This window comes from Triticum urartu, chromosome 5A (assembly GCF_056163025.1).
Source record: "Triticum urartu cultivar PI428250 chromosome 5A, HENAU_Tu73, whole genome shotgun sequence".
Lineage (NCBI taxonomy): Eukaryota > Viridiplantae > Streptophyta > Magnoliopsida > Poales > Poaceae > Triticum > Triticum urartu.
The window spans coordinates 455,334,522-455,406,610 of record NC_141877.1 but is presented as its reverse complement, the minus strand read 5'-3'; positions in this window follow the sequence as shown (position 1 = coordinate 455,406,610).

Sequence of the window (72,089 nt, the reverse complement as noted above, 5' to 3'; positions counted from 1 at the left end):
TCTACACTTAAAATGCATCTATATACATCCGCATGTGGTTCATGGTGAAATCTCTACAAAGACTTATATTTAGGAACGGAGGAAGTATTAGTATAGTACGTACTGTAATTTATCAGCGAGATAAATCTATACCTACTATTAAAGGGAATACGTATTCTTGGTTTGGTTCGGTCCTTTTCGTTGATTTCGTTTTGTTTGAGCACATGCTAATCACAAGCTAAGCCATCTGGGCCAGGTACTTGTATGTTGATGGGCCTTCTATGGGCTTCCATAGAGACCGCGAAAAATATCTGGGCCAGGTACTTGTACATTGATGGGTCTTCTATGGGCTTTCATAGAGACCGCGAAAAATTATTGTGTCAAAATAAATCAACATTGTGGGAATTAAACAGAAGACCTCCTATCTGGATCTATGTTGTAAGAACCAACGACCTATGCATCTTTCATGTTTTCTAATCCCACTTCGCTCTTTTACAATAATTCTCACCGGTAAATATATGAGCGGCCCCGGGAATCAAACGACAGACAGTTAAAACAAAGGAGAGCGGTCCTCATGTTTACGGTGAGCTAATTAAGCAAATGAGCTAATTAAAGGAAGGATTGTGGGCTTAAATAGAATATTTAAACGAATGTGGCTAATTAAAGAAAGAATTATGGGTAAAACCCGTGGAATAATTAAAATAAAGATTATGAGCTTAATAAATAGAATATTCAAATAGATGGGGCTAATTAAATGAAGGATTTGAGGTAAAAAGGTAGAATAATTAAAAGGAAGGATCTGTAGGTTTCAATGTGATGGGGCTACTAAATTAGAAAAGGAAGGATTTTATTCCCGACTAAAACGGATGAGCACGTCATGGTAATTAATGGAAGGATTATATTTAAATGGAATTAGTGGGAGATTATGCCTGGCAAAGAAAATATGGACGTGGCTAAATTGCATCCTATTTTTTATGTTCATTTTGTTGAAGAATGTTAAGTTGCAACATGTTCTTCATAGCGATTCCGGTGTTGTGGGACATTATGCTTGCACAAAACATCAAAATTTTCCGTTGGAACGCACGGGCATATGTGCTAGTTTGTACAATGCTATGAAGCTTCCAGCTTCTGTTACATGTATCTTGCGTCCAAGGTTGCCCGTTGCAACATTTCATCAAATACAAAGGAGACTAACATGCATGCTATTGCATCTCAATGAATGACAGATCATAGCAAATATGTACTCCCTCCGTTCCAAAATAAGTTTCTCAACTTTGTGCAAACTTTAGTACAAAGTTGTACTACTACTAAAGTTGACACTTATTTTGGAACAGAGGCAGCTAAAGAAAAAAATGATCCATGCAGTCCCTAGCCCATGAACCGTGAACCCTGACCGGGCTTCAATTTGCTGGCAATGTTTGAGCTTCCTAATAAATGAAGTTTGCAACCTTTTGACCATCGGATCATTTTGTGCAGTTTCACCAAAATCGAGATGAGCATCCCTGTGGCAAAGAAATTGAACAAGCGTGATTAGAATAAGATTACTGGGACTAGTTGATGAGACATAAACTCATCACAAATACAGTATGTAGAAGCCAGTAGAGGTATGTGCGGGGCAAAGAAGTAGACAAATATCCACAGGGAGTGATGTGGGCAGCTGGAGCAGTGGTGCAAGCCAGCTGTAAAGGGAGTTGTACCTGAGGGACGTAGCTCAACCTTGAGGAGGGTGGCGGGAGGCGGCAACTGCCCACGTCGCGGCAGTGAGCAAGGGACGAAGGCAACCTCACCGGCTTTGTGAGAGAGAACGGCGGGGACCCCTGATCGGGACGTGCCGATAGTGTGTTTTCGCCGCCGACGATGGCCACCGCATCTACACTAAGCATCCACCCCTTCCCCAAGCGGACGTGATCCGCCGAGATGTTAGAGATGTGGCCACAGTCGTTTTTTGCGAGAGAGTGTGAAGAGAGCAACCCCAGCAAGCAACCGTGTAGGCTGGCCCGTCCTGACTATGTATATAGTGGAGCGATTTCCTTTTCTCTCCATATGAACCTATCATATTGCGTATGTTCCACTGAAGAAAAAAACTTTATTTATAAATGACGCGGCACCTACTACTCGTTCTCCTATAACCTTGCCCTTGGCATCTCCAAAATATTAACCTTGCGATTGGCTCTTCGCCTCTTCGGGAAGTCGAGCAATAATGGTAGTGCATTATATATCGTTCTGGCTATATGAGACCGAATGAATTGCTGCACGTCCACCACGTGGGAGAGGGTCGAGGGGCGAGGGAGAGTGCTACATACGGAGCAAAATGAGTGAATCTACACTCTAAAATACGTCTATATACATCAGTGTTTGGAGTATGTACTAGTAGTTCATATTGAAATCTACTAAAGGACACATATATTCCAAACAATATGATATAATCTCTATAACCAAGGTGGTAGGGACGAGGAGTAAATGGAGGGAGTAGTAAATTTTTCTCCTCGTCCTACGAGCCACCGCGCGCATGGGCGAGGGAGCGGGCGTAAGGCGTAGTAAGCAAGCTTCACCTCATCCTGCGAGCCACCGTGCCCGTGGGCGGGGAAGACGGCATACTAAGCAAGCTTCTCCTCGTTCTGTGAGTTGACGGGACACATCAAAAGTACTCCAGTGTATAGAGCATTGCCTCTAAGGTAGGCCCCACATGATTTGCCTCTTTTTTTAACATAACACGTCAAGTCGCAATTTGTTTGTTCACCCGTGGTAGAAGATCCTCCCTCCACCAAGTGGACAATCAGTACACGTGCCAAATTACCACGTGGGCTGCCTTTTTCATACAGAAATGAGCTCCACCGTGTACCCGTGCGGGTGTGGTTGGGAAAGAGACGGGAGTACGTGCGCCGTGCATGCACCTCTTCTCTTCGTACACGTCCCCCACCTACGTGGGTGTGTGTGAGAGATACAAACCGTGTTTGTGAGTGTTTTTTGTTTTGGGGTGGGGGTGGGGTGGGGGGTTGATTTCGTGAATTATTTGTGGGAATATGTGTCGATGACATCTCAAACAAAATTTTGCATGCAATGTGTGTGAAATGGAGGCCTATCCATATCATACATAGAGGGTCGGGCAATCCACGAGAAGAGAGGGAGGGGTCATAGCTATCGATAGAGTCGAAGAGAGGATCAAGTGGTTGGGTGCAAGATCGATGAAGAGAGCCATCAAAATTGTGTGTGTGTACAAGTCAAAGATATAGGGCGACTGGCCTACCGGAACGTTAGAGGGCACACGTCAAGTTTGTGTGTGGCAGGGAGACATGACTAGAGCACTTGATGTATCGGTGTGTGTGGGGGGGAGGGGGTGGTGGGAGGGGTAGGCAGAGGCCTAACTATAGAGGTAGAACAACTCGTATATGTGTTGAGAAGGAGAGACCCAACTATGACTTGAGGGAGATCGGTCGACATCCATACATAACTGAATGACGGGAAATATGATGGGAGAGAGAGAGAGAGGAGAGAGAGAGAGAGAGAGCGGGAGGGAGGGAGAGGGGTAGAGTGCTGGATGGGTGATGGAGTTGCTTCTCGAAGATGGTGGGAGAGGCCTACTAGACAAACTGAGGGTGGAACTGCAATGTTATCAATAAGAGTGGGGATGTGTTTCTGTGTGTGCCTATGCGTGATAGATCTGTCGGGACGCATCCATGGATGATGAAGGGGAACCATGTGTTTGGTAAGAAAACCTAACTAGATCGGTAGATCAATTGTTGTTTGTCGGAGGAAGGGAGAGACACAACTAATGAGGTAGATCGATTGACGTGTGGGTAAAAACGAGTTATAAGGACCTAGCTAGCTATATGTATAGCGAGAGATCGGTCGGTGTACGTCCATTTGTTAGAGGCAAATAAGGCCCAGCGAGATGGGTAGACAGAGAGAATGGAGCTAGGAGGTGGTGCGAGAGGCCCAACTACTAGCTAGATAGGGGGAGGAGTGTGCGGTTGTGAGAGCGATGAAAAGAGGGGCGAGAGTTTACACTTGTGCCTGATGATGGGGAACGTTGCAGAAAACAAAAATTTTCCTACTCGTTTCACCAAGATGATCTAGGAGTTCAACTAGCAACGAGCTATCGGATGCATCTACAAACCTTTGTAGATCGCGCACGAAAGCGTTCAAAAGAACGGTGATGATGTAGTCGTACTCGACGTGATCCAAATCACCGATGACCAGCGCCGAACAGACGGCACCTCCGCGTTCAACACACGTACGGGACGGGAGACGTCTCCTCCTTCTTGATCCAGCAAGGGAGAAGGAGAGGTTGATGAAGATCCAGCAGCACGACGGCGTGGTGGTGGATGCAGGGCGTCACGGTAGCAGGGCTTCGCCTATACTACGAAAAGGAGACGTAACGGGGAGAGAGGGAGGCGCCAGGGGCTGGTGTGTCAAGTCCCTCCTCTCCCCCACTATATATAGGAGGGCCAAGGGGGGGTGGTGCGCAGCCTAGGAGATCCAATCTCCTAGGTGCGGCGGCCAAGGGGAGGATTCCCTTCCCCCCAAGGCACCTCGGGGTGCCTTCCACTAGTGGGACTCCTCCCCCATGGAAACCCTAGGCGCATGGGCCTAGTGGGGCTGGTGCCCTTGGCCCATGTAGGCCAGGGCGCACCCCCTACAGCCCATGTGGCCCCCCGGGACAGGTGGCCCCACCCGGTGGGCCCCCGGGACCCCTCCGGTGGTCCCGGTACAATACCGATAACCCCGAAACTTGTCCCGATGGCCGAAACAGCATTTCCTATATATAATTCTTTACCTCCGGACCATTCCGGAACTCCTCGTGACGTCCGGGATCTCATCCGGGACCCCGAACAATATTCGGGTTACTGCATATACATATCTTCACAACCCTAGCGTCACCGAACCTTAAGTGTGTAGACCCTACGGGTTCGGGAGACAAGCAGACATGACCGAGACGACTCTCCGGTCAATAACCAACAGCGGGATCTGGATACCCATGTTGGCTCCCACATGCTCCACGATGATTTCATCGGATGAACCACGATGTCGAGGATTCAATCAACCCCGTATGCAATTCCCTTTGTCAATCGATATGTTACTTGCCCGAGATTCGATCGTCGGTATCCCAATACCTCGTTCAATCTCGTTACCGGCAAGTCACTTTACTCGTACCGTAATGCATGATCCCGTGACCAGACACTTGGTCACTTTGAGCTCATTATGATGATGCATTACCGAGTGGGCCCAGTGATACCTCTCCGTCATACGGAGTGACAAATCCCAGTCTTGATCCATGTCACCCAACAGACACTTTCGGAGATACCCGTAGTCTACCTTTATAGTCACCCAGTTACGTTGTGACGTTTGGCATACCCAAAGCACTCCTACGGTATCCGGGAGTTACATGATCTCATGGTCTAAGGAAAAGATACTTGACATTGGAAAACTCTAGCAAATGAACTATACGATCTTGTGCTATGTTTAGGATTGGGTCTTGTCCATCACATCATTCTCCTAATGATGTGATCTCGTTATCAATGACATCCAATGTCCATAGTCAGGAAACCATGACTATCTGTTGATCAACGAGCTAGTCAACTATAGGCTCACTAGGGACATGTTGGTGTCTGTTATTCACACATGTATTACGATTTCCGGATAACACAATTATAGCATGAATAAAGACAATTATCATGAACAAGGAAATATAATAATAATGCTTTTATTATTGCCTCTAGGGCATATTTCCAACAGTCTCCCACTTGCACTAGAGTCAATAATCTAGTTACATTGTGATGAATCGAACACCCATGGAATTCTGGTGTTGATCATGTTTTGCTCTAGGGAGAGGTTTAGTCAACGGATCTGCTATATTCAGGTCCGTATGTACTTTACAAATCTCTATGTCTCCATCTTGAACATTTTCACGAATGGAGTTGAAACGACGCTTGATGTGCCTTGTCTTCTTGTGAAACCTGGGCTCCTTGGCAAGAGCAATAGCTCCAGTGTTGTCACAGAAGAGCTTGATCGGCCCCGATGCATTGGGTATGACTCCTAGGTCGGTGATGAACTCCTTCACCCATATTGCTTCATGTGCTGCCTCCGAGGCTGCCGTGTACTCTGCTTCACATGTAGATCCCGCCACGACGCTTTGCTTGCAACTGCACCAGCTTACTGCCCCACCATTCAAAATATACACGTATCCGGTTTGTGACTTAGAGTCATCCAGATCTATGTCGAAGCTAGCGTCGACGTAACCCTTTACGACGAGCTCTTCGTCACCTCCATAAACGAGAAACATTTCCTTAGTCCTTTTCAGGTACTTCAGGATATTCTTGACCGTTGTCCAGTGTTCCTTGCCGGGATTACTTTGGTACCTTCCTACCAAACTTACAGCAAGGTTTACATCAGGTCTGGTACACAGCATGGCATACATAATAGAACCTATGGCTGAGGCATAGGGGATGACACTCATCTCTTCTATATCTTCTGCCGTGGTCGGACATTGAGCTGAGCTCAATTTCACACCTTGTAACACAGGTAAGAACCCCTTCTTAGAATGATCCATATTGAACTTCTTCAATATCTTATCAAGGTATGTGCTTTGTGAAAGACCTATGAGGCGTCTCGATCTATCTCTATAGATCTTGATGCCTAATATATAAGCAGCTTCTCCAAGGTCCTTCATTGAAAAACTCTTATTCAAGTAGGCCTTGATGCTGTCCAAGAGTTCTATATCATTTCCCATCAAAATTATGTCATCTACATATAATATGAGAAATGCTACAGAGCTCCCACTCACTTTCTTGTAAACGCAGGCTTCTCCATAAGTCTGCGTAAACCCAAATGCTTTGATCATCTCATCAAAGCGAATGTTCCAACTCCGAGATGCTTGCACCAGCCCATAAATCGAGCGTTGGAGCTTGCACACCTTGTCAGCATTCCTAGGATCGACAAAACCTTCCGGCTGCATCATATACAATTCTTCCTTAAGGAAACCATTAAGGAATGCCGTTTTGACGTCCATTTGCCATATCTCATAATCGTAGAATGCGGCAATTGCTAACATGATTCGGACGGACTTCAGCTTCGCTACTAGTGAGAAAGTCTCATCGTAGTCAACCCCTTGAACTTGTCGATAACCCTTAGCGACAAGCCGAGCTTTATAGATGGTCACATTACCATCCGCGTCTGTCTTCTTCTTAAAGATCCATTTATTTTCTATGGCTCGCCGTTCAACGGGCAAGTCAGTCAAAGTCCATACTTCGTTTTCATACATGGATCCTATCTCGGATTTCATGGCTTCCAGCCATTTTTCGGAATCCGGGCCCGCCATTGCTTCTTCATAGTTCGAAGGTTCACCATTGTCTAACGACATGATTTCCAAGACAGGGTTGCCGTACCACTCTGGTGTGGAACGTGTCCTTGTGGACCTTCGAATTTCAGTAGGAGCTTGATCAGAAGTATCTTGATCATTATCATTAACTTCCTCTCTAGTCGGTGCTGGTACCTCAGGAACATTTTCTTGAGTTGCGCCATTTTCCGGTTCAAGAGGTAATACTTCATCAAGCTCTACTTTCCTCCCACTTACTTCTTTCGAGAGAAACTCTTTGTCTAGAAAGGACCCATTCTTGGCAACAAAGATCTTGCCTTCGGATCTGAGGTAGAAGGTGTACCCAATAGTTTCTTTTGGGTATCCTATGAAGACGCATTTTTCCGACTTGGGTTCGAGCTTTTCAGGTTGAAGTTTCTTGACATAAGCATCGCATCCCCAAACTTTTAGAAACGACAGCTTAGGTTTCTTCCCAAACCATAATTCATATGGTGTCGTCTCAACGGATTTTGACGGAGCCCTATTTAAAGTGAATGCGGCAGTATCTAAAGCATAGCCCCAAAAGGATAGCGGTAAATCAGTAAGAGACATCATAGACCGCACCATATCCAATAGAGTGCGATTACGACGTTCGGACACACCGTTACGCTGAGGTGTTCCAGGCGGCGTGAGTTGTGAAACTATTCCACATTTTCTTAAGTGTGTGCCAAATTCATGACTCAAGTATTCTCCTCCACGATCTGATCGTAGAAACTTGATTTTCCTGTCACGTTGATTCTCAACCTCACTCTGAAATTCCTTGAACTTTTCAAAGGTTTCAGACTTGTGTTTCATTAAGTAGATATACCCATATCTACTCAAGTCATCAGTGAGGGTGAGAACATAACGATAGCCACCGCGAGCCTCAACACTCATTGGACCGCATACATCAGTATGTATGATTTCCAATAAGTTGGTTGCTCGCTCCATTGTTCCTGAGAATGGAGTCTTGGTCATTTTACCCATGAGGCATGGTTCGCACGTGTCAAATGATTCATAATCAAGAGACTCTAAAAGTCCATTTGCATGGAGCTTCTTCATGCGTTTGACACCTATGTGACCAAGGCGGCAGTGCCACAAGTATGTGGGACTATCATTATCAACCTTACATCTTTTGGTACTCACATTATGAACATGTGTAGCATTACGTTCGAGATTCATAAAGAATAAACCATTCACCATCGGAGCATGACCATAAAACATATCTCTCATATAAATAGAACAACCATTATTCTCTGATTTAAATGAGTAGCCATCTCGAATTAAACGAGATCCTGATACAATGTTCATGCTCAAACTTGGAACTAAATAACAATTATTGAGGTTTAAAACTAATCCCGTAGGTAAATGTAGAGGCAGCATGCCGACGGCGATCACATCGACCTTGGAACCATTCCCGACGCGCATCGTCACATCGTCCTTCGCCAGTCTCCGTTTATTCCGCAGCTCCTGATGTGAGTTACAAATATGAGCAACGGCACCGGTATCAAATACCCAGGAGTCACTACGAGTACTGGTTAGGTACACATCAATTACATGTATATCACATATACCTTTTGTTTTGCCGGCCTTCTTGTCTGCTAAGTATTTAGGGCAGTTCCGCTTCCAGTGACTGCTTCCCTTGCAATAAAAGCACTCAGTCTCGGGCTTGGGTCCATTCTTTGGCTTCTTCCCGGCAGCTTGCTTGCCGGGCGCGGCAACCTCCTTGCCGTCCTTCTTGAAGTTCTTTTTACCCTTGCCTTTCTTGAACTTAGTGGTTTTATTGACCATCAACACTTGATGTTCCTTCTTGACTTCTACCTCCGCTGATTTCAGCATTGAGAACAACTCAGGAATGGTCTTTTGCATCCCCTGCATGTTGAAGTTCATCACAAAGCTCTTGTAGCTTGGTGGAAGCGACTGGAGGATTCTGTCAATGACCGCATCATCCGGGAGATTAACTCCTAGCTGAGACAAGCGGTTATGCAACCCAGACATAGTGAGTATGTGCTCACTGACAGAACTATTTTCCTCCATCTTACAGCTGAAGAACTTATCGGAGACTTCATATCTCTCGATCTGGGCATGAGCTTGGAAAACCATTTTCAGCTCTTCGAACATCTCATATGCTCCGTGTCTCTCAAAACGCTTTTGGAGCCCCGGCTCTAAGCTGTAAAGCATGCCGCACTGAACGAGGGAGTAGTCGTCAACACGTGTCTGCCAAGCGTTCATAATGTCTTGGTTCTGTGGGACGGGAGCTTCACCTAGCGGTTCTTGTAGGACATAATCTTTCTTGGCAGCTATGAGGATGATCCTCAGGTTCCGGACCCAGTCCGTATAGTTGCTGCCATCGTCTTTCAGCTTGGTTTTCTCTAGGAACGCGTTGAAGTTGAGGACTACGTTGGCCATTTGATCTACAAGACATATTGCAAAGTTTTTAGACTAAGTTCATGATAATTAAGTTCATCTAATCAAATTATTAATGAACTCCCACTTAGATTAGACATCCCTCTAGTCATCTAAGTATTACATGATCCGAGTTAACTAGGCCGTGTCCGATCATCACGTGAGACGGACTAGCCAACGTCGGTGAACATCTTCATGTTGATCGTATCTTCTATACGACTCATGCTCGACCTTTCGGTCTTCTGTGTTCCGAAGCCATGTTTGTACATGCTAGGCTCGTCAAGTTAACCCTAAGTGTTTTGCATGTGTTCCGAGGCCATGTCTGTACATGCTAGGCTCGTCAACACCCGTTGTATGTGAACGTAAGGATCCATCACACCCGATCATCACGGCGTGCTTAGAAACGACGAACTGTAGCAACGGTGCACAGTTAAGGGAGAACACTTCTTGAAATTGTACGAGGGATCATCTTATTTACTAGCGTCGTTCTAAGTAAACAAGATGCAAAACATGATAAACATCACATGCAATCAAATAATAAACGTGACATGATATGGCCAATATCACATAGCTCCTTTGATCTCCATCTTGGGGCTCCATGATCATCTTGTCACCGGCTTGACACCATGATCTCCATCATCATGATCTCCATCATCATGTCTCCATGAAGTTGCTCGCCAACTATTACTTCTACTACTATGGCTAACGCGTTTAGCAATAAAGTAAAGTAATTTACATGGCGTTTCTCAATGACACGCAGGTCATATAAAAGAATAAGGACAACTCCTATGGCTCCTGCCGGTTGTCATACTCATCGACATGCAAGTCGTGATTCCTATTACAATAGCATGAACATCTCATACATCACATATAGATCATTCATCATTCATCACAACTTTGGCCATATCATATCACAAACCACTTGCTGCAAAAACAAGTTAGACGTCCTCTAATTGTTGTTGCAAGTTTTTACGTGGCTGAATTAGGGTTCTAGCAAGAACGTCTTCTTACCTACGTTGAAGCCACAACGTGATTTGTCAACTTCTATTTACCCTTCATAAGGACCCTGTTCATCGAATCCGCTCCAACTAAAGTGGGAGAGACAGACACCCGCCAGCCACCTTATGCAACTAGTGCATGTTAGTCGGTGGAACCGGTCTCACGTAAGCGTACGTGTAAGGTTGGTCCGGGCCGCTTCATCCCACAATACCGCTGAAGCAAGAAAAGACTAGTAACAGCAAGAAAGTTGACAAATCCACGCCCACAACTAATTGTGTTCTACTCGCGCAAGAAGAACTACGCATAGACCAAGCTCATGATGCCACTGATGGGGAACGTTGCAGAAAACAAAAATTTTCCTACTCGTTTCACCAAGATCATCTAGGAGTTCAACTAGCAACGAGCTATCGGATGCATCTACATACCTTTGTAGATCGTGCACGGAAGCGTTCAAAAGAACGGTGATGATGTAGTCATACTCGACGTGATCCAAATCACCGATGACCAGCGCCGAACGGACGGTACCTCCGCGTTCAACACACGTACGGGACGGGAGACGTCTCCTCCTTCTTGATCCAGCAAGGGAGAAGGAGAGGTTGATGAAGATCCAGCAGCACGACGGCGTGGTGGTGGATGCAGGGCGTCACGGTAGCAGGGCTTCGCCTATACTACGAAAAGGAGACGTAACGGGGAGAGAGGGAGGCGCCAGGGGCTGGTGTGTCAAGTCCCTCCTCTCCCCCACTATATATAGGAGGGCCAAGGGGGGTGGTGCGCAGCCTAGGAGATCCAATCTCCTAGGTGCGGCGGCCAAGGGGAGGATTCCCTTCCCCCCAAGGCACCTCGGGGTGCCTTCCACTAGTGGGACTCCTCCCACATGGAAACCCTAGGCGCATGGGCCTAGTGGGGCTGGTGCCCTTGGCCCATGTAGGCCAAGGCGCACCCCCTACAGCCCATGTGGCCCCCCGGGACAGGTGGCCCCACCCGGTGGGCCCCCGGGACCCCTCCGGTGGTCCCGGTACAATACCGATAACCCCGAAACTTGTCCCGATGGCCGAAACAGCATTTCCTATATATAATTCTTTACCTCCGGACCATTCCGGAACTCCTCGTGACGTCCGGGATCTCATCCGGGACCCCGAACAATATTCGGGTCACTGCATATACATATCTTCACAACCCTAGCGTCACCGAACCTTAAGTGTGTAGACCCTACGGGTTCGGGAGACAAGCAGACATGACCGAGACGACTCTCCGGTCAATAACCAACAGCGGGATCTGGATACCCATGTTGGCCCCCACATGCTCCACGATGATTTCATCGGATGAACCACGATGTCGAGGATTCAATCAACCCCGTATGCAATTCCCTTTGTCAATCGATATGTTACTTGCCCAAGATTCGATCGTCGGTATCCCAATACCTCGTTCAATCTCGTTACCGGCAAGTCACTTTACTCGTACCATAATGCATGATCCCGTGACCAGACACTTGGTCACTTTGAGCTCATTATGATGATGCATTACCGAGTGGGCCCAGTGATACCTCTCCGTCATACGGAGTGACAAATCCCAGTCTGGATCCATGTCACCCAACAGACACTTTCGGAGATACCCGTAGTCTACCTTTATAGTCACCCAGTTACGTTGTGACGTTTGGCATACCCAAAGCACTCCTACGGTATCCGGGAGTTACATGATCTCATGGTCTAAGGAAAAGATACTTGACATTGGAAAACTCTAGCAAACGAACTATACGATCTTGTGCTATGTTTAGGATTGGGTCTTGTCCATCACATCATTCTCCTAATGATGTGATCTCGTTATCAATGACATCCAATGTCCATAGTCAGGAAACCATGACTATCTGTTGATCAACGAGCTAGTCAACTAGAGGCTCACTAGGGACATGTTGGTGTCTGTTATTCACACATGTATTACGATTTCCGGATAACACAATTATAGCATGAATAAAGACAATTATCATGAACAAGGAAATATAATAATAATGATTTTATTATTGCCTCTAGGGCATATTTCCAACACCTGACTGTATGAGAGACATGAGGCAAGGACACATAAAGGAGGAGATTGAAGGTGTGTCTGTATGTTGTAGGCAGGCATCGCTGGAGAGGTTTATCGATCGGTGTGTGTCATAAAGGAGTTGTGGAGACTCTGGAAGAATGACCTAAAGAAAAAAAAATGAATGTGCCCAGTGGATAGAATACCGAGGGAGGGGAGGGCGAGGAGGGCGTGTGCATGCACAAGAGAAAGTTAGTGGTAGCTACAAAGGTTAGAGGATTGTGTGGGTGTAAGATACTAACAAAGATCATAATTTGATATGAAAGCAGATTCATATATTTGAATAGGAGATCATAGTGTTTTAAACATTGCATGCATGAATATAGCGGTGATACACGTGCTGTGCACATGTTATACCATAATGTGATAATGCATGGCATTTGCAACTCACAGCTAAATGCCGAACAATCTAAACCATACTATACATCAAACAATCTCACATTTTATTTGAATTTGTGATAATGTGTGGCGTTTGCAGCTTACAACTAAATATCGAACAATCTAAACAATACTATATATCGAACATTGTCACATTTTATTTGAATTTGTGGTAATGTGTGGTGTTTGCAACTCACATCTAAATACTTGTAGGTGTAGGGGCGGGGCACCATACATAATGTGATAAACACATTATACATATGAGACATGGTTTAGATTATGAAGATCTAGCTAGAGCTAGAAATGTAATGTGATTTGAAATCAAAATAAAGTGGATTCAAAAAATCTAGTTCGAGTTCATATAGTACACATAGTTCATATGTAACTTGAGACTAATCATGTGGTGTGTTGTGAAGATAATACACAAACGATGGTTTAACTTGACAATAATGAGGATTGTAGATCTTATTAAAATTGAGAAATGAATTCAAATGCTTTGACTTCACAACAATCATTACTGTAGATCTTATTCAAATAGAGAAACGAATTCAAATTTAGTTCATATTGAAGCGGTAGTATATACATTTGGAATGCACTGAAACATTCATTTGAGTAGTAGGTTGCATGCATTATACATGTAGCGAAATATTTTAATTGAACATAACATGAATTCCAAGTTTTGAATGACATTTGTAGGGCGCATTGATTTGGTACAGTACACGTTAGGCTTGTCCGGAAATTTCAACCCGCGCCTTGTTAGCCCGAAATATTTAAGATATATATTTGTCTCGTTGTGCTCCGACAACTCGCTCCATCTCAACCCGCGCCTTGCTATTCTGAAATTACAACGCGCGCGAAAACTCCCACCTCCTGTGAAATCCCGACACGCGAAATGCCCATGGTACCCCTGAACCAAAAGAACCGCCTCAAATCGGTGGCGGTACTTTCGTAACTTACCCCACATTTCGGACAAGCGCATCTCTAAGCCATGGTTCCCCACTGCCATCCCATCCGCCCACCCATTTGTACCACGAAAACCCGTGACGAAACCCCACACCCTGCTCCGTCCGCCACCCAGCTGGAGCCTCTTCCCCGACGACGTCGTCCACAGCAACACCTCGGCGTCCCTCATCCACCATACCGGATGAGGATCCGTCGTCGATCTCATCGTACCACCGGTTCAGCCACCCCGTCCTCCACCTCCAAGGAGCTGCCCCGATGTTCCCCTCGTCTTTCACGCCACCTCCATTCCCACACCGCCGTCTTCACCGGCACACCGGAAGAGCATCATCATCACTGTTTCCTCAGATGAAGCTGCGGCCTAATCAGCGCCACCAAAGAGGTTGTACACTAATCGCCGCATTTTCTTCTTGATTCGATCTCACGGTGCTGCCGGTGCTCGGTCCTGAGCCGACACGGCTCGGCTCCATCCACGGCGGCGTCGCTGACCACTTCCTCCACGGCATCGCTCCCTCGGCGGCGACGTCCACATCAGTAGGACCTGCTGCTGCTTTAGCTCTCGCTCACGCTGCTGCTCTGCTCTTGCTCTCGGTCCCCTGCCTGGTCTGCTCTTGCTATTGCTCTTGCTCGCGTTGCTGCTCTCGCTCTTGCTCTTGCTTGCGATGCTGCTCTGATTTAGCTACACTTCACTCCGATGCCGCCGGGGTGAAGGAATAACCAGCCACAGCGGGGAGGGGGGCTCGCCGGAGAGGTACCCCACTATCTATCTTAGGGTTCAGGATGGGGGCGGTGGTCGCCGGTGGTGGCGGGGCGTTCGCAGGGCGGTTGCGTGGGGATCGCTGGAGAAAAAGCTCGGCACGAGGGGGCCTAGAGGGATGGCCGGGGCGGTGGCGGACCGGCGGTGGGGAGTGTTTTCGGGGCAGGCGGGGCGGCGCACCGCCGGCCGCGGGTGGCGGGGGGCTGTTGTTTGGCTGCTCAGGGGGGTGGAGGTTGAAGATGAACCGCAGGCCCTTGATTTCGTATCCAACGGCTGCAAAATCGACTGACCAGAGATGAAAAAGTCAGTCGACCAACGTGTAGCCTCACCTTGCTAGTGCGTTTAGTTTCGACAGCAAAATTCAGTTTCGACAGCAAAATTCAGTTTCGATAGTTAAGTTCAGTTTCGACAGTTAAATTTAGTTTCGACAGTTAAGTTCAGAGATGAGCTACTGATGTATTTTACATCTAGCACTTTGTGTTTATGTATTTTACGTCATGTATTGGAGATGCTATTAGAATTCCACTCAGGTTAACATTGTTCGTTGTCTCTCTTGTCCTGCTTCAGCCTCGGCGTCGTACAACTCACCGGAGCTGCTCCAACGACGAAACCCTCCATCACAGCGGAGCAGTACCTCGGGCTCCATCTCCAGACGCCTAAGATCTTCTTCCCCTCCTCCGACAGCCAAGTCAGCCGGAGCATCCTCACCGGCCAACCCAATCATGCTGAGATCGACATGGCTTTGCCAAAGAGGTTGTACACTTGTTGCATCTCTTTTTTACTCTACATGTTATATATATTGTCCACTGAGCACACGGATTTGTTCCTTTAGTGTCTCCTTGAAAGAAAAAACATAGGAATTTTAATTTTCACTTGTCCTCCTTTTCAAATTCCTATTCATGAAGCACAAGACTAAGAGATAGTAGCATAATAGCATTATAACCGTACATTTTCTTGTTGTTTGACTTAATCTCACCATGCTTCTTTGCATCATGTGATCTTCCAATTGTTCTGAATCAAACACCCAGATTGGCAGAAATCTTGTGTTTTTAAATTCTCTGTTTTGCACATGCATTCCTATCCTATTCCTGTCTATTTCCAATCCCTGCATTGTTGGAATCCTCCAATTCAAACGAGCCCTTACAGAATTACTTCTCTTACAGATAGTTGTCAAAGAAAACTTTGCGCGGTTTGTCCCACTCCTGCTGCACTGTCGTCCACCCCAGCTCAGCTGCTCCAACAACAGAAGGGTCCAGCACAGCAAGGATCAGGCCTCCAGACTGTCTTTCGCCGCCTCAGATCTTCTTCCCCGCCGCTGGCAGCCATGAAAACTGCACTACCATCATCAACTGAGCAGATGACCTCGAGGACTACATGGGTCCGCAAGAGAGGTCGCACTCTTTCGTGTCTGCTTACGTTATGCATCGCTTAATATTACATGCTACTTTATCATCCTGTTCACCGATTAGACTCTGAGTCAGCTCCAAACTAATGGTCAAACTTGAGTTTTTAAATGGTTGTGGGGTACATATCGGGGCCGCTATCAATAGTATCTATCTACTATCTGGTTAATCTCCGGTGTCTACTATGAGTTTCATGTTGGGTGGGAAACAAACAGTAAAGAAGCCATTATCTGTATTTTTTAACTGAAGCCATTATCTGCCTGCTATTATTGGTTTTGGGTCTATCCACAGGTTGCTACCATCACTCTGGATTTCTGCATGCACTCCTTACATAATCTCACTATGTTTTATTCCTATGCATGACAGTTATTGTAAACAATGGAACTGAACATGTAGAGCAAAAGAGACGAGCCTTGCGTGGCAATAAAATTTCATGCAGATGTCGCTCCATGGTAGGCGCAAAGGTAGCCCCCCCTCCACGCATTTCGGATTGTAATCGAGAGGAAGATATCTGTTCTGAGGTGGATTTAGAAGGAGAAGACAACTCCTATTTACCCCGGAGGTCTTCGCTCTAACTTGGCATGCTGATGTTGGTTATATCATGCATATGGTGTCTTGCATTGCTTACTTTATATATCAAATATGTCATCTACTTAGTTTAGACATCCTTTGTGCGAATGCCATCTATTTAGTTTATTCATCATTTATGTGAATTATGCAACACCATCTTGTTTAGCCAGGCATCATATATGTGAATTTTGCAATGCCATCCTTCTTAGCCAGTCATCTTATATGTAAATTATATCAGGCCATCCTTTTTTTCGTTACATATTACATTTGTCAACAATGTTATTACATTCAACTGCTCTTCGTGTGCATCAGCCATTTGACACGGTGATGGCAAATTCTGGAGTGAAAACAAGGTCTTCAGAGCAGACTATGCTATCTGACGAAGCGCATATCTCGTTGGTTACGGATAGCTCCTCAGAGGAGGATTCAGAGACAGATGACCAGTCCTATCCCCCCCCCCGAGGTGTATGCTCTAACTTGGCAGGGTTATGTTGCTCATATCGTGCATATGGTGTCTCGCATTGCTATGTCATTTGATTAGTTTAGACATGCTTTGTGTGAATGCCACCTGTTCAGTGTCTAATTACCATATATGTGAATTATGCATTGCCATCTTGTTGCAAGACATTATATATGTGAATTATACAATGATATCTTGTTGCAAAGGCATTATATATGTGAATTATGCAATGCCATGTTGTTTAGCCAATCATCATGTATGTGAATTATATCATGCTATCATTTTTTGTATTACGTGTTCCATTTGTCGACAACGTTTGTATATTCAACTACTCTTCCTGTGCATCGGCCATTTGAAGCGGTGATGGAAGTATCTGGTGTGAAAACAAGGTATTCAGAGCAGACAATGCTACTTGCTGAAGTAGACATCTTGCTGGTTATAGAGAGCTCCTCAGAGGAGGATTCAGAGACTGATGACCAGTCCTATTTTCCCCTTGAGGTCTATGCTCAAACTTGGCAGGGTTATATTACCCATGTCATGCATGTTGTCTTGCATTGCTTAGTTTTTACATCATATATGGATTGCCATCTGCTTACTTGCTTACTATATAAATCATATATTTGAATTATATCATGCCATCATGTTTACATATTACATACACATCATCTATCTGAATTATGGCATGGCAACCCATTTAATAAAGACATCATATAGTTATATCATCTCATCCTGTTTAGTGTTTATAGTCATCATATTTCGAATTATGGCATTCTATCCGTGAAAGTATGTGAATTATGGCATGCCAACCTATTTAATAAACACATTATATAGTTATATCATGTCATCCTGTTTACATAGTCTCATATTTTGAACTATGTCTTTCCATCTTTTTTAGTTAGCCATCATAATGTGAAATTGTGTCATGCTATCCTGTTTAGTTAGCCATCATATATGTGAAATTGTGTCATGCTATCCTGTTTGGTTAGACAACATAAATATGAATTATTTCATGCCCTCTTTTATTCCCCACTATCCATTGCACCTGTCCATCATACAATGTCTATACTTTCAATTACTTTTCTTGTTTATCAGCCATTTGAATTGGAGAGCGTGATGGTAGTATCTAAGGGAGTAACAACACGGTCTTTAGAAAAGATAGTGCTACCAGTTGATGCAAATAGAACCACAATTGTACTTGCCCAAGGACCAGATCCACCACACATAACCCAGACTCTCGCAGATTGTACCTGAGGGAGTCCTGGATTAGGGGGTGTCCAGATGGCCGGACTATACCTTCAGCCGGACACCTGGACTATGAAGATACAAGATTGAAGACTTCATCCCATGTCCGGAAGGGACTTTCCTTAGCGTGGAAGGCAAGCTTGGCGATACGGATATATAGATCTCCTACCATTGTAACCGACTTTGTGTAACCCTAACCCTCTCCGGTGCCTATATAAACCGGATGGTTTTAGTCCGTAGGACAACATACAGAACAACAATCATACCATAGGCTAGCTTCTAGGGTTTAGCCTCTCCGATCTCGTGGTAGATCTACTCTTGTACTACCCATATCATCAATATTAATCAAGCAGGACGTAGGGTTTTACCTCCATCAAGAGGGCCCGAACCTGGGCAAAACTTCGTGTCCCTTGCCTCCTGTTACCATCCGGCCTAGACGCACAGTTCGAGACCCCCTACCCAAGATCCGCCGGTTTTGACACCGAGATTGGTGCTTTCATTGAGAGTTCCTCTGTGTCATCGCCGTCAGGCTTGATGGCTCCTACGATCATCAATAGCGATGCAGTCCAGGGTGAGACCTTCCTCCCTGGACAGATCTTCGTCTTTGGTGGCTTCGCACTGCGGGCCAATTCACTTGGCCATCTGGACCAGATCGAAAGCAATGCCCCTGGCCGTTAGGTCAGATTTGGAAGTTTAAACTACACGGCTGACATCCGCGGGGACTTGATCTTCGACGGATTCGAGCCACTGCCGAGCACGCCGCACTGTCATGACGAGCATGATCTAGCTCTGCCGCCAAACAGTGCCCTGGAGGCCGCACCCGCATCGGCTTCGACCCTTAATTCGGAGCCAACTGCGCCGATCGAGGATGGGCGGTTGGACGCCGCCTCGGGGGCTGCGATCCCAACGGCGATCGAGCCGAACACCAGCCCCGCACTCCGCGAGACTCATGACTCCAAGGAGCCGGACTCCCCTCCAGACTCCGAACCTTCCGCGCCCCTGCCGATCGAATCCGATTGGGCACCGATCATGGAGTTTACTACCGCGGACATCTTTCAGCACTCGCCTTTCGGCGATACTCTGAAGACACTAAAGTCTCTCTCTTTATCAGGAGAGCCCTGGCCGGACTACGGTCAGCAAGGTTGGGATACAGACGATGAAGAAATTCAAAGCCCACCCACCACCCACTTTGTAGCCACTGTCGACGATTTAACCGACATGCTCGACTTCGACTCCGAAGACATCGACGGTATGGACGCTGATGAAGGAGACGATGAAGAACCAGCGCCTATTGGGCCCTAGAAAGCCACCTCGTCATATGACATATACATGGTGGACACCCCAAAAGAAGGAGATGGCGATGGAACAGCGGAGGATGACCCCTCCAAGAAACAGCCTAAGAGCCGGCGTCAGCGGCACTGCTCAAAATCCCGCCAAAGCAAATACGGTGATTCCAGCACGGGAGATAATAATACTCCGGAGAGTGCCGAAGAAAACCCCCTCCAGCAAGCACAGGAGGATGGAGAAGCCAGCCCTCATGAGAGAGCGGCAGACAGAGAGGTCGAGGATGATAATTATATGCCTCCCTCCGAAGACGAGGCAAGCCTCGACGACGACGAATTCGTCGTGCCAGAGGATCCCGTCGAGCAAGAGCATTTTCAACGCAGGCTTATGGCCACGGCAAGAAGCCTCAAGAAAAAACAGCAACAACTTAGAGCTGATCAAGATTTGCTAGTCGACAGATGGACTGAAGTCCTTGCGACCGAAGAGCATAAACTCGAACGCCCCTCCAAGAGCTACCCAAAGCGCATGTTGCTACCCCGATTAGAGGAGGAAGCACTTAAACCTACATCACCAGCACATGATACGGCCGACCGACCACCTCGTGGCCGCGATAGAGAGGCCTCTCGGCCCTCCACTCAAGCAGCACCCCGTACCAAGGCACGGGAAAATGCACCTGACCTGCGAGATATGTTGGAGGACAAGGCAAGGCAAACAAGATCGATCTACGGATCGCGCGAGCGCCCCACGACTCGAGACGGTAACCGTCACGCCGGACACAAATCCGGTAGGGCCGAACACAGTAGACAAAGCTCATTGGAGCTATGTCATGATATAGCCCAGTACAGAGGTGCCGCACACCCACTATGCTTCACAGACGAAGTAATGGATCACCAAATCCCCGAGGGTTTCAAACCCGTAAACATCAAATCATATGATGGCACAACAGATCCTGCGGTATGGATCGAGGATTATCTCCTTCATATCCACATGGCCCGCGGCGATGATCTCCATGCCATCAAATACCTCCCACTCAAGCTTAAAGGACCAGCTCGGCATTGGCTTAACAGCTTGCCAGCAGGATCAATCAGTTGTTGGGAGGACCTGGAAGCCGCATTCCTCGACAATTTCTAGGGCACTTATGTGCGACCACCAGACGCTGATGACCTAAGTCACGTAATTCAGCAGCCAGAGGAACCGGCCAGGCTATTCTGGACACGGTTCCTAACAAAGAAAAATCAAATAGTCGACTGTCCGGACACAGAGGCCCTAGCAGCCTTCAAGCACAATATCCGTGACGAGTGGCTTGCCCGGCACCTTGGACAGGAAAAGCCGAAATCTATGGCAGCACTCACGACACTCATGACCCGCTTTTTCGCGGGAGAAGACAGCTGGCTTGCTTGTAGCAACAATATGACCAAGAACCCTGGTAATTCGGATACCAGGGACAGTAGTGGCAGGTCGCGTCGCAACAAGCAGAAGCGCCGAGGATACGGCAGTTAATGCCGGATTCAGAGGCTATAAATCCGGTCAACGGAAAAAGCCATTCAAAAGAAATCCTAGGGGCTCGTCCAGTTTGGACCCGAATACTCGACCACTTGTGCCAAATACATGGCACCCCCGAAAAGCCGGCCAATGACACCAACTGGGATTGTTGGGTGTTCAAGAAGGCAGGCAAGTTAAATGCCGAAAATACCGACAAGGGGCTGCATAGCGATGACGATGAAGAGCCCCGGCCGCCGAACAACAGTGGACAGAAGGGTTTTCCCCCACAAGTGCGGACGGTGAACATGATATATGCAACCCACATCCCCAAGACGGAGCGGAAGCGTGCGTTAAGGGACGTATACGCGGTAGAGCCAGTCGCCCCAAAGTTCAACCCATGGTCCTCCTGCCCGATCACCTTTGATCGAAGGGACCATCCCACTAGCACCCGTCATGGCGGATTCGCCGCATTGGTTCTAGACCCAATTATTGACGGATTTCATCTCACTAGAGTCCTTATGGACGGCGGCAGCAGTCTGAACCTGCTTTACCAGGATACAGTGCAGAAAATGGGCATAGATCCCTCGAGGATTAAGCCCACCAGAACGACCTTTAAAGGCATAATACCAGGTGTAGAGGCCAACTGTACAGGCTCAGTCACACTTGAAGTGGTCTTCGGATCTCTGGATAATTTCCAAAGCAAGGAGTTAATCTTCGACGTAGTCCCATTCCACAGTGGCTATCACGCACTGCTCGGGCGAACCGCATTCGCCAAGTTCAACGCGGTACCTCACTACGCATACCTTAAGCTCAAGATGCCAGGCCCTCGAGGAGTAATTATGGTCAATGGAAACACCGAACGCTCCCTCTGAACGGAGGAGCACACGGCGGCCCTTGCAGCGGAAGTACAAAGCAGCCTCTCCAGGCAGTTCTCCAGTCCGGCCATTAAACGTCCGGACACCGTCAAGCGCGCCCGGACTAACCTACAACAAGACCGCCTGGCACATTCCGAGCAGGCATAGCAATGCGACCCCAACCCCAGCCCTCGCAAAAATGCGACACTAGTGCTTCGCGTACATAACTACGCTCTAGAAATACCATGGGTACAGGGGGAGGGGCACCATCACGGCACGCCCGAAACACGGCTTAAACCGCACCAGGGGCTGCCGATTTTTTAATTTTCTCTTACTTTTAGGACTCCATTCTTCGGAAGGCCTGTTCGGCAGTTCAATTGCCGCACAAACGATGCAAGAACCAGGGAAGCAGACAAGCCATGCCGCATTACGTAACTCCCAGGTGGTCTCTATCACGAGAAGTATACCCATTTCGCATACCATTCCACAGCCTGCCCCTGGAGCGGACATGTTAAATAGTCCAACCTTTTGCTTATCGCATTATTTGTATCGTTCTGCTTTGATCGCAGCCCTTTTTAATAAACAATGCATAGCTTTGGTCTATTTTTGCATTACTCTTTTTTTTACAAATATATGTTCCTTAACGACATGTTGCACCCGTACACTTTGGTATGGCCAAAATACGCCAGGGGCTTTAGTACCCCTCAATATGGTGTGAGAAGTCCGAACACTTTAACAAGTGCGGCACCCCGAACTCATAGCATTATATGCATCGGCTCCGAATCATGTCTTGGGTCAATAGTTGGGTTTGCCCGGCTCCTATGTTTTGGTGCCTTACGTTCCGCTGTGTCGGCTAAGGTAGCACTAGGAGAACTACTGCGATTGTGCCCCAGTTGAGTTGGGTCGAGCACCTCAGTAGAGAAAGCTAAAACTGACTGTCATGATGAAGCGAGAGCTGGTCGCTGTTCGGGAGGTTTTTCGAGTCCCTAAAGACTTATGCCGCTTAGAGCGAGGAGTTGGCTCTATCCGGCCAAGGAGTGGATAGCGCCTCGAACTCGGTCTTCCGAATACCAGGGGCTTCGCCGAAATTTAAAATTATAGAATTCTATGGCTAAGTGAGAGTGTTCACGCATTATAGTCTGATTTCCTTGTTCGTTGTGCTGAGCGCCTCCCTCGAAGGACCCAAACATGGGAAAAAGAGCGCTCAGGTTTATCCCCGAACACCCCAGCACTAGCGGCACGGAGGCAGAAGCCGACGACTCGCCATCTCTCAGAATTGATAAACAGCCGCACATAAGGTAATATTTTAAATTCCAACAGCATTGCTTAGCGCATATGAACAAGTTTTCAGCGCACAAGACAAAACGAGCGAGTTTTACTCAAAAATTACATCCCTGGAACATTCATCCGCCATAAGGCAGGCACCCTTCAGAACATCCTTATAATAATTCTCTGGCTTGCGATGCTCTTTCCCCGGCGGTGGCCCATCCTTCACAAGCTTCTCAGCATCCAGCTTGCCCCAGTGCACCTTAGGACGGGCAAGGGCCCTACGGGCACCTTCAATGCAAACGGAGCACTTGATGACTTCGAGCCTTGGACAGGCCCCCACCAGCCGCTGCACCAGCCTGAAATAGCTCCCAGGCAGAGCCTCTCTAGGCCACAGCCGAACTATGAGGCCCTTCATGGCCTGTTCGGCAGCCTTGTGGAGCTCGACCAGTTGCTTCAGCTGGACGCTCAGGGGCACGGGGTGTCCGGCCTCAGCATACTGAGACCAGGACACCTTCTCTGTCGAGCTGCCCTCCTCGGCTCGATAGAATGCGGCGGCATCTGACACGCTACGGGGAAGATCTGCGAACGCTCCTGGAGAGCTCCGGATTCGGGTAAGTAACAAGTAACTCACGTTTATGTGTTTGCTTTGCATAAAGAATGCCTTACCCGCCACTATCTTTTTCACCGCATCTAACACCTGGAGGGTCTTCTGGGATTCGGCCTTGGCAGACTTGGCATCGTTAATAGCCACCGTGAGCTCGGACGCTTGCGTCTTTGAGTCAAGCTCCAAACTCTCATGTTTTTGCATGAGAGCCTGGAGCTCTTGCCGCACCTTGCCAACCCGGGCCTCATACTTCTCCCGCTCGGTGCGCTCCGTGGCCGCCCTCTTCTCGGCCTCGAGAAGCGCTTGCTTGAGGGTCACCACCTCAGACGTGGCCCCTACAATAGCCACGATAATCCTGTCATTTTTTGCAATTGCACCTTTTTTATATATTTAAACAAGGTATTTCTTACCTTCCTTGTCCTCGAGCTGCTTCTTGACATGCCCAAGCTCTTGCTCGGACTGCTCGAGGTTCTGCTTTAGCGTGTCCACTTCCGCAGTCAGTGCGGCGGATGCCAGCAGAGAAGCCTGCATACGCATATTGACTCCTTTTTGTTAGACTCCTGCAAATTTTATTTGATCCTCTATTCGGCTTTTCTTTCCAAACGCCAAACAGAGCATCAGGGGCTACTATCTATGCGGTAATATTATTTACACATTCCTTACTTACCTCAAAGCCTGTTAAAAGGCTAGTACAAGCTTCAGTCAGTCCGCTCTTGGCGGACTGAACCTTCTGGACAACCGCACTCATAATGGTGCGGTGCTCCTCGTCGATGGAGGCGCCTTTGAGCACCTCCAACAGATTGTCCGGCGCCTCCGGTTGGATGGGGGTCACTGGCACGGTGGGCTTGCTCCTCTTGGAAGGAGATCGCCCGCCGGACTATGGAACCTTTGAAGGTTCCGGAGCGGTGTCCGGCCTAGAGCCGTACATGGAGCCCTGGGGGGTTTTATCCCCTTTACTCCTGGAGTCCAGGAGGTCGCCTTGCGGCACCTCCAGGACTACCTCCTCCTGGTTTGGAACCTGTTGGGACAACACTTCATTGTCGTCCGTAGGGCGGGGGGAGGTAGCCGCCGGAAGTGAGTTCACATCTGACGAGTCCAGTGAACCGCTCGACGACGCGTCGAGCCGGTCTTTGGGTGGGCTGCATAATCATATTCGACATAAGGGAAAGCTGTGCAATAAAGGAATACTACGAATTACTCTGGTATCCGGATACTTACGATTTCGCCAAGGGCTTGGCCCTGAGCGGCCACTCCTCTCCGCTGACGTCAGCGTTGGTGGAGTAGTCCGGAGGAAGGGTTTTCCCCTTCTTGGACCCTTTGGCCTCCCCAGTGAGGGCGGCCTTCCTTTTCTTCTCTCCCCCCGCTGGAGGGGGAGAGGTCTCTTCTTCCTCCTCCTCGTCTTCACGGGAGGAATGCGCCTTGGAGCCGTCGGATGATGAACCCGACACCTCCTAGCGCCGGGCACTTTTTCGAGTCCCCGTGGCCTTCTTCGTGGCCTTCTTCTCCGGCACCACATGGGGTGCCGGAACCAGCAGCTTCGCCAAGCGGGCATCAGCTGGGTCTTCGGGCAAAGGAGTCGGACAGTCGATCTGTCCGGACTTCGCCTGCCAAACCTGTCAAAGGTAAGGGAGCTTAGATCCCGCATAGAGTTAAACTATGAAAAACTAATACCCTATAAAAGGTACAAACAACTTACCGCGCTAGCGTGACGCTGCGTGCTGAATCCGCGATCCTCGATAGCGGATGCGGGAGCCTCGGCGCCCTTGAAAAGCACCTTCCAGGCATCTTCGTACGTCGTGTCGAAGAGCCTGCTTAGAGTTCGGTGCTGCGCCGGGTTGAACTCCCACAGATTGAAGGCCTGTTGTTGACACGGGAGGATCCGGCGGATGAGCATAACCTAGACTACATTGACAAGCTTGAGCTGCTTGTCCGCCAGGGTTTGGATGCATGTTTGCAGTCCAGTCACCTCTCCTTTGCTGCCCCACGACAGGCCCATCTCTTTCCAGGACGTGAGCCGTGTTGGGGGTCCGGACCGGAACTCGGGGGCTGCGACCCACTCAGGGTCGCGCGGCTCGGTGATGTAAATCCACCCCGATTGCCACCCCTTCAGGGTCTCCACATAGGAGCCCTCGAGCCATAAGACGTTGGGCATCTTGCCCACCATGGCGCCTCTGCACTCCGCCTGGTTGCCGCGCACCACCTTCGGCTTGACATTGAAAGTCTTGAGCCATAGGCCGAAATGGGGGCGGATGCAGAGGAAAGCCTCGCACACGACGATAAACACCAAGATGTTGAGGATAAAGTTCGGGGCCAGATCATGGAAATCGAGGCCGTAGTAGAACATGAGTCCCCGGACGAATGTGTGGATAGGAAAGCCCAGTCTGCGGAGGAAGTGGGGAAGGAATACTACCCTCTCATGGGGCCTTGGGGTGGGGAGGAGCTGCCCCTCTTCGGGAAGTCAGTATGCGATGTCGTTAGACAAGTACCCGGCCTTCCTCAGTTTTTTGATGTGTCCCTCCGTGACGGAGGAGGCCATCCACTTGCCTCCCGCTCCGGACATGGCTCGAGAAGGTTGAGGTGGGGAGTGCGGACTTGGGCGCTGGAGCTCGAGTGCGCGAAAATGGATAGGCAAAGGAGGAAGAAGGCGTAGGTGAAAAGGTGGATCCTTATCCCCTTATATGGGTGGACGCAACTGCGTGTCCCCACCAGCCTGGTAAAACTCGCTTATCTCCAAGCGCCGTAATCAATGACACGGTTGGGTTACCCACACCCGTATTGATGAGAATCCCGGAATTAGGGGACACGATCTCTGCTTCGACGAGACGTGCCAAGGAAACCGCCTCGCATGACGTGCTGAGGTGGGATAATAAAATGATTCGGATAAAGGCTTGGCCGTGGTGTGTCACGCTACGGAATACGTCAGCAGATTAGATTTGTGTAAATATTATTCTCTCTATGGCAATATGTGGAAACTTATTTTGCAGAGCCAGACACTATCTTTGTGTTCAAAATCTTCTATGAAGTACTTGGAGGAGGAACCCGCCTTGCAATGCCGAAGACAATCTGCACGCCGGACTCGTCGTCATTGAAGCCTGGTTCAGGGGCTACTGAGGGAGTCCTGGATTAGGGGGTGTCCGGATGGCCGGACTATACCTTCAGCCAGACTCCTAGACTATGAAGATACAAGATTGAAGACTTCGTCCCGTGTCCGGAAGGGACTTTCCTTGGCATGGAAGGCAAGCTTGGCGATACGGATATATAGATCTCCTACCATTGTAACCGACTTTGTGTAACCCTAACCCTCTCCGGAGCCTATATAAACCGGATGGTTTTAGTCCATAGGACAACATACAGAACAATAATCATACCATAGGCTAGCTTCTAGGGTTTAGCCTCTCCGATCTCGTGGTAGATCTACTCTTGTACTACCCATATCATCAATATTAATCAAGCAGGACGTAGGGTTTTACCTCCATCAAGAGGGCCCGAACCTGGGTAAAACTTCGTGTCCCTTGCCTCCTGTTACCATCCGGCCTAGGCACAGTTCGGGACCCCCTACCCGAGATCCGCCGGTTTTGACACCGACAGTACCCCTACCCAGTTGGACAGAGAACCAGCTACACCCCTTCTAACCCCAACCCCAGCAGATAGTGACCCAGTTCCAGTTGACACAGTACCGTCTCCACCACAGAGCACCCAAACACGAGCAGTAAGTAAGGGAACTGCAGTGCCCAAAGCACGAGGACCACCACTCCGAATCCCAACTCAACGCTTAAAGGAGAAGAAGATTTGTTCTCAGGTCAGGTTCTGTAGCTATGGTTCATACTCCTTTGATCTTGCATGACTGTATTTACTCATATGAACTATTTTCAAATTTGAAGGATGGAATTGAAACTCCAATGGCGCAATAGGTATGTTTTAAACCTATTTCTTTAACTGGTTTGCTGTTGTAACCTGCTCTATGTTGATTTCAGTTTCAATTGAATAAACAGTTATGTTCTCATGTCATGCACATTACAAGTGTTGTTATTGCTCTATAGTTACCCACACTTATATTCTGTCTATTCTACTTTGTCTTGAACAAATATTATTTGAACTGTGTCTCTATCTTGATTTGGCAACAAAAACTAGAATGATATAGACCATAAGGTGACCATGGTACATAGATATATGTTTGTTTCATGTTTTTATCCTATCCACTTTACTACTAAACTCATTTACCAAAATGAGTTTCATATACAACATGGTAAACATGTGATGTGTCTGCTTGTTTCTCTTTTAGAATGCGGACAAAATATTGGAGAACAGTACCGGGTTATCCAATGGTAAAGGAAGTAATGCAGATAAGGTTCAAGATAGTGAGACATCCCTGTTGGTCTCCAAGAAAGCTGATAAAAACTATCTTGACGATAGTGAGGGAACCCAAAAGTCCTGTCTTGATGAAGTGTTCGAGTTACTGGCCACTACTGCTGGCACAAGCTCTTTGAACTCGCTGCCTGAATCAGTTCGTCTTCTTGAGTCTCAACTTCAAGTTGAAAGACATCGATCAGATGTGCTACGACAGGAAGCTGAAGGACTGAGGAAGTCCCTGCAGAATTCAGATGCATATTTTCTGGTGCAACAGCAAGCGTTGGAGGATTTAAGCGCCAAATAAGAGAAAGTTAATAAGCTTGCTAAGCATCTTGCCAGCATTATGGGTACCCAGGATATTGTTTCTTGAGATCTTCTGAAGTGGTTTCAGTTCTGGATTTGTTTTGCAGCGGCGTTTATTTGCGCTGGTCACCAACTTTGACAACCAGTGTATATGATATGCTGCTTGGTTCCCTATATTTGCACTGGTGGCGAACTTTGATGCCCAGTGGATGTAATATGTGTAATAGCTGTGATAGCCTAGCGTTAGTTGCTTGCTTATTTATTTCCTTGTTGTCTTATTTATTTGTTTGTTTGTAGTCATTGCAGTTCTTTTTCCGCGGTTAGCTAGTGGCTGCAATAACCTATTTTTTAAAACTAGGCCACAATAACCATGGGCTAATATTTACTGTAGTGACACTGGGCCTCCTACTGGCCGTAGAAACAATGGGCCTTCTACGGGCCGTAGAAACAATGGGCCTTCTACGGGCCATAGAAACAATGGGCCTTCTGCGGTCCGTATTATCAATGGGCCTTATACGGGCCGTATAATCGATTAGCCAAACATGGGCCAAACAGAACACATTATGGCCGTAAACGGGCTAGAGATGGAATCGTCCGTTCATGGGCCGACCATAACGGGCCATCGTTGATAGGCCGTATTTGATGACGCTATGAAATCGGCCCAACGTATTAACGGACCACAAACGGGCCGACTGTAACCACGGGCTGAATTTGGCCCACAAGCAGAAAATGACAGTAACTAGCCGTAAGTAAACGAATGCTGGAAATGAGCCCAAGAATAAATGGGCTCTGAGAAGGCCGAAAGATAACATGGGCTAGAAACGGCCCAACGGAATAAAGGGCCGTTAATGGGTATAAAGTGATACACTGTTCATTACAGGCCAGTTTCACCACGGGCCGTTAATGGGTGTAGAGTGATACACTGTTCATTACGGGCCAGTTTCACCATGGGCCGTTAGTAGGCCAAGAGTTACATAGGGCCTCATATGGGCCGAAAGATGTCATGGGCCATACATGGGCCAGAAGTGAAAATGGGCTGGAATCATATTGGATGGCCTAGATGATGCTACTGGGCCTAATTCGTATAGGGCGTAACGGGCCTTGGGTTAGCGGGTTGTAAATGGGCTATATTCGAACAGGTCGTTAACAGGCTTTCCATGGGCCGGCCCGCCAGCTTTTGACCAAGTCAAACGGGCCGTCCTTTTCACAGGAATGGGCCTTTGTTGGGCCGTGCCACGTGTCAACGTATCATAGGCGCCTTCCGTCCAATGAGTGGTTGACATTTGTCCCAACGATGAGCCGACATGAGTTTCCTCCAGCCAATGATGATTTTACACGTGGAAAATCCCCATTGGTCGGGGCTGTTAACGGGTTATCGGATCCAAAACCCGACCCGATAGCTTAACGGCGTTCCGTTACGGTGGATGCCATGTGTCGGTCACCCTTGACGAAAGCACTTCTGTGACGTGCGATTTATCATCATGGAAGTGGACACTTCCATGATGATAATTTTGGTAATGTCATGGAACACTTCTACGACAGCACAGGTATGACTATCTTGATTCTGTCATAAATTTGTCATGGATGTACATGCATGACAGAAAACGCGACCTACTGTGACAAACACATATCATCACGGAAGTGTATTTTTTTTGTAGTGGTGCCCCGGTGTCTTGTGCCCTACTCCTTCACCTTCTGGTCCTTCGACAAAGCTTCGGGGGTCTCTTTTGTTCCAAAAAATCGTCAAAAAGTTTTAGCTCATTTGGAGAACTTTCATTTCTGCACAAAAAACAACACCATGGTAGTTCTGCTGAAAACAGCGTCAGTCCGGGTTAGTTCCATGCAAATCATACCAAAACCATATAAAATTATTGTAAACTTGGCATGAATACTTCATAAATTATAGGTACGCTAGAGACGTATCGGCATCCCCAAGCTTAAGTCCTACTTGTCCTCTAGTAGGCAAATGTTAAAAGAAATAATTTATAAAGTGTGAATGCTAGCAAAGTGCACAAGTTTGATAAATGATAATTTCAATCAATTTTCTAGCATCATAACATCAATTATTTCTCATAAAACTTCTCATATTGAAGTAGCAATTGAAAACAGAATTTTTGATGTGGAATGCTATCTATCATATTTACAATATACTCTTTTCTTTTATAGCATGGACATTTGCACTTGAATGATTCAAAGCAATAGTCTATAATTTGACATGAGGACATCAATACTCAAGCATATCAACAAGCAACCATGTCTTTCAAAATATCAACACTAAATAAAGCTATCCCTAGCTGATGTCTCTTGAAGCTACGTCGGTATTTCCCCAAAGAGGAAGGGATGATGCAGCACAGCAGCGGTAGGTATTTCCCTCAAATATGAAACCAAGGTTATCGAACCAGTAGGAGAACCAAGCAACACAATGTAAACAGCCCCTACACACAAATAACAACACCTCGCAACCCGACGTGTTAAAGGGGTTGTCAATCCATTTCGAGTAACGGCACCAGAAAGGCACATGGATGGGAGATAAAATTGTAATAGATTGATAATTGGATCATAAATAGAATAAATTGCAGCAAGGTATTTTTGAGCTTTTGGATTAATATATCTGAAAATAAAAGGCAAATATGATAGATCGCAAAGCAAATAATATGATAAAGAATACTCGGGGGCCGTAGGTTTCACAAGTGGCTTCTCTCAAAAAAGATAGCAAACGGTGGGTGAAGAAATTACTGTTGGGCAATTGACAGAACCTCAAATAATTATGACGATATCCAGGCAATGATCATTACATAGGCATCACATCCAAGATTAGTAGACCGACTCCTCCCTGCATCTACTACTATTACTCCACACATCGACCGCTATCCAGCATGCATATAGTGTATTAAGTTCAAGAAATGGAGTAATGCAATAAGAACGATGACATGATGTAGACAAGATCTATCTATGTAGATATAGATCCCATCATTTTATCCTTAGTAGCAATGACACATACATGTTGTTTCCTTTTCTGTCACTGGGATCAAGCACCATAAGATCGAACCCACTACCGGGCACCTCTTCCCATTGCAAGATAAATAGATCAAGTTGTCCAAACAAAACCCAAATATCGGAGAAGAAATACGAGGCTATAAGAGATCATGCATAAAAGAGATCAAAGAAACTCAAATACTTTCACGGATATAAAAAGATAGATCTGATCATAAACTCAAAGTTCATCGATCTCAACAAACACACGCAAAAGGGTTACGTCATATGGATCTCCAAGAGACCATTGTATTGAGAATCAAGAGAGAGAGAGAGAGATGAATTCATCTAGCTACTAACTACGGACCCGAAGGTCTACAGAGAACTACTCACGCATCATCGGAGAGGCACCAATCGAGGTGGTGCTCCCCATCCGAGATGGTTTCTAGATTGGATCTTGTAGGGGATATACCCCGCGGTATGACCCAGCTGGATATATGACCCGGCCGGACTTGGCGTTTCATTGGTAACCCGCCAGAGGATTGGTGACTCACAAGTCTGGCGGCTCACTGGTCTGGCGACTCACTAACCTAGCGACTTACTGATGGCCTCTATAGCGGGTCAGATAGAGGGCTAGGCCCAAGGCCCAGAAGGCCGGCTCATGTGATGGTGGGCCGGCTGAAGAGGAAAGGCATAAGGAATATTCTTCTACAAAGGAAGCAAGACTAGGACTCCACTTGTAATAGAGTAATTCTAATCCTACTAGGACTAGTCATGTAAACCACCCTTCAACATATATAAGGAGGGGTAGGGCACCCCAAGAGGGAGGAAGAAGCAATGTCTAGGGCTAGACACAAAGGGGAGCCAGCTTATGCGGCGACTCTCTCATGAGCATAATGAGATCTAGCCACAAACAACATGTAGGTCTATTTCCGGATGATGTTTCCCAGGGCCCGAAGCTGTCTAAATCCTTGTCTTGTTTAGCGTCTCTCGATTCCGTTCAACCCCTCTCAAGCTACTACAAAGATGCGTTGGCCTCACGACGAAGTCCTCACACTAGGACATCTGCCGTGACAATTCCACGATAGTTGGCGCCCACCGTGGGGCTCGCGCACGGTGGTGTTGAGTTCTTGGAGGGATTTTATCTAGGGTTTGGGAAGTTTGCATCCGGATGAGGAAAAGACCGGTTTCTTGGAAGGATCTGCATCAACGTTAAAATTCACTAGAGATTTTTTATTGATGGTGTTCGTCGGTTCATTTGGCAAGATCATCAGAGAAGATCTCGGAGGGTGAGGATTTTTGTTTGGTTCAACAAGTATTCGCCAGGTCGGATGGATGCAAGTTGCCAACGGGCGCAAGGCCAAGTCTCCGTCAAGCGATCAAGTCAAAAAATATAAGCAAAAGCGTTGTTTCATCGCATCCAAGGGTTTCGAGTACTAGTGCATCGTCGGTCACGCCATCTGAGACCGATGGATCCATCAGGGAAGATTACTACGGGAAGGACGACGCTAAGTGGCGAACAATCAACAATGTCCACAAATCCCTTTTTTCCTTATGTGGTAGACAGGCAGTCCTCTTACTACTGTCATCACTCCATGTACCAAACAAAGCAGTCTCAGATCAATACAACTTCTGTTAAGGCCAGCCACACAGGGGAATCTAATGACAAAAGTATCCATGATAGCCGGGTTAACCAAGCATAGTCATGTGCTACTAGCTCATGTGGAGAAGCAAATCCAAGGTCCCCCACTAATAATACTTCTCACAAGGGTATTACATGAGGAACATTAGTACCACGTACATTGGAAAAATCATCAGGACGCGCACCAAGCATCAGTGTCCATGTTTGTCTGACAGAAATACCAGATGTTTATCAGTATTGAGCTGCCTCTGTTGTATTGAGCCGCTGGGGCTATGTTGAGCCACCTCTGCTGTGTTGAGCCGCTGGGGCTGCGTTGAGACGCCTCTACTGTGTTGAGCCGCCTTTGCTGTGTTGAACCGCCAGGGCCGCATTGAGCCGCCTCTGCTGTGTTAAACCGCCGGGGTTATATTGAGTCGTCGGCCTGCCTAAGCCATTTCTGTCGCGTTGAACGGATCATCTGTCATTCAGACAAATCAGGTGAAATCTATCTAAATTTATTTCATTCACACATATTGTTTTCATCAAAGAACAATTACTTGGTCTATGATATTTTTTCGCAGGACCATTATCCCTTACAAAAAGGTGTCGCAAAAGCGGCATGAGAAAATATTATTTTTGCACTAATGCTCGTCCTGCGCAAGTTGCCACCCCCGCTACATCAACACACGCAACTGATTCATTATCCGTGCCCATGGCCGGCTTGCCTGCGTCCGTGTCATTTCCAACACCACAGCCGACTTTTGCGACCGCACCGGCTTACAACGAGGAGGACAACTTGCTCGTCCGCACCAGCCTACAAAGTCGCGGCCGACTCATCTGTCTGCTCCCGCGGCCGACTCGCTCGTGATTGATTTCAGCTTCACCATGGTGATCATCAACTCTGCGGTGAATAATTTCTAACCTAATATATCAGGTGAAATCCATCTAGTATATTTTTATATTATATACTGCTTCCTTTAAAAGAGCAATTACTCTAGCTTGCAAGTTCTCCAATGCAGGACAAGTTGTCTACTACAAAAAGGGACTATTATATCACTGAGCTGTTGAATGACTCATACCGGTTTATATCATGGTCAAATATGGAGAATCTCAAGGCAACTCCTCGAGTCGTCTTAAGACACGGGAGCTACAATGACATGACTTGGGAAAAATTGGCCAGTATCAGTGAATCAAGCACTCTGGGTCATTGGAGGGAAAAATAACCCGGCCTCGGAGACTACTGCTATATTGATGAAAATTTAAAAGGCTGTCAAAAAAAAATTCCGGCTCAAAATGAAGCAATTCCGGTTTAAAATCCCGGCTCAAGAAGGATTTATCTCTCGCAAGGTTCGAGTTCTCAGAAAAATTAAAGGGACCAAAGAGAATATGTTGCAAAGCACAACTCAAACATAGGTACCCTGCTTCAATCGTCATTTGGGGGCTTCCTGTTCAAACATAGGTGCATTCACCAAAGAGAACATAGCTGTCGGTACCCTCTTGATTGGCACAATGCCAAAACTTATGGTCACTTGGGGGTTCCTGTTCAAACATAGGTCGTATTCGAACCAAAGAGAACATAGCTGTCCGTACCCTCTTGATTGGCGCAATGCCAAACCCACTAGGGGGCTTCTTGATCGTATTCGAATCATAGCTTAACCCCTTTTGGGTCCGACATTGATCGTATTCAAATCAGAATCATTAAAAAACTCTCAAGGTCATTTGGGGGCTTCCTGTTCAAACATAGGTCGTATTCAAACCAAAGAGAACATAGATGTCGGTACCCTCTTGATCGGCGAAACGCCAAAACCACTAGGGGGCTTCATGATCGTATTCGAATCCTAGCTTAACCCCTTTTGGTCCGGTTTACTGATCGTATTCGAATCAGAAGCCTCATTTTTCTCTATTTGGTTTAAGTTTTTTGAAAACAATCTTTTGTTTTGTCTTGAGACCTTTTTGTTCATATCTGAAGCATATATGTGGTTTCGATTAACCCGGCTTGACTTTGGACGATAAGTCGCTAGTATATGACAATCATAAACATTTGGAAGTTTTGGCCTCTAAAGATTGGGTTATCACCCTTACTGCATAGGTATCATAAGCCGGCAGTACAATTCAATATCACATGAATGATATTGTTTATACATGATTATGTTTAAGCCGGACCGGGCTTTTGACGTTAAGTCGTCAGGGCATATGGTGTTTAAACTCTGTGCAGGATTTGTAGAACTATGAATTATATAAATGCTTAAGTCCAACCTCATCATTAAAATTGATGCTTCAAAATGATTATCTGCTCTGGATTTTCTCAAAGGCTATAAGTCATCGGGTTATAAAAATTCCGGCTTACAATGGAGGCGTATTAAATCGCCATCGGTCAAGAGCCGCCGAGTATTTAAACTCTGGATTTACTTGTCAACAGATAAGGTATTCAAAGTCACTTTGGCGCAATGGCTATTATTTTATCAATGGATATGGTTTATTCTACAATGGAAGGAATAGTCCCGAGTTGCTACAGGCTTACGACCCGGCACTTGGGGGCTACATTATTCAAATTGAGATTACATCGAATATGCAAGTCCCATGTCACTGCCAGCATGCACCATGGAACTTGGGGGCTAATGCAAAGTCATTTTTTGCTCAACTTGTTGAAGACCCGACTCATCACATTCTAAATGAGCCGGCCCTTGGGGACTACCAATTGCTCCTATCGAAAATTCAAGGTACACAAGCCTTAATCCATTATATTGAAAGATCCACTACTCAGTTGGTAGAGTACAAAGCTCTTAACCTTGTGGACGTGGGTTCAAGCCCCATGGTGGAAATTACATCATATGATGTTATTATCAATGAATCATATACAAAGTCCTAGCTCAGTAATATCTTACTGAGCCGGCCCTTGGGGGCTACACGTTGCTGCTCAAGTTTACATGATCATATTTACAAAGTCCCTGGTCATTATTGCATAATGACCCGGCCCTTGGGGGCTGCACTGGTTGAAATTTTTATGAGCATAAGGCAATTACAAGTCCCAGGTTGCTGCAAGCATGACAACCCGGCACTTGGGGGCTACAGGTGATATGCACATAAGGGAGGAATAACTTCAAATTCTCGGTTTTGAGAAAATCAGGTATTATATTATTATCAGAGAAATCTGCAAAGTTTATGACCCGGTGTCATCATAAGATTAACCCGGCATCAGCAACAATTACATGACCGGCATCATTTGTTTATAACCCGACAATTTTGGCAATCATAAATTGGCAAGATCTACATATTTAAGCCGGTTGAATATCAGTTGAATATTTCAAGACAAATATTTTTGTAAAATCAGAGCATTGAAGGCCAACTCAAATGGATTATGTCTTATAATATTTCTTTACAAGAGCCAATGTCAGCAAATGGATTATGAAGCTGGCCTATTGACCCGGATTTTCCAGGAGAAAATGTCAAGGATTTAAGGATGATCAGGTGCCGGCTTACAAGAATATTTAACCCGAAGCACAACCTATCAAATTTATTTTTCAGTTATTTTGCAGGATTAGTTTAACATGGATAAATCCAAATTAAACTGGGGGCTAATGTCGGGGATATACCCCGCGGTATGACCCAGCCGGATATATGACCCGGCCGGACTTGGCGTTTCATTGGTAACCCGCCGGAGGATTGGCGACTCACGAGTCTGGCGGCTCACTGGTCTGGCGACTCACTAACCTGGCGACTTACTGATGGCCTCTATGGCGGGTCAGATAGAGGGCTAGGCCCAAGGCCCATAAGGCCGGCTCATGTTATGGTGGGCCGGCTTAAGAGGAAAGGCATAAGGAATATTCTCCCTACAAAGGAAGCTAGACTAGGACTCCACTTGTAATAGAGTAATCCTAATCCTACTAGGACTAGTCATGTAAACCGCCCCTTCAACATATATATAAGGAGGGGCAGGGCACCCCAAGAGGGAGGAAGAAACAATCTCTAGGGCTAGACACAAAGGGGGAGCCAGCTTATGCGGCGACTATCTCATGAGCATAATGAGATCTAGCCACAAACAACATGTAGGGCTATTTTCGGATGATGTTTCCCAAGGCCCGAAGCTGTCTAAATCCTTATCTTGTGTAGCGTCTCTTGATTCCGTTCAACCCCTCTCAAGCTACTACAAAGATGCATTGGCCTCACGACAAAGTCCTCACACTAGGAAATCTATCGTGACAATTCCACGACAGATCTGGTGGTTCTGGACTCTGCAGCAGCTAGATGAATATTTCATCGACTCCCCTAGGGTTCTAGGATTTTTGGGGTATTTATAGAGCAAATAGGCGGTCTGGGGGGCACCCGAGGTGGGCACAATCCACTAGGGTGTGCCAGGGCCTCCTGGCGCGCCCTGGTGGGTTGTCCCCTCCTTGGGACTCCCCCCAGGTGCAACCAGGGCCGAACATCTTCCTTCTGGCCCATAAAAAATCTCCGTAAAGTTTTTTGCCATTTGGAATCTGTTTGATATTGATTTCCTGCGATGTAAAAACATGGAAAAACAGGAACTGGAACTGGGCACTATGTCAATAGGTTAGTACCAAAAAATGATATAAAATGACTATAAAATGATTATAAAACATCCACATTGATAATAAAACAGCATGGAACAATCAAAAATTATAGATATGTTGGAGACGTATTAGCATCCCCAAGCTTAACTCCTACTCGTCCTCGAGTAGGTAAGTGATAAAAACAGAATTTTTTATGTGGAGTGCTATTCATCATGGCATATCATATTCTTTTCTTTATAGCATGGACATTTGGACTTTTATGTTGTTCAAAGCAATAGTCTAGTTTTGACATAATAATTTAGATACTCAAGCATATCAACTAGCAACCACGTCTTCCAAAATATCAATGCTAAAATAAGTTATCCCTAGCCCATCATGCTCAAACATTGATCCATTCATGAAACACACTCGAATATTAGCTACACCCAATACTCAAGTACGATCATATTGCCTCCTAGTTGGTGCTTTTTATAAGAGAAAACGGAGACTCAAAATAAAAATTGCATAAAGTAAAAGAAAGGCCCTTCGCAGAGGGAAGTAGGGATTTGTAGAGGTGCCAGAGCTCAAAGCGAAAAATTAGAGATAAAAATATTTTGAGAGGTGTATCCATCCCACCAACAAAAATGACTTAGAGTTCCGGACACTTTCCATGCTAGATATGCCATAGGCGGTTCCCAAACAGAAAATAAAGTTTATTCCTTTTTCCACCATACTTTCACTTTCCATGGCTAGTCGTATCCACGGGTTCCTTCCATACCAACACTTTCCAAGGAATTTATTATTTGACAACATAAATTAAATTCATTTTTGCATTTCGGGACTGGGCATCCCTAAAACCTTTGCCTTACTCTCTTGCAATGACAAGTGAATAAACACTCATCTTGAGAATAACACATCCAGGATGGAAAATATTAGCCACCCGTTACCGTTCTGTGAGCGAAACAAACACACAAAAGGGAAGTTGTCGGTGTACTAGAGTAGGGGTACCCTAGTACCCCGAACTCGTGCACGGGCAGTCACAGCATCCCCGTGGCAAGGCTTGCCGGGTGACCGCCAAGACCCTCCGCGGCTACTTTGAAGACCATTCAAGAACAAAGTATCCAAGACAAGACCCCGGCGAGAGGAGCTTGCCGGGAAAGCTATCAAAAGCATCTCCAGGCCCCGGCAAGGGGAGCTTGCCGGGAAGGAAACGAGACCCCGGCAAGAGGAGCTTTCCGGGAAGGCCAACCCAGGCATACCAAGAAAACCTGCCGCGGCGCGCCACGCGTCCCGGCAAGACCCGGTGAGCGACAAGCTCCCGGACGCGACAAGACGACGACCGCGGCGAGGAGTTTGCCGCGGGAACCGCCTCTCCGAGCCCGCTCTCCAGCACAACCACCACGTGTCGCTCTGGGGGCCTCTCCCAAGCACACGTGGTAGGAGGTCGCGCAGCTAGGGGTGCGAGGTGGCGAGAAGGCGCTGACGAGATAACCATCGTGGCGAACGGTGGTGTCCCTAGCGGTCCCTCTCGGTACTGTTTAGGCAACACAGACGGGCATTTAATGCCCTTGTCCCCTGCCGTCAGGGTTAGGTATGATAGCACTGTAGCAGGTAGCTGTGCCTGCTACAGCACCTAGCTATGCCTATCCACGGCACCCTTTCCATTTTTGCCCTTGGCCCCCGTTGCTCTATGTCGGTAACCCCTTGAGTATAAAAGGAGGCCTATCTGCAACGTAGAGGGGGGTCGGCCATTCTAAGGGCCTTCGGGAGAAGGCCATTCCAACGCCCACGCTCGGTCTCGCTAGTCGTCGGTGTGTACTCTAGCACCCCGCGCTCCCGAGCTAGAAATCAATACCAAACCACAAAGCAGGAGTAGGGTTTTACGCATCCGTGCGGCCCGAACCTGGGTAAATCGCTCGTGTGCTTCGCCTCGATTTACTCTTCGCACGACCAACCGCCCGCGTGCTTCGCCTCGATCTGCTCTTCGCGCGACCTCCGCCCCCCGCCGAACCGAAAGGGACCCGGTCCGCCGGTCCCATAGGTGTCCGTGGATCAGAAACCCCGGCAGAAGTTTACTTTGAAAATTCGAGATGGCACATGCAAATTTGATTAGAACGGAAAAACAATACCGCATATAGGTAGATATAGTGGAATCATGTGGCAAAATTGGTTTAAAGGATTTTGGATGCACAAGTAGAGATCATACTTGGTGCAAAATGAAGGCTAGCAAAAAGATTGAGAAGCGACAAACTAAGAAACGAATAATCTCATAAGCAAGCATTAAGCATAATTAACACCGAATAATGCATCACAAGTAGGATATAATTTCATCGCATGACTATTGACTTTCGTGCATGCATAGGGAATCACAAACCTTAACACTAATATTCTTACTAAAGCATAATTACTCATCAATATAACTCACATATCACATCATCATATCTCAAAACTATTACTAAGAATCAAGTTTATTTTTTCCAATGATCTTCATGAATTTTCTTTACTTATCCTTCTTGGATATCTATCACTTTGGGACTGATTTTCATGTGTTGCTTTTTATAATCTCAAACAAATATAAGTGAAGATCAAGAGCATAAAAATTCATTTTCTCTCAAAATAATTTAAGTGAAGAAAGAGAGAATTTCTTAAAAATTTACTAACTCTCAAATAAATCTAAGTGAAGCAAGAGAGCATTTCTTCAAAAATACTAAGCACACCGTGCTGAAAAAGATATAAGTGAAGCACTAGAACAAGTCCTAGCTCATAAAAGATTTAAGTGAAGCATAGACAGCAATTCTAACAAGTCATGACATAATTTTTGCTCTCTCAAATAAGTGTGTCCAGCAAGGATTTATTACTTAAAATGCAAAATAAAACAAGCAAAGACTCATACCATACAATACGCTCCAAGCAAAACACATATCATGTGACGAATAAAAATATAGTTTCGAGTAAAATACCAATGATAGTTGGAAGAAAGAGGGGATGCCACTTGGGGGCATCCCCAAGATTAGTTGGTTGCTCATTTTTGGAAAAAAAGCTTGGGATGCCGGGGCATCCCCAAGCTTAGGCTCTTCTATCCTTCCTTCATCCATCGTAAGATAACCCAAAACTTGAAAACTTCAATCACACAAAACTCAACAAGACCTTCATGAGATCTGTTAGTATAAGAAAGCAAACTACCACTATAAGTACTGCATCAAGCCAATTCATATTTTGTTTTTATATTATATCTACTGTATTCCAACTTCTCTATGGCAAAAACTCATCAAATAAAACCATAGAGCCATCAAAATAAGCACACAACACAAAGAAAACAGAATCTGTCAAAACAGAACAGTCTGTAGCAATCTGACTATTTCAAATACTTATGTAACTACAAAAATTCTGAAAAAAATAGGAAGACCAGTATAAAAAGTATATTGATGTACTACAGTTTGAATTGGTATTTTATCACTCTCTGGTTAAAAATAATAAAAAATTTCGCGAGCGCATACTTTCTGTTTTTTCAGCAAGATCAAACAACTATCACCCAAGAAGATCCTAAAGGATTTACTTGGCACAAACACTAATTAAAACCCAAAAAACACAATCATAACAGTAGCATAATTGTGCAAACACTCAAAAACAGGAAGAAAAAAGTGAAAATAAATTTTATTCATTGGGTTGCCTCCCAACAAGCGCTAGTTTAACGCCTTTAGCTAGGCATAAAGCAAGGATCTAAGTTTTGTCATCCTTGTCCTTAACTTTCTTAGAGGTGTTTTCCTCATGAGGTTTTGTAAACACAACATAAAACATATTATCCATGGAAACTTTTGCATTCCTAAGTTGGTTTCCATCATAACCCCTTTGGTTTCCCGCAACAATCCATGAATAATGTTGGTTAACATTATTGAAAACTTGTTGGATTATATCTAGAACGGGGACTTCCTTTTTAAGATTCTCATCAAAGATTTTATTATCCCCAAGCAAATGTCTTAAAGCATAGTCACTATTGTAAAGAATTCCATCTATCACAGGTTTTTGACGATTCATACCATAAAAATCAAAGATTTCCCTAGCTTCCCAAATTATGTAGTCAAACTCATTCATAAGAACGAGGGTGGCTAACTTTTTAGCCCTAGGATTCTTTATGTCGGGAAGCTCAAAAAAATCTTTGCAAAGTAGGATGGGTACGAATAAATTTAGTTTCAAGTTTCAGAACTAGTGCTGAAATAGCCTCTGCATAAGATCTAGTAGTTTAAGTATAAGAGCATCATCAAGACTCAATTTTCCCACACAATTGAAAAATTCTTGGATACGTTCTTTTCCCATAACGTTCCCTTGCCCCAAGATAAAAGTTTTAGCATCTAGATTGCCTGTACGTCCAATCTTAGGAGTCAGGCCATCATCTGTTGGTGCCATACCAAAATCACTCATGATTGCAAGCAAAGAATAGATCTGACAAGAAATGGGTGAATGGAAAAGGAGGGGCGAATAAAACGGCAAATTTTTGTGAAGTGGGGGAGAGGAAAACAAGAGAAAAATGACAAATAATGTAAATTGTGAGGAGATGAGATTTGTGATTAGGAACCTGGTATATGTTGAAGATCCTCCCCGGCAATGGCGCGAGAAATTCCTTTTGATGTCGCTTGAAACTACATCGGTATTTCCTCAAAGAGGAAGGGATGATGCAGGACAGTGGCGGTAGATATTTCCCTCAGATATGAAACGAAGGTTATCGAACCAGTAGGAGAACCAAGCAACACAATGTAAACAGCCCCTGCACACAAATAACAACACCTCGCAACCCGACGTGTTAAAGGGGTTGTCAATCCCTTTCGGGTAATGGCGCCAGAAAGGCACGTGGACCAGAGATAAAATTGTAATAGATTGCTATTGGATCACAAACAGGATAAATTGCAGCAAGGTATTTTTGAGTTTTTGGATTAATAGATCTGAAAATAAAAGGCAAATAAAATAGATCGCAAAGCAAATAATATGATAAAGAAAATACGGGGGCCATAGGTTTCACTAGTGGCTTCTCTCGAAAAAGATAGCAAACGGTGGGTGTACAAATTACTATTGGGCAATTGATAGAACCTCAAATAATTATGACGATATCCAGGCAATGATCATTACATAGGCCTCATGTCCAAGATTAGTAGACCGACTCCTGCCTGCATCTACTACTATTACTTCACACATCGACCACTATCCAGCATGCATCTAGTGTATTAAGTTCATGGAGAAACAGAGTAATGCAATAAGAACGATGACATGATGTAGACAAGATCTATCTATGTAGAGATAGACCCCATCGTTTTATCCTTAGTAGCAATGGTACATACGTGTCGTTTCCCTTTCTGTCATTGGGATCAAGCACTGTAAGATCAAACCCACTACCGGGCACCTCTTCCCATTGCAAGATAAATATATCAAGTTGGCCAAACAAAACCCAAACATCGGAGAAGAAATACGAGGCTATAAGAGATCATGCATAAAAGAGATCAAAGAAACTCAAATACTTTCATGGATATAAAAAGATAGATCTGATCATAAACTCAAAGTTCATCGATCCCAACAAACACACCGCAAAAAGAGTTACATCATATGGATCTCCAAGAGACCATTGTATTGAAAATCAAGAGAGAGATGAAGCCATCTAGCTACTAACTACGGACCCAAAGTTCTACAAAGAACTACTCACGCATCATCGGAGAGGCACCAATGGAGGTGGTGAACCCCATCCGAGATGGTGTCTAGATTGGATCTGGTGGTTCTAGACTCTGCGGCAGCTGGATGAATATTTCGTCGACTCCCCTAGGGTTTTGGGAGTTTTGGGGTATTTATAGAGCAAAGTGGCGGTCCGGGGGGCACCTGAGGTGGGCACAACCCACCAGGGCGCGCCAGGGCCTCCTGGCGCGCCCTGGTGGGTTTTCCCCTCCTCGAGACTCCCCCAGGTGCAACCAGGGCCCAACATCTTCCTTCTGGCCCATAAAAAAATCTCCGTAAAGTTTCGTGCCATTTGGACTTCGTTTGATATTGATTTCCTATGATGTAAAAAACATGGAAAAAACAGGAACTAGCACTGGGCACTATGTCAATAGGTTAGTACCAAAAAATGATATAAAATGACTATAATATGATTATAAAACATCCAAGATTGATAATAAAACAGCATGGAACAATCAAAAATTATAGATACGTTGGAGACGTATCACTAGCCTATCGTGCTCAATCATTGATCCGTTCATGAAACACACTCGCATATTAGCTACATCCAATGCTCGAGTATGATCATAGTGCCCCTTAGTTGGTGCTTTATAAGAGAAGATGGAGACTCAATTAAAAAATAAAAATGGCATAAAGTAAATAGATAGGCCCTTCACAGAGGGAAGTGGGGATTTGTAGTGGTGCCAGAGCTCAAAGCTAAAAAGATAGAGAAAAACATTTTGGGTGGCATGCTTTTCCTGTCACCGAAAATGATTGAGTAGTTCCCAATACTTTCCATGCTAGATATATCATAGGCGGTTCCCAAACAGAAAATAAAGTTTGTTCCTTTTTCCACCATACTTCCACATTCCACGGCTAACCGAATCCATGGGTGTCGTCCATACCAACACTTTCCAATGAATTTATTATTTAACAGCATAAAGTAAATTCATTTTTTCATTTCGGGACTGGGCATCCCTAATACCTTTGACGTACTCTCATGCAATGACAAGTGAATAAACACTCATCTTGAGAATAACACATCTAGCATGGAAAAATATCACGCACCCCCTACCGTTTCATTAGCAGTACGAGCACACAAAAAGGAAATTTATTTTGAAAAATAGAGATGGCACATACAAATTTGCTTAGAACGGCCCGGAAATACCGCATATAGGTAGGTATAGCGGACTCATGTGGCAAAACTGGGTTTATGGATTTTGGATGCACAAGTAGTAGTCCCACTTAGTACAAGTGAAGGCTAGCAAAAGATTGAGAAGCATCCAACCAAGAAATGAAAAATGTCATAAGCGAGCATTAAGCATAAGTAACACCGAATAATGCACCACAAGTAGGATGTAATTTCATTGCATAACTATTGAGTTTCATGCTTGCATAGGGAATCACAAACCTTAACACTAATATTCTTACTAAAGCATAATTACTGACCAACATGACTCACATATCACTATCATCATATCACAAAACTATTACAAAGAATCAAGTTTATTTTGTCCAATGATCTTCATGAAAGTTTTTATTATATCCCTCTTGAATATTTATCACTTTTGGACTAGTTTCGTATGTTGCTTTTGATAAGCTCAAACAAATTTAAGTGAAGAACATGAGCATAAAATGTTTCTTCTCTCAAAATAATATAAGTGAAGCATGAGAGCAAAAGACAAACTACTCCAAAAGGATATAAATGAAGATCAAGTGAGTAGTTAAGTGAAGGGGTAGCTAAATGAGGACTCTCTCTTATTTAGAACTTTCAGATCTAAGTATTTTATTAAAACATCAAGCAAAACAAAACAAAATAGCATTCCAAGAATGGAGCAACTCATGTGAAGAAACAAAAACTTAGGCTCAACCGATACTAACCGATAATTGTTGATGAAGAAAGGTGGGATGCCTACCTGGGCATCCCCAAGCTTAGATGCTTGATACTTCTTGAAATATTATCTTGGGATGCCTTGGGCATCCCCAAGATTGAGCTTTTGTGTCTTCTTAATTCCTTTTATATCACGGTTTCCCTAAATCTCAAAAACTTCATCCACACAAAACTCAACAAGGACTCGTGAGATAAGTTAGTATAAATGAATGCAAAAACCTTATCATTCTCTACTGTAGCAAATCACTAAAATTATTATTCAACATTTCATACTAAATGTGTCAGGACCCCGATCGTAAGCCACATCGATCTAGCATGTAACACATCATATCACTTTGCGGCCTCACGCACGGTATTCCCACGGGTGCCACCTTACCTGGCCCGGGACCATTTGCGCCTTTTGGCTCACGTATATGATAGTGTCGCTAGCATCCATACGACAGAGAACCCGGGCCGACATGACTAGTCATGAACCCAAAGTGGCACTAACTTATAGGGACAGGCATACATGACCCAACAACGAACGTGTCGGTCATCAGCGAGTGAATTCGGGCTGTAACAACTGGGCTAGCAGGACTCCAGGATTCCAGGCTGTAGCAGGCTAACAGGAGTCCGAAAGACACCGCGTGACATTTCCCCGAAGGGATAGACACAGGATCAAAGAAGGACACACACTACAAGAAATATGCCAACTAGTGACCTTCTGTCAGTGACCCTGGAAGAATTGGTCATACATCTATGACCATTTGAGACCAATTGGTCAAAAGCTGTTCGGGGGGCTCCAAACCCTAAACTATAACGACCATTTTGGTCAGAAAGGTCGTAATTTCTTTACACGAAATGGTCATAAAGCAGATAGCACAGGTCCGCTGCCTTATTTCTAGCTGATCATGACCAATATAGATGGTCATAACCTTGTAAATTGTGGTGGGTTGCTATGACTAGGCACCACCTCATCAGTTTTGCCTATGTGTCATGTCCATGTGGAAGTTTTTCCCCTAGGTTGTGAAGAAACCTATATTTCTTTCATTCCAAAAATTCCCAAAAAAATCTCATAAATTCTTTGGGTCATATCTTCGTCAAATATGTAAAAATCCTTCCCTGCCTAGTTCAAAACTAATTCAAGAATATTCATTTTCCTATTCTGTTCACAATAGCACTTTATGAAGGAAGTGCTATTTATATATTCTTGATTATCCTCGAAATTTCTGGGCACTCTTTCCTATCCAAATCATTGCCTCATGATAAAATTCAGCTCCATTTGCCTAGCAAATCTTCCTCGGCAAATTTCCAAAGTTTTTGTCCACCTGGAAGCATTGTGAAGGAAGTACCTTTTTATATATCCAAATGGTATCAATTTTCTACAGTGCTTTCCTATGCCCAAATAACCACCCTCCACCAAATTTTAGCTCAATCCATTCATTATTTTGAGCCCAACTTCAACATTCATATTTTTGTGCAGTGTGATACTTTGCAAAGAAAGTACCACCTAGGATCCTCCTTTTGAGCTGAAAAATTGTGAATACATTCTTCTTAGTAGATGATCATCCTCAGCCAAAACTCATGCCCATTGGCCATGTGCATTTCCCGTACCGCAAATCAAACACTTGGGTGCTAATTCATCTTTGAGCATAGGTCGGTCTCCTCGTGAGATTCTTCTGTTGTAATTTTCTTCCTACCACCTACATGGGGAGTGCACAACCCACTAGACATGCCTGGGCCTCCTAGAACACATGTCAATGCCAAGGTCACGCGGTGACCACGCGGCGGGCATGTGAGTTTACGCGTTTTGGATTTGGGGCCCTGGGTGTAACGCCCTCGATGCGGCTATCTCCTACGTGTCGAAGCACGACTTAGAGGCATAACCGCATTGAAAGCAATGTTGCAAGTAAGGTAATCTTCACAACAACCCATGTAAATATATAAAAGGGGAAAGGATACAGAGTTGGCTTACACTCGCCACGTCACACAAATACATGAATATCATTACAATCATCCAATACACTCATGGTCCGACTACGGTACCAAAATAAAGATCAACCCCCACATGCGACACGGTCCCCGATCGCCCCAACTGGGCACCACTACTGATCATCTGGGAAAGACACATAGTAATGGCGAGAGTCTTCATTGAACTCCCACTTGAGCTCAAGCGCATCGTCTGGAACGGTATCATCGGTCCCTGCATCTGGTTTTGGAAGTAAACTGTGAGTCACGGGGACTCAGCAATCTCGCACCCTCGCGATCAAGACTATTTAAGCTTATAGGTAAGGCAAAGGTATGCTGTGGAGCTGCAGCAAGCGACTACCACATATGGTGGCTAAACTATTCGCAAAAGAGAGCGAGAAGAGAAGGCAAAGCACGGCCGAACAACTATGATCAAGAAGTGATCCTAGAAACAACCTACGTCAAGCATTACTCCAACACCGTGTTCACTTCCCGGACACCGCCGAGAAGAGACCATCATGGTTACACACGCGGTTGATTCATTTTAATTAAGTTAAGGTTCATGTTATCTACAACCGGACATTAACAAATTCCCATCTGCCCATAACCGCGGGCAAGTTCAAATCCCTGCAGAGGAGTCCCAACTTAGCCCATCACAAGCTCTCACGCTCAACGAAGGATATTCCTTCTCCCGAGACATTCCGATCAGACTCGGCATCCCGGTTTACAAGACATCCTCGACAATGGTAAAACAAGTCCAGCAACACCGCCCGAATGTGCCGACAAATCCCGATAGGAGCTGCACATATCTCGTTCTCAGGGCACACTCAGATGAGCGGTCCATACAACTAAAACCAAACCTCGAGTTTCCCCGAGGGGGCGCTGCATAGGGCTCTAGTTTGGACCAACACTCAGAGGAGCACTGGCCCGGGGGGGTTAAATAAAGATGACCCTTGGGCTCCGGAAACCCAAGGGAAAAAGAGGCTAGGTGGCATATGGTAAAACCAAGGTTGGGCATTGCTGGAGGAGTTTTATTCAAGGCGAACTGTCAAGGGGTTCCCATTATAACCCAACCGCGTAAGGAACGCAAAATCCGGGAACATAACACCGATATGACGGAAAGTAGGGCGGCAAGAGTGGAACAAAACACTAGGCAAAAGGCCGAGCCTTCCACCCTTTACCAAGTATATAAGTGCATTAAGATAAACAATATAATATGGTGATATCCCAACAATAAACAATGTTCCAACAAGGAACGATCTCCAATCTTCACCTGCAACTAGCAACGCTATAAGAGGGGTTGAGCAAAGCGGTAACATAGCCAATCAACGGTTTGCTAGCACATGGTGGGTTAGAGGTTTGACATGGCAATATGGGAGGCATGATAAGAAAGTGGTAGGCATCGTAGCATAGGCATAGCAAAAGAGCGAGCATCTAGCAAGCAAAGATAGAAGTGATTTCGAGGGTATGATCATCTTGCCTGCAAAGTTGTCAGAGTTGACTTGATCCTCGTAAGCGAACTCAACGGGCTCCTTGTTCACGAACTCGTCTCCCGGCTCTACCCAAACAAGAACAACAAGCAAACGAAACACAATCAACCACGTGCAATGCTCAAACAACATGATGCAAACATGGTATGCTATGCGGGATGCGGTATGTGATGCATATGCAAGATTTGACAAGGAATGATTGAACCTGGCCTCAACTTGGAAATCCAGGAGTGCCACTAGAAAGGTGAGGTGATTTCGGTTGAAATCGATATAAAGATCACCAGAATCAGATGCACGGTTTGGAAATGGCAAGCAAAACAAATATGGCACCGGTCTGCAATAATCAGCAAGTAGCCATCTAAATGCATCAACATAAATATGCTACATCACTCAAACATAACAACACAATACATGACAGGGATCCATTCATGATGCTTAACAAAAGATGAACACTGAGCTATGGCTAAATCATCCATTAACAGGTTCAAACAAGCATGGCAAAAGTGCAAATGATAACAGGCTTCAGACTTAGTGAAATTAACACAAGTCTGGAATTTATCATCAGGAAGTACACTATAGAGCATGAAAACTACATGCTACAGGAACTTAACATGGAAAAGCAAGGCATGACATGAAGCTACTCAAAGCACTCAACAAAAGTCCCTTAGTGGCCTTGAGCCAAAAGGGATCAGAAAATACAATTGCAAGCATGTGAACATGGCAAAAACATAAACAGATCTCGGACTTAGTGAAAAACGGGAGCATGCAAATCAGTTAATGAGTAGGCATGTTTACGAGCTTGATGCACTCACTACAGAGCATGGCATGACAAACTAAGCATACACCCATCAAGAACACATGGCATATAAGCTATACATGGCAAGAACAACAACATAGCATGCACGGATCAATAGCAATATCCTCGGCAAAATGTCAACAATCTGCCAGGATTCACGATATAGCAAAAGTAGAGCTCGATTGACTCAAGCTAGGGTGCTCCATAATTGCAAACAAATACATGGATGGATAGAACACCACAATGTTAACAAAACATCCTTACTGATCATCCTCAAAAGAGGCACGGATCACTAGGAAACAACATGAACATATGGCATAACGACAAAATCAGGACAAGGACTTGGTGAAATTCCAAGTCCCTGAAATCAGCATTACCGATTACGCTACTTTGCAGGCTTGTGCTAGTCACCACACATATCAAAAAAATACATGGTAAGCACCTCTGTAAAGATGGCATGGCATATAACAAAACTCATGTAGAGCTCAGGATCATAGCATGCACACATTAATCATGGGAAAATGACAAAATTCCATTTGATGAAACAGATCTGCCAAATTCATCACATAGCCCTCTTCCAACAGCATTTTGGGCATCAAGATGAGCTCAGATGAAAATGATGCAATGATATGAAATGATGTACTCGTCGAGGCGAACATTTTGATATGCTCCGCGCACAAATCAGAGCTACGGATGCGGAGTTATAGCATGCCAAAGTTTGCAAAAAGACTAGGGTTTGGGGATAAAAAGTAAACCGAGAAGTTACAGATCCAGATCTGGATCCGGCCGGAGCGGATCCCAAGGTTCGCCGCCGTTGCATTGTAGCTCGCCGGAGGGGAAGAATAGTGCTGCGGCTGGAGCTCGGTGGCGAGGAAGAAGAGCTCGACGGCGCGCTCGTCGGTGCGGGGGAGGTTGCGGTGGCCGACGACGATCGGCGGAAGAGGAGGAGGCGGCGGAGGTGGCGAACCGGGGCGGCGGTGACTCGTCGGCGTCGAGCGGTGGCACGGCGGAGCTGGAGGGAGTCGGCGGCGAGGAAGATGAAGGCGGGCGGCGGAGGACTGATCTGGGCCACGGGGGCCCGAGTCGGGCCGAGCAGGCCTCGCGGCGGAGGAAGGCGGCGGTGCCATGTGGCGACTTGCCACTGGCGCGGAGCGGCGGCGTGGTTTGTCCGTCGCGCCCGGACACGTCCGGCGCGGCGAGGAGCGGGGAGCTAGGGTTTCGGGGTAGATGGGATCCGGAATTTTGAGGGAGAGACCTTTTTATAGGTAGGAGGAGCTAGGAGGCTCCAAATTGAGCACGGTTTTCGGCCACGCAATCGTGATCGAACGCTCCAGATGATGGAAGGGTTTTGGTGGGTTTTGGGCCAAATTTGAAGGGTGTTGGGCTGCAACACAAACGAGGCCTTCTCGGTCCCTCGTTTAACCGTTGGAGTATCAAACGAAGTCCAAATGGCACGAAACTTGACAGGCGGTCTACCGGTAGTAAACCAAGGCCGCTTGGCAAGTGAAAGTGCAACTATCCCTAGGTGGTTTTGGTAATTCATAACAACATATAGCTCATTGAGCTAATGCTATTCCAAGATGATTATTTCAGGAAAGCTCAATGATTGGCATGGCATGGATGTGAAAGTGGAACCCTCAAAATGCTAAGGAAAAAGGACTGGCTCAAGCTCAAAAGCTCAAGACTCTTCATTTTATATTTTAGTGATCCAAGATCACATTGAGTCTTTAGGAAAAGCCAATACTATCAAGGAGGGATGAGGTGTTGCTTAATGAGCCTCTTGCTTCATGTGCTTAGTGATATGCTCCAAAACCCTCAACTACTTTTCCATATCCACATATGACCTAAACCCTAAGCCAAACTCGGTCCTACCGATTCTTCCTATCCGGCGCCACCGAGTTTTCATTTGTCATAAGCTACTGCCAAACCCTAGCAATTCGGTCCTACCGATAGGGATCTCGGTCTCACCGAGATGGGGTTGCAAACTCTCTGTTTCCCTTTCGTAACTTTTTGGTCTCACCGAAAGAGCGAATCGGTCCCACCGAGATTGCAATGTAAATTCAGTGTTTCCCCTTTGTAACTTTCAGTCTCACCGAAAGAGCAAATCGGTCCCACCGAGTTTGCCTGACCAACTCTCTAGTTAGCTAATTACCAAATTCGGTCTCACCGAGTTTGTGTAATCGATCGCACCGAGATTACGTTATGCCCAAACCCTAACCATATCGGTCCTACCGAGTTGCATGTCAGTCCCACCGAAAATCTCTAACGGTCACTAGGTTTACATTTTCAGTCCGACCGATTTTGTTGATTCGGTCCCACCGAGATTAGAAAACTGTGTGTAACAGTTGGATTTTGTGTGGAGGCTATATATACCCCTCCACCTCCTCTTCATTCGAAGAGAGAGCCATCAGAACGCATACACCATTCCAACTCATATGTTCTGAGAGAAAACCACCTACTCATGTGTTGAGACCAAGATATTCCATTCCTACCATATGAATCTTGATCTCTAGCTTTCCCAAGTTGATTTCCACTCAAATCTTCTTTCCACCAAATCCAAATCCTATGAGAGAGAGTTGAGTGTTGGGGAGACTATCATTTGAAGCACAAGAGCAAGGAGTTCATTACCTACACACCATTTGTTACTTCTTGGAGAGTGGTGTCTCCTAGATTGGCTAGGTGTCACTTGGGAGCCTCCGACAAGATTGTGGAGTTGAACCAAGGAGTTTGTAAGGGCAAGGAGATCGCCTACTTCGTGAAGATCTACCGCTAGTGAGGCAAGTCCTGTGTGGGCGATGGCCATGGTGGGATAGACAAGGTTGCTTCTTCGTGGACCCTTTGTGGGTGGTTGATTCTTCGTGGACCCTTCGTGGGTGGAGCCCTGTGTGGACTCGCGCAACCGTTACCCTTGGGTGGAGCCCTGTGTGGACTCGCGCAACCGTTACCCTTCGTGGGTTGAAGTCTCCATCAACGTGGATGTAGGATAGCACCACCTATCCGAACCACGGGAAAAACATCCGTGTCTCCAATTGCGTTTGAATTCTCCAAACCCTTCCCTTTACATTCTTGCAAGTTGCATGCTTTACTTTCCGCTGCCTATATACTCTTTGCATGCTTGCTTGAATTATGTGATGATTACTTGACTTGTCCTAAATTAGCTAAAATCTGCCAAGAACTAAAATTGGGAAAAGGTTAAGCTTTTATTTGGTCAAGTAGTCTAATCACCCCCCTCTAGACATACTTTCCATCCTACAGCAAGTCTCGGTCCAATCCGGAAATGTTTAACCACCACACACAAAAAGAGGTAGAAAGGACCACGGGAGGAGATAGGAGCGCCGGAATGCAAAACGGACAATGGGGAAAATGCTCAGATGCATGAGACAAACACGTATGCAAATGCAATGGACATGTTGACATGATATGAGATGCATGACAAAGGCAAACACACACGAAGACAAAAACCTGACAATGAGGAAAAATAAAATAACTTAGGCTGGAAACGGCAAGAGTTGGAGTACAGGTAAGGTAAATTACATCCGGGGTGTTACAACACTCCACCACTACGAAAGGATCTCGTCCCGAGATCTAGGACTGGAAAAACGCCGGGTACTTAGAACAGAGGTGATCCTCGCCTTCCCAGGTGGCTTCATGGACGGAATGGTGTGACCACTTGACTTTGAGGAATTTGATTGACTTATTGCGAGTCTTGCGCTCAGGTTTTTCAAGAATAGCAACGGGGTGCTCACGATAAGAAAGGTCTTCTTGGATATCAATGTCTTCGAAGTTGACGGTGCGGTCAAGGGTCTTGAAGCACTTGCGGAGCTGAGAAACATGGAACACATCGTGCACATTTGCAAAGTTGGAGGGAAGCTCGAGTTGATAGGCGAGATCGCCTCTCTTGCTGACGATCTTGAAAGGACCCATGTATCTAGGGGAAAGCTTCCCTTTGATACCGAAGCGATGAGTACCTTTCATTGGAGAGACACGGAGGTAAACATGGTCTCCGATCTTGAAAGCCAAATCACGATGCTTACTATCATAGTAGCTCTTCTGGCGCGATTGCGCTGCTTTGAGGTTATCACGAATGACTTTGCACATTTCCTCTGCCTCTGTGATCAAGTCATTTCGAAGAAGTTGACGTTCACCGGTCTCTGACCAGTTAAGAGGAGTACGGCACTTCCTGCCATAGAGAATTTCAAATGGGGCCCTGCCCGAACTCACTTGAAAGCTGCTGTTGTAGGAAAACTCGGCATATGGAAGACAATATTCCCACTTCATACCGAAAGAGATAACGCAAGCTCTGAGCATATCTTCGAGAATCTGATTGACACGCTCGACTTGCCCGCTAGTTTGAGGATGAAAAGATGTGCTGAAATGGATGTTGGTGCCCATGGCCTTCTAAAAAGAATCCCAAAACTTCGAGGTAAAGATGCTGCCACGATCTGAAGAAATCAACTGCAGAATGCCGTGCAGAGAGACAATCGGAGAGGTATAAAGCTCTGCCAATTGAGCTGCAGTGATAGACTCTTTGATAGGCAGGAAATAAGCCACTTTAGTGAGTTTGTTGATGACAACGAATATAGCATCATTGCCACGCTTGGACTTTGGAAATCCCGTCACGAAGTCCATCTCAATGTGGTCAAACTTCCATTCTGGAATGGCAAGAGGTTGGAGGAGACCAGCTGGTCGTTAGTGTTCTGCCTTCACTCTTCTGCAGACATCACATTCATTCATGAACTGAGCAATCTCGCGCTTCATTTGAGTCCACCAATACGCTTGCTTGAGGTCCTGGTACATCTTTGTACTCCCAGGGTGGATGGAGAGGAGAGAATTGTGAGCCTCGTTCATAATGACTTTACGAAGGTCACCTTTAGGCACAATAATGCGATCCTCGAAGAAGAGAGTATCCTTGTCATCAAGGCGATAGCACTTGTACTTGGATTGACTCTTATCAATCCCAATCTTCACCTTCTTCACCATAGCATCAAGGAGTTGAGCCTCGCGAATCTGATCTTCCAAAGTAGGAGAGGCTTGAAGGTTGGCGAGAAAACCTTGAGGAACAACTTGTAGGTTGAGTTTGTGGAAAGCTTCACAAAGCTCGGGTTGGTAAGGCTTGAGAATCAAACTGTTGCAGTAAGCCTTCCTGCTCAATGCGTCAGCAATTACATTGGCCTTGCCTGGACTATATTCGATACTCGGATTATACTCTCGAATCATTTTGATCCAATGAGTCTGCCTGAGGTTGAGATTAGGCTGAGTGAAGATGTACTTGAGACTCTTGTGATCAGTGAAGATGTCCACTTTTCTTCCCAATAAGAGATGTCTCCAAGTCAAAAGAGCATGCACAACTGTCGCCAACTCGAGGTCATGAGTGGGGTAATTCTTCTCGTTGGGCTTCAACTGGCGAGAGGTATAAGCCACAACTTTCTTCTCTTGCATCAACACTGCACCAAGACCTTGAAGAGAGGCATCACAGAAGACCTCGAACGGTTTGGATTCGTCAGGAGGAGTCAGAACTGGAGCAGTGACTAATTTCTCTTTCAAGGTGTTGAAAGCGATGTCACATTCAGGAGACCAAACGTACTTTGCGTGCTTCTGGAGAAGGTTGGAAAGAGGCTTCGCGATCTTTGAGAAGTTCTCAACGAACCTTCGACAGTAGCTTGCGAGACCAAGGAAGCTGCGGAGTTGCTTCACGTTCTGAGGTGGTTCCCAATTCACAATTGCAGACAGCTTCTCAGGATTCACCGCAATTGTCGGAGTAATTGGACACGGATACCCCGAAGATGGTAAGACAATAAATCAAGACATCGGGGCTAGCAAAGCCCCTCAGTCCGACTGCCCGGCCGCTCCTGTCGGCTCCCCGTCCGACTGCTCTGACTAGTCGGCTGCCGACTGCGCCAACCAGCCAGCTGCCAACTACGCCAACCAGTCGGCTGCTGACTGCAACCCGACCCGACACCGACAAGACCCCGACGTGGCGGCCATACCGCGGACGAGACGGCTGTACCTCATGTCATCATGTATAGTGTCACTTGTCCCCTGGCACTATTTATGAAGTGACCCAGGGGACAAGCATGACACCCCATCATGCCCCCTTGTTCCCAGGCCACTACCTAGCTTACTTCCTAAGCTACCCACATAGCTTACATACCAAGCTAGCTCCACACTATATATATGGGCTCACATCCATCCATCCAGGGAGGATGAATTCCCTCACGCATGCATACATGCTACTCATGATGGACACTCTCACGCACACACCCACAGCCAAGTGCCATTCGGCCACTAGAGCTTGCATGCTCATCCGGCCACCCGCATATATATGAGGCCAGATGCCTATGGCACTGACCTCAGATACAGCTCTAGGAGCAACTCTGTACTAGATATACCAGATACACTCAGACATGCAGCAGTAGGAGTATTATCTCTCCGGAGAGCTCCGAAGCTGGGTAAACCACCACGTGCTACTCGCATACCCGCTCCCGAGCCTATCAGCAGCAGTCTTACCCTCACACTAAGCCCTTGTGGCATATGTCGCACCTACCACCCGACATTTGGCGCCCACCGTGGGGCGGTACTATGCTACCGCGCTGCTGTTGGTTTCGCAGTCCGGGCGGGACCATCTTCGCCATCACCGCCGCGGCGTCGCGCCGTCTCTCCGGTAGCGCTCGGGGGCTCGACTTCAACCCGCCCCCGGAGCGGCCGCGCGGGACGGTGCGTCCTCGCCGTCGGCCTCGCCGTCTTCGTCACCACCGTTGCGACGCCGACAGTCTGACCGCGCGCGCCACGCGCAGGGCCTCGCTTCGGTCGACCGTGTCCATCTACGCGCCGCTCGCATCCACTCCCCTCCGCGCTACGCTTTGCTCCGGCCGGAGCGGGCGTTCGCTGCTCCACATATCGTCTTCGCTAGCTAGCTAGATGCAATGGTCAAACCATTGGCCATACACACTATCCATATATCGCCCAGATAATGGCGTGGTTTATTGCTAGCTTCTACGCTGCATTACACCTCCATATACAACACCTATGCACGTATATTGGGCAGCGTTGCTATGCCTCGCCCCGGCTCTCCTTTGCCCGCACACGCCAAGTCCTCCCACGGGCGCGGGCCTCTGCCTTGAGCTCCCGGCCGTGCCGGTACGCCGTCGTCACGACCCCACGCCGCTCGGCCCGAGTCCCGTCGGCCGCACCACGGAGCCCCGGCTCCCGCGCCCCAACGCCGACTGCTGCTGTGGCGTTATCATCCTCCTACCAAGCCCAGCGCAGCGCTCGCTGCCTCCTCCGCCGTCTCCGCCCGCAGCGCCGAGTCCGGCTCCTCCCGCCCCGCTCCGGCTCCTCCCGCGCCACTGCGCCGGGTCCGGCTCCTCGCGCCCCGCTCCGGCTCCTCCCGCGCCGCTGCGCCGGGTCCGGCTCCTCGCGCCCCGCTTCGGCTCCTCCCGCACCGCTGCGCCGGGTCCGGCTCCTCGCGCCCCGCTCCGGCTTCTCCCGCGCTGCCGCGCTGGGTCCGACTCCTCTCGAGCCGCCTGCCGGGTCGCCATGCTCGTTCGGCCACCCCACGCGGTCGTCTGTGGCGTGCCCCGCGCCCCGTTCAGCCGCTTTCGCCCGTGGCCCGTAGCTCTGCTTCCGCTGGGTCCTCCCGCACCCGGACGGCCGGCTCCGCCGCCTGCCTTCCCCGCCAACCCGAACGGTGCCGTCTCCGCCGCAACCCGGACGGCTCTGGCCCCCGCCAGCTTTGGGTCGCCTCCCCAAGTCCGGCCGACTCCACCTGCCGCCTGCACGCCAGGCCGGCTCGCCGTTCTCTGGAATCGCCTGTGCCTAGTTGCCGGGTCACCGACGCGTCCGCCTCCGCCTCACGACCGCGGCCGACCCTCGCCTTCCCGGCCTCCGACTCGCTGTGCTGGGCCGCCTCCGCTACCCGGCCACGCACGACCCAGCATCTTCGTGCCCGCCGACTGGCTCCCGTTCGACTACGGCTCCCTGCTGCCTCACCGCGCTGGCTCGGCCTCGCGTGTCCGCGTCCGACCCGCCCGGGGCCGCCTGCGCCTCCGCGCGCCATGTCGACTCCTCCGCCGCGCCTCTGGCCAGCCGGGTCGCGCGCCTCCACTGCCGGCTCCCGGGTCGGGCGCCGTGTCCGACTGTGCCACGCGCGCCCCTGACGGGTCCCGCTCCAGCCGCCTGATGAGACCAGCGCCTGAAGAAAAGAAGCAGTGGCCGGCTGAAAAAAAAAGAAGTAAAAGAAAAGGTCCGTCTAGAGGAAAAGTCAAAGGCCGACTACCCCCAGCCGGCTGGCCTTGCAAAAAAAAGAAAAAACAAGAGAAAACAAGATATATATGCATGCATGCATGGCCGGTTGAACGGCCACATGCACGGCCGAGTGCGTGGCCGGCAGCAGCTGCGTGCATGGCCGGCTGCGCGGACTCCGTCAGCTGCTCCGGTCGCCTGCCCACGTCACCACTCGGCCGACTGGCTCGCGGCCAGCCGCCGGCTGAGGGGCCCGTCTGGCTGGCCCTGCTTCGCAACCTCGCCGGTCAAGCCCGATCGGCTGGACCCTCCTCGAGCGCCCGGAGGCTCGGGGGCCCCCGTGAAGAAGAAGACAAAGTAGCTGCCGGGAGATTCGGCCCGACTGCTCAGCAGTCGGCCCGAATCTCGGGGGCTACACCCAGCGGGTGCGCTGACGCGCCCCCGCGAAGAAGAAGACAAAGTACTTGCCGATAGATCCGGCCCGACTGCTCAGTAGTCGGCCCGAATCTCGGGGGCTACCCCAGTGGGTGCGCTGACGCGCCACCGCGAAGAAGAAGACAAAGTAGTTGCCAGGAGATCCGGCCCGACTGCTCAGCAGTCGGCCCGAATCTCGGGGGCTACACCCAGCGGGTGCGCTGGCGCGCCCCTGCAAGGATTGCAGACAAAAGAAGTGTTTTGTCCGGCTGTCACCAGTCGGCAGAAGAGAAAAAGAAGAAAATGGGCGCTGCAAGACGCCTCGCCACTCGGCCGGTCGAGCCTGACCGGCCGGGACCCCCTTTGAGCACCCGGAGGCTCGAAGACTACACCCGGCGGGTGCGCCGGCGCGCTCAGCAAGCGTTGAGCCGCGTCGGTTGTCTTCGGCAAACTCCGCCTCGGCTACACGAAAACCAATGTGAGCTCCTCACCCGCATATTTTTTGCACCACGCAAGCACGGATAACCCCGAGCGATGCTCGGGGGTTGTCTCCGCATTTTATTACAGTAGCACCACTGTTCGCCCCGGCGCCAGCCAGAGTTGGCCCGGGGGCTGGCCGCTTGGCCTGAGACGTTAGTTCCCGCAGACGGCTTAGTACCGTGTGCGGTACCAAAGGCCCACTCTTAGTCACAGACCGCAGAGCGGCTGTACGGCTAGAAAGAGTGAACGTTGGAGGCCACCCATGCGAAAAACATCTGGGAAGAAAAACGGATCGGGTGACCCGGCCTTTTCCTTTACGAGTATCTACTCGGTTGAATCTGCTCCTAGACTCTGAGTACTGTACACTCCACTTCGCGGCCAACTCTCAGCCACAGACCGCAGAGCGGCTGTCCGGCAAGCAAGAGCACAAGCCAAAAAGCGGAGGGAACACGAAAAAGATTAAGGGGGCTCGGACGAAACCGAGTCGGCACCCTCCGCATAAAACTTGTAATGCTAAAAGCAAGCATATGATATATCTGCGTGGACTAACTTTGTCTTTTTCATGATCATTTCCATGAACACTCGCCAAAAAAACCTCCGCCCAACTTTGCCAAGTTGCCCGGAGGCTTGGGGGCTACTGTCGGAGTAATTGGACACGGATACCCCGAAGACGGTAAGACAATAAATCAAGACATCGGGGCTAGCAAAGCCCCTCAGTCCGACTGCCCGGCCGCTCCTGCCGGCTCCCCGTCCGACTGCTCTGACCAGCCGGCTGCCGACTGCGCAAACCAGCCGGCTGCCGACTGCGCCAACCAGCCGGCTGCCGACTGCAACCCGACCCGACACTGACAAGACCCCGACGTGGCGGCCATACCGCGGACGAGACGGCTGTACCTCATGTCATCATGTATAGTGTCACTTGTCCCCTGGCACTATTTATGAAGTGACCCAGGGGACAAACATGACACCCCATCATGCCCCCTTGTTCCCAGGCCACTACCTAGCTTACTTCCTAAGCTACCCACATAGCTTACATACCAAGCTAGCTCCACACTATATATATGGGCTCACATCCATCCATCCAGGGAGGATGAATTCCCTCAGGCATGCATACATGCTACTCATGATGGACACTCTCACGCACACACCCACGGCCAAGTGCCATTCGGCCACTAGAGCTTGCATGCTCATCCGGCCACCCGCATATATACGAGGCCAGATGCCTATGGCACTGACCTCAGATACAGCTCTAGGAGCAACTCTGTACTAGATATACCAGATACACTCAGACATGCAGCAGTAGGAGTATTATCTCTTCGGAGAGCTCCGAAGCTGGGTAAACCACCGCGTGCTACTCGCATACCCGCTCCCGGCCTATCAGCAGCAGTCTTACCCTCACACTAATCCCTTGTGGCATATGTCGCACCTACCACCCGACAGCAATGCCCTTGGCAGAGATGATATGCCCAAGATAGAGAACTTCATCGAGCCAAAACTCGCACTTTGAAAACTTGGCGTAGAACTGATGTTCTCTGAGCTTATCCAGCACCAAACGCAAGTGCTTGGCATGATCTTCCTTGTTCTTCGAAAAGACCAGAATGTCATTGAGGTAGACCAAGACGAAGTCATTTGTGTAGGGATTGAAGATGAAGTTCATCATGCGAGAGAAAGTCGGCGGAGCGTTGACGAGGCCAAAAGACATGACAGTGTATTCATATGAACCATAGCTTGTTCTGAAAGCCATCTTGGGAATACCTTGCTCACGAATTCGAATCTGGTGATAGCCCATACGGAGATCAAGCTTGGAGAATACTTGAGCACCTTTGAGTTGTTCAAACATCTGTTGATGTTGGGAAGTGGGTACTTGTTCTTTATAGTCTTCTTGTTCAACGGACGGTAGTCAACACAGAGTCGGTCCATTCCATCCTTCTTCTTCACAAAAAGAACTCCACAACCCCACGGAGAAGAACTAGGTCGGATGATACCCATTCGCTCTTGAATATCGAGTTGCTTCTTTAGCTCCTTCAACTCTTCAGGTCCAAGCTTGTAAGGACATTTGCAAACAGGTTCTGTGCCAGGCTCAAGATCGTTGACGAATTCAACTGGCCGCTGCGGAGGCATTCCGGGAAGCTCTTCTGGAAAGACATCTTGATATTCGCAAACAACTGGAATTTGAGAGATGACATCAAGTTCACCCTTCTCATTGAGAGAAAACAGACGGATGGTATCATCATGAGCGGCAAAGACAATTACATCCTCAGACAAATGAGTCAATTGAATCTGCCTGGCAGCACAATCAAGATGAGCCTTGTGCTTAGAAAGCCAATCCATTCCAAGAATAAGATCGATATCCGAGTCGCCCAGAACAATAGGAGAAGCTAGAAATTTGTAGTCGCCCAACGTGATAGTAACATCCGGGACGCAGATATTAGCTGTCATTTGCTTGCCCGGTGACACGATTTGCAAAGGTCTTTGCAAATACTAATAATCGCACTCATACTTTGATGCAAAAGGTTTAGAAATGAAGCAATGCGATGCACCAGTGTCAAAAAGAACTTTTGCAGGAACATCGTTAACAGGAAGGTTACCCATGATGACATCTGACGAGTCCTCTGCCTGAGCTGCATTCACCATGTTGACCTTGGCGTGCTTGGGGTTATGCTTGACCACAGTTGTACTTGTCGATCTCACATGAGGAGGAGGAGGAGGGAGACGCCTCTGATTGAAGCATTTGTTGGCATAGTGACCCTTCTGTTGGCACTTGTTGCACGTGACTTCTGAAAGCGGGCGGTGATACGGAGCACTTGATCTTGGAGCTTGAGACAAAGTCTTGTTCTGAAAGCCAGGGTTGGGTGCGTGGGAAGATCCACTGCCACCTTTGCTCTTCTGCTGATAAGGCTGACGGAACGGAGGAGGAGGAAGCCAATACTTCTGCTGCTTAGCCACTTAAATTGAGGAAGAAGAAGTAGCATCTTTGACTCGCTTCTTGGAAGGATCACACTTCAGTTGAGCAGTCTCTTGCTTCATTGCCATGTTGTAAAACTCATCGTACCTCTTGGGCTCAAAGAGGATGAGAGCTAGCTGGATTTCTTCTCTGAGACCACCCCTGAACTGATATATCATGCTCTTCTCGTCAGGGGCGTCTTGCTTAGCAAAACGGGTGAGCTTCTGAAACATTTTATTGTACTCATAAACATACATAGAGCCTTGCTTCAGGTTGCGGAATTCCTCACGCTTGCTTTCAACCATGCTCTGAGGAATATGATGAGCTTTGAAGTCTTGACGGAATTCATCCCAGGTAATCACACGGCCTCCTCTGGAATCTTTGTACTGCTGGAACCTTTCTGCAGCTTGGTCTTTGAGTTGGAAGGAGGCGAACTTGACAAAGTCCTCAGGCCTGACGTTACTGCACTCGAAATGCTTGCATATGTCCACGAGCCAATCATCAGCGCCTGTTGCCTCAACACAATTGATGAAGGTCTTTGGCTGGTTAGCAAGGAACTGGTTGAGTGTAGCAAACTGATTCTGATTGTTGCCATGGCCCTGGTTCCCTTGGTTGCGCTCTTGAAGAAGTTGCATGATCAGCTGCGTGTTTGCATTGGTAGCGGCCATCACAGCTTGCCATGCCTCCGGAGGTGGAGGTGGTGGTGGCGGATCAGGATTCAGAGTCGTGCGCGTTGGAGCCATCCTGAAGAGGTTGACATCCATTAGCACATTGACAAAAAAATATTGAAGCTCAATCAAACGGGTTGAAATTGCAACATATAGTCTTGACATCCGAACAAAATGAACGAATGCATTCCAATCGAAATGGTCACATATCCATAAATTGAGAAGCCACTTAGAATTGAGGTAGAAGAATAAAACCAACAAGGTACGGACAAGAACAAATACTTGGTGAGTATTACCCAATCCCAAACCAAATATCCGCGGAAGAAGAACTAGAGCTACAAGAATTCCCACCTATGAAACTCCCAAACCTTTCCGGTTATGCAATCAGGTGTTGGGGATACAGGGGAAGCATAATATCTCACCCAACTCTAGCAAATCCTACATCCAGCTATATCCATCCTTCAACACATAACCGAGAAAACTTCGGAAATCATCTACCTCAACCTTCGAAAAGCATTTGTTATACAAGTTATGGCAATAATCCCGAACTCCCGCCCCAGTACTGGGTGGCGTCGAGGTTATCTCACCAACAACTGCATAAAAGAGATTTTCGATGTCGGCGAAACTCAGGTATTCCAGAATCTCAACGGTAAAATTGTGACGACAACACCTCGAAGCTCAACTCCCCGGGACACTGCCACAACCCCTAAATGACAGGAGGCACCAAGAACAATGTTCTCATCACAAATTGATCGGAACGATTCCAAGATACCCGCGTGATCCTAAAAAAAAATTAGTCAAATTTGAGAAGAGAAGAGTCGAAACTCTACGTCAGGATGCCTCACCAGAGCGATGAAGGGACCGAGGAGTAAAAAGAATTCCTAACTCTCCGATATATAATTCCTAAATGACTCAAAACATTTTTCTAGACTCAACAACGCCAACGATTCGATCAAGCAGGGGGCTCCTAAGGTCGGGGAAGGCTCTGATTACCAACTTGTAACGCCCTCGATGCGGCTATATCTCCTATGTGTCGAAGCACGACTTAGAGGCATAATCGCATTGAAAGCAATGTCGCAAGTAAGGTAATCTTCACAACAACCCATGTAAATATATAAAAGGGGAAAGGATACATAGTTGGCTTACACTCGCCACGTCACACAAATACATGAATATCATTACAATCATCCAATACACTCATGGTCCGACTACGGTACCAAAATAAAGATCAACCCCCACATGCGACACGGTCCCCGATTGCCCCAATTGGGCACCACTACTGATCATCTGGGAAAGACACATAGTAACGGCGAGAGTCTTCATCGAACTCCCACTTGAGCTCAAGCGCATCGTCTGGAACGGTATCATCGGTACCTGCATCTGGTTTTGGAAGTAAACTGTGAGTCACGGGGACTCAGCAATCTCGCACCCTCGCGATCAAGACTATTTAAGCTTATAGGTAAGGCAAAGGTATGATGTGGAGCTGTAGCAAGCGACTAGCACATATGGTGGCTAAACTATTCGCAAAAGAGAGCGATAAGAGAAGGCAAAGCACGGACGAACAACTATGATCAAGAAGTGATCCTAGAAACAACCTACGTCAAGCATTACTCCAACACCGTGTTCACTTCCTGGACTCCGCCGAGAAGAGACCATCACGGTTACACACACAGTTGATTCATTTTAATTAAGTTAAGTTTCATGTTATCTACAACCGGACATTAACAAATTCCCATCTGCCCATAACCGCGGGCACGGCTTTCGAAAGTTCAAATCCCTGCAGGGGAGTCCCAACTTAGCCCATCACAAGCTCTCACGGTCAACGAAGGATATTCCTTCTCCCGAGACATTCCGATCAGACTCGGCATCCCGGTTTACAAGACATCCTCGACAATGGTAAAACAAGTCCAGCAACACCGCCCGAATGTGCCGACAAATCCCGATAGGAGCTGCACATATCTCGTTCTCAGGGCACACTCAGATGAGCGGTCCATACAACTAAAACCAAACCTCGAGTTTCCCTGAGGGGGCACTGCACAGGGCTCTAGTTTGGACCAACACTCAGAGGAGCACTGGCCCGGGGGGGTTTAAATAAAGATGACCCTTGGGCTCCGGAAACCCAAGGGAAAAAGAGGCTAGGTGGCAAATGGTAAAACAAAGGTTGGGCATTGCTGGAGGAGTTTTATTCAAGGCGAACTGTCAAGGGGTTCCCATTATAACCCAACCACGTAAGGAACGCAAAATCCGGTAACATAACACCGATATGATGGAAACTAGGGTGGCAAGAGTGGAACAAAACACTAGGCAAAAGGCCGAGCCTTCCACCCTTTACCAAGTATATAGGTGCATTAAGATAAACAAGATAATATGGTGATATCCCAACAATAAACAATGTTCCAACAAGGAACGATCTCCAATCCTCACCTGCAACTAGCAACGCTATAAGAGGGGTTGAGTAAAGCGGTAACATAGCCAATCAACAGTTTGCGAGGACATGGTGGGTTATAGGTTTGACATGGCAATATGGGAGGCATGATAAGCAAGTGGTAGGGATCGTAGCATAGGCATAGCAAAAGAGCGAGCATCTAGCAAGCAAAGATAGAAGTGATTTCGAGGGTATGATCATCTTGCCTGCAAAGTTGTTAGAGTTGACTTGATCCTCATAAGCGAACTCAACGGGCTCCTCGTTCGCGAACTCATCTCCCGTCTCTACCCAAACAAGAACAACAAGCAAATGGAACACAATCGACCACGTGCAATGCTCAAACAACATGATGCAAACATGGTATGCTATGCGGGATGCGGTATGTAATGCATATGCAAGATTTGATAAGGAATGATTGAACCTGGCCTCAACTTGGAAATCCAAGAGTGACACTAGAAAGGTGAGGTGATTTCGGTTGAAATCGATATAAAGATCACCGGAATCGGATGCACGGTTTGAAAATGGCAAGCAAAACAAATATGGCACCGGTCTGCGATAATGAGCAAGTAGCCATCTAAATGCATCAAGATAAATATGCTACAACACTCAAACATAACAACAAAATACATGGCAGGGATCCATTCATGATGTTTGACAAAATATGAACACTAAGCTACAGCTAAATCATCCATTAAGAGGTTCAAACAAGCATGGCAAAAGTGCAAATGATAAAAGGCTTCAGACTTAGTGAAATTAACACAAGTCTGGAATTTATCATTAGGAAGTACACTTTAGAGCATGAAAACTACATGCTACAGGAACTTAACATGGCAAAGCAAGGCATGACATGAAGCTACTCAAAGCACTTAACAAAAGTCCCTTAGTGTCCTTGAGCCAAAAGGGATCAGAAAATACAATTGCAAGCATGTGAACATGGCAAAAACATAAACAGATCTCAGACTTAGTGAAAAACTGGAGCATGCAAATCAGTTAACGAGTAGGCATGTTTACGAGCTCGATGCACTCACTACAGAGAATGGAATGACAAACTAAGCATACACCCATCAATAAGACATGGCATATAAGCTAGACATGGCAATAACAACAACATAGCATGCACGGATCAATAGCAACATCCTCGGCAAAATCGCTAATCATGTCAACAATCTGCCAGGATTCACGATATAGCAAAAGTAGAGCTCGATTGACTCAAGCTAGGTTGCTACATAATTGCAAACAAAGACATGGATGGATAGAGCACCACAATGTTAACAAAACATCCTTACTGATCATCCTCAAAAGAGGCACGGATCACTAGGAAACAACATGAACATATGGCATAACGACAGAATCAGGACAAGGACCTGGTGAAATTCCAAGTCCCTGAAATCAGCATTACCGATTACGCTACTTTGCAACCTTGTGCTAGTCACCACGCATATCACAAAAATACATGGTAAGCACCTCTGGAAAGATGGCATGGCATATAACAAAACTCATGTAGAGCTCAGGATCATAGCATGCACACATTAATCATGGCAAAAATGACAAAATGCCATTTCATGAAACAGATCTGCCAAATTCATCACATAGCCCTCTTCCAACAGCATTTTGGGCATCAAGATGAGATCAAATGAAAATGATGCAATGAGATGAAATGATGTACTCGTCGAGGTGAACAATTTGATATGCTACACGCACAAATCGGGTCTACGGATGCGGAGTTATAGCATGCCAAAGTTTGCAAAAAGACTAGGGTTCGGGGATAAAAAGTCAACCGAGAAGTTACAGATCCAGATCTGGATCCGGCCAGAGCGGATCCCGAGGTTCGCCGCTGTTGCACTATAGCTCGCCGGAGGGGAAGAACAGCGTGGCGGCCGGAGCTCGGTGGTGAGGAAGAAGAGCTCGCCGGCGCGCTCGTCGGTGTGGGGGAGGTTGTGGTTGCCAGCGACGACCGGCGGAAGGGGAGGCGGCGGCGGAGGCAGCGGCGAACTGTGGCGGCGGAGGCGGCAATCTGGGGGGCGGTGATTCGCCGGCGTCGAGCGGAGGCGCGGCGGAGCTGGAGGGAGTCGGCGGCGAGGAAGATGAAGGCGGGCGGCGGCGGACTGATCTAGGCCGCGGGGGCCCGAGTCGGGCCGAGCGGGCCTCGCGGCGGAAGAGGGCGGCGGTGCCACGTGGTGAATTGCCACTGGAGCGGAGCGGCGCCGCGGTTTTTTCGTCGCGCCCGGACACGTCCGGCGCGGCAAGGAGCGGGGAGCTAGGGTTTCGGGGTAGATGGGATCCGAAATTTTGAGGGAGAGACCTTTTTATAGGTAGGAGGAGCTAGGAGGCTCCAAATTGAGCACAGTTTTTGGCCACGTGATCGTGATCGAACGCTCTAGATGATGGAAGGGTTTTTGCTGGGGTTTGGGCCAAATTTGATGGGTGTTGGGCTGCAACACAAACGAGGCCTTCTCCGTCCCTCGGTTAACCGTTGGAGTATCAAACGAAGTCCAAATGGCACGAAACTTGACAGGCGGTCTACCAGTAGTAAACCAAGGCCGCTTGGCAAGTCTCGGTCCAATCCGAAAATGTTTAACCCCCACACACGAAAAGAGGTAGAAAGGACCACCGGAGGAGATAGGAGCGCCGGAATGCAAAACGGACAACGGGGAAAATGCTCGGATGCATGAGACGAACACATATGCAAATGCAATGCACATGATGACATGATATGAGATGCATGAAAAAGGCAAAAATACATGAAGACAAAAACCCGACAACGAGGAAAAATAAATAACTTAGGCCGGAAACGGCAAGAGTTGGAGTACAGATAAGGTAAATTACATCCGGGGTGTTACACTGGGCCACCATCCAAACATCGACGTATCACCACCAAACCATGTATTTATGCTTAAATAGATACTTATGTACCTATAAATTATTTTTGGAAAAAATAAAGAGCAAACTATGAGGCAGCTGCAGTTCAAATTTGACCCGCTTCCTGCTGAATCAACGGAAATTTGTCTTTTTCACCAGAGATGGATCAAAACTTTTGAAACCCAACCATTTTTTCAATTGTGCATTAAATATGTCCTAGTATTTTATAAAATTGATTAGGTCCAATTTTGCAACAAATATATGGTAGGTCCTTCACAAAAAAAAACTCATTTTGGGCACTCAAAAGATGGAAAATGAATTTTCCGTGCAAAGAAAATGAAAACTCCCTTAGGCAACATTATTTGGAATTCCAAGATGCACCCTTGTGCACAATATGAGATCATTTGAACAAACTATGCCATGAATGTGGCCATAAGGTTGATCATTTGGCTTGAAAGCCATGAATCTTCATGCATGATAGCTCATTTCTGAGAACACTTTTTTAAAATAATTGCCGTATTACAATTTTATTATTTTTCCTGGAAACTTGGTCACATATAATGATACAATGTGAAGGTTTTCCAATTTTTTGATTTTTTTTGAATTTTTATGCCTGTTTCGAAATGCGATCAAAACGGCAGGTTTGACCGTTCCTACCTACTTGTTGACTCTTGGAAAACTTTTGATGTTTCTCTAATTAAATAGATACTTATGTACCTATAAATGATTTTTTGAAAAAATAAAGAGAAAACTATGAGGCAGTTGCAGTTCAAATTTGACCCGCTTCCTACTGAATCAACGGAAATTTGTCTTTTTCACCAGAGGTGGATCAAGACTTTTGACACCCAACCATTTGGTCAATTGTGAATCAAATATGGCCTAGTATTTTAGAAAATTGATTTGGTCCAATTTTGCAACAAATATATGGTAGGTCCTTCACAAAAAGAACTCAATTCGGGCACTAAAAAAATGGAAAATGAATTTTCCGTGCAAAGAAAATGAAAACTCCCTTCGGTAACATTGTTTGTAATTCCAAGATACATCCTTGTGCACAAATATGAGATCATTTGAACAAGCTATGCCATGAATGTGGCCATAAGGTTGACCATTTGGCTTGAAAGCCATGAATCTTCACGCATGATAGCTTGTTTCTGAGAACAATTTTTATAAATAATTTCCGTATTACAAGTTTATTATTTTTCCTGGAAACTTGGTCACATATAATGACACAATGCGAAGGTTTTCCAATTTTTTGATTTTTTTGAATTTTTTATGCCCGTTTGAAAATGCTGTCAAAACGGCAGGCTTGACCGTTCCTAGCTAGTGGTTGAATCTTGGAAAACATTTGATGTTTCTCTGATTAAATAGATACTTATGTACATATAAATTATTTTTGGAAAAAATAAAGAGCAAACTATGAGGCAGCTGCAGTTCAAATATGACACGCTTCCTACTGAATCAGTGGGAATTTGTCTTTTTCACCAGAGGTGGATCAAGGCTTTTGACACCCAACCATTTGGTCAATTATGAATCAAATATGGCCTAGTATTTTAGAAAATTTATTTGGTCCAATTTTGCAACAAATATATGGTAGGTCCTTCACAAAAAGAACTCTATTCGGGCACTCAAAAAATGGAAATGAATTTTCCATGCAAAGAAAATTAAAACTCCCTTAGGTAACATTGTCTGTAATTCCAAGATGCACCCTTGTGCACAAATATGAGATCATTTGAACAAACTATGCCATGAATGTGGCCATAAGGTTGATCATTTGGCTTGAAAGCCATGAATCTTCACACATGATAGCTTGTTTCTGAGAACAATTTTTATAAATAATTTTTGTATTACAAGATTATTATTTTTCCTGGAAACTTGGTCACATATAATGAAACAATGCGAAGGTTTTCCAATTTTTTGATTTGTTTTTCAATTTTTTATGCTTGTTTGAAAATGTTGTCAAAACGGCGGGCTTGACCGTTCCTAGCTAGTGGTTGAATCTTGGAAAACATTTGACGTTTCTCTGATCAAATAGATACTTATGTACCTATAAATTATTTTTGGAAAAAATAAAGAGCAAACTATGAGGCAGCTGCAGTTCAAATTTGACCCGCTTCCTGCTGAATCAGTGGAAATTTGTCTTTTTCACCAGAGGTGGATCAAAACTTTTGACACCCAACCATTTGGTAAATTGTGAATCAAATATGGCCTAGTATTTTAGAAATTTTATTTGGTCCAATTTTGCAACAAATATATGGTAGGTCCTTCACAAAAAAAACTCATTTCGGGCACTCAAAAAATGGAAAATGAATTTTCCGTGCAAAGAAAATGAAAACTCCCTTAGGCAACATTGTTTGGAATTCCAAGATGCACCCTTGTGCACAATATGAGATCATTTGAACAAACTATGCCATGAATGTGGCCATAAGGTTGATCATTTGGCTTGAAAGCCATGAATCTTCACGCATGATAGCTCATTTTTTAGAACACTTTATTAAAATAATTGTCGTATTACAATTTTATTATTTTTCCTAGAAACTTGGTCACATATAATGACACAATGCGAAGGTTTTCCAATTTTTTATTTTTTTTGAATTTTTTATGCCCGTTTCGAAACGCGATCAAAACGGCGGGTTTGACCGTTCCTAGCTAGTGGTTGAATCTTGGAAAACTTTTGATGTTTCTCTGATTAAATAGATACTTATGTACCTATAAATGATTTTTTGAAAAAATAAAGAGAAAACTATGAGGCAGCTGCAGTTCAAATTTGACCCGCTTCCTGCTGAATCAGTGGAAATTTATCTTTTTCACCAAAGGTGGATCAAGACTTTTGACACCCAACCATTTGGTCAATTGTGAATCAAATATGTCCTAGTATTTTACAAATTTGATTTGGTCCAATTTTGCAACAAATATATGGTAGGTCCTTCACAAAAAGAACTCATTTCGGGCATACGAAAAATGGAAAATGAATTTTCCGTGCAAAGAAAATGAAAACTCCCTTAGGCAACATTGTTTGGAATTCCAAGATGCACCCTTGTGCACAATATTAGACCAATATGTGGTAGGTCCTTCATAAAAAAACCATTTTGAGCACTGAAAAAATGGAAAATGATTTTGGTGTGCAATGCAAATGAAGACCACAAAATCATCATTGTTTGAAATCCTAAGTTACACATATGTGCACAATATTGGATATTTAAACATACAACATGAGGCTAATGTGTTGAGTGTTTACTCGAAATAAGAGGATAAAAAATATAAAAGAAACAAAAGAGAAAAAACACAATCACATATGCTAGATTCTTATTGGTGGAACCATCTATCACACGGATCGATGACATGGCAGACATCCATCCATCCATTGCTAGCAATCCAACCATCCATCCATCTGAAGAAACCCACCGCACCAAACCCTACCCAGATCACTCACCTCTCCTCCCTTCCTTCCTCCCGCCGCCTCCCTCTCTCTCTCCCCGGTCCAGATCGACGTCGCCACCCCTCTCTAACCCTAGCTTCCCATCGTCGGCGGCGGCGCCCTCCTTCGCTCGCCCTCTCCTCCTCCCCTCCTCACGGGTGTCTCCACAATGCCACGAATTCCGGCGACCCACCCCGTCTCTGCGCCCGCCTCGGCAACCACCTTCGCTGCGCGTCCGAGTCCCATCCGTGTCCGCGCCGGCTCCGTCTCTGTCTCCTTTCATGGGAGGTGACCCGCACCCGGGCTCGCAACAGGGGAGGGGCGACGGCGGCCTCGTGTAGATCCCATCGGGATCCCTTCCGAATCACGGCGCGGACGCTAAGGCCACGACGGCGGTCACCCTTTGCACACCACCACGCCCTCCCCTCACCCTGGTCCTAGGTCGGGTAGTGCGAGGCGGTGCTCCCATACCCGCGACGGCCGCAGCCTTGTCCACTCTGATCTGGAGCTGGAGATGGTCGCCGCCGTGGTGAACTACCCGATCGTCGCGGGGCTCCTCACCTTCGCGGTCGCGTAGTCCGCCAAGTTCTTCACCACCTGGTGAGCTGGCCGCTTCCCTCCCCTCCCCCGCCCCGCGTTACAGTTCTGGCCGATGGTTTGGCTCTGCTCCTCGGGTTGCTGCTTGTGTGAGCATTGCGGACCGGTGGGATCGTGTGTGCTTTTGGTGGTCGGGAGTTCGTAGCTTATGTGCTTAGCGCGAAGGTGAACATAGATTTGGATTTGAGACCTGCTAGGAACGGTATTTGACTAATTTTATTTAGGCTTTTTTCGTTTTATAATTCGGCGGATCAGTTCGTAGCTAGGCTGTGGATCCTCACGAAGCTTAGTGAGATCTTCCTCTTATTTTTGCGTTTCGCTTCACCGTGTTGGTATGATCTGCGCCAACTGCTTCTGAAACCAGCTATTCATGAACCACTAGCAGAATACTTTGTGAATGAGGCAAACGGA